Source organism: Microtus oregoni, unplaced genomic scaffold (genome assembly GCF_018167655.1).
Source record: "Microtus oregoni isolate MIOR12 unplaced genomic scaffold, Mior012 000092F_000, whole genome shotgun sequence".
NCBI classification, from domain to species: domain Eukaryota; kingdom Metazoa; phylum Chordata; class Mammalia; order Rodentia; family Cricetidae; genus Microtus; species Microtus oregoni.
The window spans coordinates 185,418-255,989 of NW_024544601.1; the positions used below are offsets into that span (position 1 = coordinate 185,418).

Below are 70,572 nucleotides of genomic sequence, written 5' to 3' on the forward strand. Positions count from 1 at the left end.
AAGTTGTCCTCAAACTCAAAGTGATCTTCCTGCCTCTGTCTCCCAAGTTCTGGGGTTAACAGCAGTGCATCACCATACCCAACATACTACAATGGCTTTTTTAAAACCCAAATACGAACTTTCCCTTCTCATTATGTTGGAAAATCCAGGTATGGTGGCATTTATAATCCCAGCATATGGGAGGCGAAGACAGGAGGGTCTGAAGTTGTTTTTTTTTTTTTATTGCGAAAAGAAGAAAAAAAACCATAAACAAAAAACAAGTGTCCACTTCCTCCCAGCCTCCCATTTCCCTTCCCCTCCTCCCATCCTTCTCCCCCTCCTCCCACCCTTCTCCCCCTCCTCCCACCCTTCTCCCCCTCCCCCCACTCCTCTCCCCCTCCCTCTCCAGTCCACAGAGCAGTCCGGGTTCCCTGCCCTGTGGTAAGTCCTAGGTCCTCCCCCCTCCGTCCATATCTAGGAAGGTGAACATCCAAACTGGCTAGGCTCCCACAAAGCCAGCACATTAAGTAGGATCAAAACCCCCTGCCATTGTCCTTGGTGTCTCATCAGCCCTCATTGTTCGCCATGTTCAGAGAGTCCGGTTTTATCCCATGCTTTTTCGGTCACAGTCCAGCTGGCCTTGGTGAGCTCCCCGTAGATCAGCTCCACTGTCTCAGTGGGTGGATGCACGCCTCGTGGTCCCGAATTCTTTGCTCATGTTCTCCCTCCTTCTGCTCCTCCTTGGGACCTTGGGAGCTCAGTCCAGTGCTCCTGTGTGGGTCTCTGTCTCTATCTCTATCCATCACCAGATGAAGCAAAGGACATGGTCACTAAGACACAAAGGCAACCTACTGACTGGGAGAAGATCTTCACCAACCCCGCAACAGACAAAGGTCTGATCTCCAAAATATATAGAGAACTCAAGAAACTAGACTTTAAAATGCTAATTAACCCAATTAAAAAATGGGGCACTGAACTGAACAGAGAATTCTCAACAGAAGAAGTTCAAATGGCCAAAAGACACTTAAGGTCATGCTCAACTTCCTTAGCAATCAAGGAAATGCAAATCAAAACAACTTTGAGATATCATCTTACATCTGTCAGAATGGCTAAAGTCAAAAACACCAAGGATAACCTTTGCTGGAGAGGCTGTGGAGGAACGGGTACCCTCATCCATTGCTGGTGGGAATGCAATCTTGTGCAACCACTGTGGAAGTCAGTGTTTCGGTTTCTCGGGTCTGAAGTTTAATATCATTCTCGGTTACATAGTAAGTTCAAGGTCATCCTAGACTAAGAGAGACTATCACACCTGCTCCCTCTCCCCCCAAATGAAAGGAGATAAAACCGGTTGTAAGGGTCTTCAGGCCTGGAGGTGTCAATAGCTCTGTGTGCTGTGGGCACCAGAAACTCTATGAAGAAGAGAACCTACAGTTTAGAGGAAGTTGGATGAGCCATCTCAAAAGGCATTTGGAGCCTGAGTTCAAGGAGCCTGCAGGCATGGAGAGGCAAGGGATTTCCAGGCAGGCCTGAGGATCTCCAATTCAGAGACTTTACCCATACCTATAACCTGCTCGGCATCCCAAACTGGTGTCCTACACCTGAGGACCCCCCTAACTGGTCTGTCCCATCCAAGAGGCAATAGAATTAGAGGGCATGAGGGTACAGCTCAATGGTACAGGATGTGCTTACCTCTAGCCAATCCATTATCACCAGAAGTAGAGAAAATCAAGCCTTCAAAGGTTATGTAATTTTGAAAAGTCCCAACATAGTAAAAATCAATCAAGATGTTTTAGAATTTATTTATACTGTGAAGTCCTTCCTTCCAGAATGAGGTTGAAAAGAAGAAAGTAATTAGGGAGCTACAGGAGGCAAGAGTAAAGGATGAGGAAATGAGTCGTGGGCTTATATGTTGTTGGCAATGTTCAGTGCTGGAGATGGGTTCACCATGCCACGGAAAGGGAAAGCTGTAATGCAATGACCCTTTCGCACCTGGAGCCTTGGACTCAACCCCAGGTCAACCTGGTGCTTTGGGGAGGAAGGAGGCCTTGTGACTATGCTCGCTCTGTGCAGCCAGCCCTGTAGGAGTGCTCCAGATGGCTTAGCTCTCAGTACCACCTAGAGCAAGTCAGATCTGAACCTGTCAGAAGAAGATGGAGAGAGAGAGAGAGAGAGAGAGAGAGAGAGAGAGAGAGAGAGAGAGAGAGAGAGAGAGAGAGAGAGAGAAGGAAAGAAGAAGAAAGAAGCCTTGAGCTAATTACAAACATAGTTCTAGTCAGGCAAATGGAGGATGACCCAAACCAGTCCTAGGGAGGAGGATAGGCCCTCTGGGGGCCCCTGGAGGACTTGTTTCCCTTGTGGTTTATTGCACTTCCTGTTCCCTTGCTCACTGCGGAAGTTCCTCTTCTTACCCTGCACCCAGAGCTTAGCAGAAGAGGACTGGGGCAGAAGGCACCATGAGTGGTGGCCCCGTAGGAGGCAGGCCTGGGGGTCGAGGGGGACCAGCAGTTCAGCAAAACATTCCTTCCAACCTCCTCCAGGACCATGAGAACCAGCGACTCTTTGAGCTGCTTGGCCGAAAATGCTGGGTGAGTTGAGGATCTCCTGGTCCTCCCTTTCCTCCTCTTCCTCTCTACCTCTTTTTCCCCCTTCTGCCTCCTCCTCTTACCCATACTTCCCTGCTCCTTCTTCTTCCCATCATCCCTCTTTTCCCTTTACCCCATCTCCTCCCCCAGAATTCACTTACCATAGTTTGTGGATCCCAGGACTATCATGATATCTACTCACCTCCCTCCTGGCTATAACTTTTCCCCACAAGCTCATGACAGCCTTGGGCAAGCAGGGACCAGGCCTGGTTACCCATGAACAGAATGTGCTGACCACTGCTCTCCCATCCTAGACACTGGCCACTGCAGTTGTTCAGCTGTACCTGGCACTGCCCCCTGGAGCTGAGCACTGGACCATGGAACACTGTGGGGCTGTGTGCTTCGTGAAAGACAACCCTCAGAAGTCCTACTTCATCCGCCTTTATGGTCTTCAGGTGACTCCAGGCCCCACTGGATAGGAAAGCTAGTTTCCAACCTGCAAAACCAGTTTTTGGCCATAGCCCCAAGCCCTTGTTCATATCAGAGCTCCAGAACCAAAGACCAATACAGTCCCGAGTAGTGTTTTCTCATTCCAGGTGAGGTGACTGAGCTTAGAAGGTCCATATCAAGATCCTGATCTGCTCCACAAATTCCCCAGAGCACCATATTCTATCTGAGCCTTAGCCTCAATCTCTTCTAAATCCAACATGTTGAATTTGCTTAGGCCTAGATTCTTAAAGTTGATCCCTCAACTCCTACAAATAGGCCTCAGATTCCAGACCTTAATCTCTCAGGTCAATGTCCGCATCTAAGACTCTACCCCAATCCTCCATAGCAGACACCTAGACCCCAGACTCTGCTACTGAGCTGGAGATCTCTGACTAAGACTCTAGGACACCAAATCTGGACACTAGACTTCCTGATCAGCAAACAAAGGTCTGCCACCCAGGGTGCCTGGATGCCAGCATGTCCCCAACCCTGCCTCTCTACAGGCTGGTCGGCTGCTCTGGGAACAGGAGCTGTACTCACAGCTGGTCTACTTCACTCCCACCCCCTTCTTCCACACCTTTGCTGGAGATGTAAGTGACCAGCCTAGTCCTGGGTTGCAGCTGGGGTGTGGGGAGGTGATGAGAAAGTCTGGGGGGTGGGGAGTGCTACAAGGTTGCTGACCCCAAGGCATATATAGGACTGCCAAGTAGGACTGAACTTTGCGGATGAGAGTGAAGCCCAGGCCTTCCGGTCCTTGGTGCAGGAGAAGATACAAAAAAGGAATCAGAGGCAAAGTGGAGGTAAGAAGGCCTTGCTGGGGGTTGAGAAGATAGCTTAGGCAGAAGTGAGTACATGGCCGGGAGGCTCGAAAAGCCCCTCTCATGGATCTGGCTCTCAGTCTGCCCATTTAACCACAGAAAGACGCCAGCTGCCACCACCACCAGCACCGACCAATGAAGGTGAGTCCTCTAGTTCAAGTAGAGGTTATAAGGAACTACCCCAGAAACCTGTGGCAAGACTATGAGATCTTAACTCATCCTATTTTCCCCAGAGAGAAGAGGAGGGCTCCCACCTCTGCCCCCGCATCCAGGTGGAGACCATGGGGGTGAGTGGTGATTCTCATGTCTCTGGAGAGATAGTGGGAAGTTAGTTCATGGATGAGTAGATATGTAAAGCGGTGGCTGGCTGGCTGGGTGGATGAGTGGAGAGATGAGAACATTGATGGAGGCGGCAGGCAGATGAACTGATGATAGATTAGAGATGAAAAGGTGAGTGGGTATTTGGGTAAGTGGGTGAATACTTACTTGCATTCAAGTAATGAATGAATGCTCAGTGAATTAATGAATGGGTATGTAAATGGATGAATAGTGAAAAATGAAATAAATGAGAGCTGGTAAGATGGCTCAGCACCTGTCACTGAGCCTGGAGACCTGAGCTCTATCCCCAGGTCTTCAGGTTCTATATAAAGATGACCTTTGACCTCCACACATGTGCCATGCATGCATACAATACACATTCATACCAAATACCCATACTCACACAAACATGAGATTAAATGACATAATATTCTATCCAAGAAAGATTAGGTGATTAGATGAATGAATAATTTAATAAGCCATTTATCCAACCAGCCAGAGAATGAACAAGCAAGTGCTTGAACGATAAGCATACATGAATCGTGACTGAATGATTTTGGGGATCCATCCACCTCTCCCTGGGCCTTGCTTAGACCCCTGTCATCCATTTCCTCCATGACCATCAAACATATATAATAATTCCTCAATAGTCTTTCTAGTTCTTTTTCTTTCTTTTCTTCCTCTTCCTCCTCCTTCTCCACTTCCATTTTTCGAGACAGGGTTTCTCTGTGTATCTTTGGTTGTTCTGAAACTTACTCTGTAGACCAGGCCGGCCTTGAACTCACAGAGATCCGCCTGCCTCTGCCTTCCTAAATGCTGGCATTAAAAGTGTGCACTACCTCCGCCTGGCACTAGTTCTTGCCCCTGTGCTTTGGCTGTAGGTAAATTGATCAGTGGTTCATTCCCATTATTTTTTCCACAGGCCCATCAGGTCCACTATCTCTAGGACTTGTGACAGTCGACATTCAGAACCCTGACATCACAAGTTCACGATACCGTGGGCTCCCTGCTCCGGGCCCTGGCCCAGCTGATAAGAAACGCTCAGGGAAAAAGAAGATCAGTAAAGCTGATATTGGGGCGCCGAGTGGATTCAAGTGAGAACTTTTCCCTCTGTGAGCCCAAAGACCCCAGTGGGTGGGAGAACACATGAACAGGGGCACAGCTAAGCAAATGGAAGGATGGACAGATGTGTATGGGTGGATGAATGGATAGGTTAATCAATTAATGGGCTGAAGAATGAATGGGTAGGTGATTGGTTGGAGGAACAGATGAGTCAGTGGTAAGTGGGCAGGTGCATGAGGATATAGGCAGGATATTGATATGGAGGTCGGCTCACAGACAAAGTGGATAGGGCTAGATAAATAGTTAAGTGGATGAGTAGATAGTTTATAAATAAAGACAAATGTGTGGGCGGTGGTGGCGCACATCTTTAATCCCAGAACTCAGGAGGCAGAGACAGGTAGATCTCTGTGAGTTTGAGGCCAGCCTGGTCTACAAGAGCTAGTTCCAGGACAGGCTCCAAAGCTACGGAGAAACCCTGTCTCGAAAAAACAACAACAACAACAAAAAATCAACCAAACAAAACAAAACAAAAAATCTCAGACAAGAGAGAGAGTAATGAAGGGGAAAGAGGAGCAGGAAGGAAGGGCAGAAGGGAGGCAGGAAGAAAGAAAACAGTAAATACATGAGTAGATGGGTAAACAAATATGAAGAAAGAGAAAGGGGTGGGCAAATTTGTACACGTATGTATGTGAGCAGATGGGTGGAGGGATAGAAACACCGTCAACTCAATGGTCTGATGGATGAACGTGAACCGAGGTAGACACAGGACCAGGGGGTGGATGGCGAAAGGATGACCAAGTGAGCACATGGGCATCACAGACTGTGGACCTTTCTAAGCTTGCAAACTCCGGCTTCACATTTGCTCGCTTGTTCTGGCCCCTCAGACCCCTCTGGGAAGGTGAGGGTAAGAGAGCTTTGCCAAGAGAAGGGGGCTTCACTGACACCCCCTTCCCTTCCCTAGACATGTCAGCCACGTGGGCTGGGATCCCCAGAATGGATTTGACGTGAGTAGATCAAAGGCCCTGGACCCAACTTCCATACACTCTTTTGTAGGCCAGGGCTCAGACTCCACTCCCAGACCTTCTCACAGTCTTCTCGGATCCCTCCTTGTCATGGATTTGGTGACAATCTGTGCCCCTTCCTAATTCCCTTTACTCTTGCAACCCTGCTCTGCCCTTTTTTCCATTGGGGCAGGTGAACAACCTTGACCCAGATCTGCGGAGCCTGTTCTCCAGGGCAGGAATCAGCGAGGCCCAACTCACTGATGCGGAGACTTCCAAGCTAATCTATGACTTCATTGAGAATCAGGGTGGGATAGAGGCTGTCCGGCAGGAGATGAGGCGCCAGGGTGAGCTCCCTTTTTTCTGTCCTGGGGGTTGTTAGCCTAGAAAAACACTCAAGTCACTCCGTTTTTTCATGGAAAAGAATCAAGGGTCTATTGGTTGGGATGCGTAGTTTATGAATAAACAAAAAAATGAACCCGGCGGCGGTGGTACACTCCCTTAATCCCAGAACTCGGGGGGAGGCAGAGGCAGGCGGATCTCTGTGAGTTCGAGACCAGCCTGGTCTACAAGAGCTAGTACCAGGACAGGCTCCAAAGCTACAGAGAAACCCTGTCTCGTAAACAAACCAAAAGGAAAGAAAGAAAAGAAAAAGAAAAAAAACAAAGCCGGCGCACGCCTGAGTTCAATTCTAGCTTGGTCTACAGAGCGAGTGCCAGGACAGCAAGAACTATGCGGAGAAACTTGGTCTTAAAGCCCAAAAGAAAAAAAAAATGAAGTTCAGGAAACGAGTAAAAATTATTAGACTTACTATAATTTTTCCCCTCTGCAGAGCCACTCCCCCCACCGCCGCCACCTTGCAGAGGAGGAGGGAGCCAACCTCTGCGACCTCCTACTGTGGGGAATAATAAGGGTCGTTGTGGTCCACTGCCCCCTGTACCTGTGGGGGGTACCCCCTCCCCACCAACACCCCGGGGGCCACCACCCCCAGGCCGAGGGGGCCCTCCACCACCACCCCCTCCAGCCACAGGACGATCTGGACCGCCACCTCCTCCACTCCCTGGAGCTGGGGGACCACCAGTGCCACCACCACCACCGCCGCCGCCACCACCACCTCCACCCAGTACTGGGAGTGGGCCAGCCCCTCCCCCGCTCCCACCTACTCCGCCGTCTGCGGGAGGGCCCGCACCTGGTGGGGGCCGGGGCGCACTTTTGGATCAAATTCGGCAGGGAATTCAGCTCAACAAGGTAAAGAGGGGCAGGATAGCTGCTTGGGGGCCATGGTTGAGGTTGTTGAGCATGCCAGGCGTTGGGGATCCAGTGATAATTTGGAGATTGGTGTGGTCCCCTGAAAGGGACTGGAGTGTGTGAGAGAAGAAAGGAAGAAGGGGCAGGAAAAATGCTCTTCTCACAGTCCTGAACTTTCTGTGCCCCAATTTCTCGGTGCAGACCCCTGGAGCTCTAGAGAACTCCGTCCAGCAACCTCCACCTCAGAGGTCAGAGGGCCTCGTGGGTGCCCTGATGCACGTGATGCAGAAGAGGAGTAGGGTCATCCATTCCTCAGGTGAGCCCACTTTGCCAGAACTGGGACCCAACTCCCAGGGCTAGCTAGAACTGGCCTGAAAACAGCTTCAGATATCACTCTTTTTTTTTATTTTCTTTTGTTTTTTTGAGACAGGGTTTCTCTGTGTCACAAGGCACTAACTCTTGTAGACCAGGCTGGCCCCAAACTCACAGAAATCCGCCTGCCTCTGCTCCCCAAGTGCTGTGATTAAAGGTGTGTCCCCCGCCCCAGGCTCCTGGTGTCACTCTTAATGGCGACACCAGAGGCCCATGTGGTGGGATATGCCTGTAATTCCAGTGCGGGAAAAGTTGAAGAAGATCTCGAATTGAAGGGCAGCCCGAGTCAGGAAACCCTAACAGTCGACAGAAGAGGCTGGGGAGGTAGCTTGGTGGCAGTGCACCTGCCTAGCATGCTTTTAAGGCCTTAGGTCCCATGTGCAGCAATGAAAACAAAACCCAGCATTCACCCATCTGTGGATAGCAGTATTCCCATGAAAGCTAGGGTGGGGCTGGTGCCATCTTCAGCCTGTTACTATCAAGTCATCAAGCAACAGGAAGACAATGAAGTGTATCTTTGGCAATAACAGTAACATATGCCAGGGTATTCCACAATATGAACATTAGCCACATATATTCAGTGATATTAACATTAGTTGAGTGACAAGACTTTTCTTGGGGAAACATACAATGTCTACTCACCCTAGATAGGGAGCCCATTACAGACCAAAGTACAGATACCACCAAAGCCCAACGTGGTGAACCAAATGAGTTTTATTGGGGTTACTTACTGGAATATGGGTGAAGGGTTACGTACAGGCACAGAAATGACTCAAAGACAGCAACATGATCAAAGCCCACCCCAGCATGGGGGACAGCTCACAAAAGCTGGGAGCCTGGAGCGCACTGCACAACAAATTGGATTATCTTTTCCAAGTGACTCAATTGGTCTAAACCTCTTCCAGGCAGCTCAGCTGGCTTCTGCTTCCAGACAGCTGGTCTGGTCTCAGAGTCTCCTTTGAGGCTGGCTTGTCTGAGAGTGACTCACAATAGTCTTGATATTGATTATTCTAGAAGAAGGGGCCTAGTGAATCTGGTCAGTTTCAGGGACTCCTTGAAGCTATTTTGAATTGTTTATCTTCTGGCTTAAGGAGCTTCCATGCCAGATGGGATGTTTCAGTCTCCAGCTCCGTATGTGAAGATACTATTATAAAGAACTCCATCTTTGGTTAAGAGCACTGATTGCTCTTTCAGAGGACATGGGGTCAACTCCCAGCACCCAGATGGCAGCCCACAAATATCTATAACTCTAGTTCCAAGGGATCCAACAACCTCCTCTGGAACTCCACAGACACCAGGCACATACTTGATGCACAAACGTCCATGCAGGCAAACACTCATACATAAATAATAGAATTAAACAAATAAGAAATCTATCTTTGCTGGGATGGTGGCTCAGCACTTGGAGAAGCAGAGGCAGGCAAATTTCTGTGAGTTTGAGGCCAGCCTGGTCTACATAGGGTTCAAGGCTAGCTAGGGCTCAGTAGACCCAACTTCAACAAACAAACAAACAAAACAAGAGGCTGGAAGGATGGTTCAGTGGTGAAGGCACCTGCTGCCAAGCCTGATGACCTGAGTTTCACCGACAGCCAGCATTCATGTGGTAGGAGCAGAGAACCAATTCTTGCAAGTTATTCTCTGATGTCTATTTTTGTACATGGGCCCACACACAAATAAATAAAGACATAATCTAAAGAAGAGAAACCTCCTTCCTTGGCAATAATATTAAGTCCAATCAGTCACAGACTCACATCAACTCATTGTGTGATAATATCATAACCTGACCATTTTTTTGCAAAACTATGGAACTCCTCATGAATTTTCATGTCATTATTGTACAGGGGCCATGCTAATTTTCTCTGTACGAGTCCATATGTTCTATTGGGCACTAACCTAGCCTTTCTACAGTTAAGAACTGAATGTGCCACTTACACTGTCATTAACCCAGTATGTGGTGCTAATACTAGTTTTGGCCTATTTCCAATAGATTGAGAACAGGTTAGCAATAATGTCATTAATTCTGACTTCACAATATTAATATTAACCTGAGTATGAATCCATTATGTGATAATATTTTAAGAAATCTCATCATCTGACCATATTCTGATTTGCTTCATTCATAATCAACAATATTAGTATTACTTCAGTAAGAAACAATAATAAAATGCCCCACTTTTGCTAATGTTTAAACCTGCCATATTAAGTAACATAGGGGTTATCATGAATATCCAGACTAACGACATGTGGTGGTGGTTATTTGTGGCAAGGTCTCTTGTACTATAAGCCACATACTTGATATAGAGCTCCGATCGTCCCAGGGCTGCTGGGATAACAGCTAAACAGGTGGGCACCACCACTCACAGTTTACGTGGTGCTGGGAATCAAATCCAATACTACTACTACTACTACTACTACTACTACTACTACTACTACTTCTTCTTCTTCTTCTTCTTCTTCTTCTTCTTCTTCTTCTTCTTCTTCTTCTTCTTCTTCTTCTTCTTCTTTCTCCTCCTCCTCCTCCTCCTCCTCCTCCTCCTCCTCCTCCTCCTTCTCCTCCTCCTTTTTTTTTTTTTCAAAACAGGGTTTCTCTGCATAGCCCTGGCTGTCCTGGAACTTGCTATGTCCAAGCAAGCCTGGTCTCAAATTCATGATTCTCTACTTCAACCTCCCAAGTGCTAAAGTTATATGCACGCATCACGATGTGCAGCTCCATTAATATATTTGTTGTTTTTAAGACAGGGTCTCAGTTGGGCAGTGGTGGCACACACCTTTAATCCCAGCACTAAGGAGGCAGAAGCAAGTGGATCTCTGTGAGTTCGAGGCCAACCTGGTCTGCAGAGCGAGTTCCAGGACAAGCTCAAAAGCTACAGAGAAACCCTGTCAAAGACAGGGTCTCACTGTTAATGTAGCCCTTGCCATCCTGGAACTCTTTGTGTAGATCAGGCTCGGCTCAAACTTACAGAGATCCACTTGCCTCTGCCTCCTGAGTGCTGGGATTAAAGACCTGTGCCACCACACCCAGCCTAACATTTACTTTTTTAAAAAAATACTGCATGGACTTGGACTCCAGCTAGAACACCCCTTACCCAAATCCCTGTTTTACCCAAGGTGTGCCTCTAGCAGAAAACGTCAGTCCCCCAGGGCTGGAGCTTTACTTCCTAGGCCATAGGTAATTCCTCGGGGCCTTGAACGTACTTTCTTGTCTTGAGTCACACTGTGAATCTTTCTTCCTCCAGACGAAGGAGAGGATCAGACCGGCGAGGATGAAGAGGATGACGAGTGGGATGACTAAGGCCACCGTGCTCCTTCCTGAAGGCCGGTCCCTCTAACTCTTCCATCACTCTGCCTGCTCTACTATCCAGATCCCTATCCACTGACTGTTAGCTTCCAGATTCAGCTGCGGCTGAGCCTCATAGCCCCTCTAAACTCAGCATCCCTTCTTAGACAAAAGATTTCAGTTCTCATCACTCAGGGATTAAAAAGAATAGAATACATCTTTGCGTAGCCAAGTGTGCGTTTGTTTGGTGTCCTAAATGTGTGATTTGGGCTTCTTTCCCCCACAGTTCCTTTTGTACACTGATCTCATTTTTATTTAGCCTCTCATGTGTATGTTCATTTATTCCTTTAAGCTTTCAGTCACTTAGCCTGTATTTCTTTTCTTTTCCCTTCCCCGATTTATAAAACAGGCTTTACAATTTGGGAGCTAAACTAGAGGCCTTTTCGACAACAGTATGCATTTTTATCTGCCAAGCCATCTCTCCAGCTTCATCATCCACCTTTACATTTATTTTTAAGACAGGATCTCTCACTGAACCTGAAGCTCACCAATTCATTTAGCCTGGTTGATTAGCAAGCCTCAGGGACTCTCCTCGCCCTGCCTTCCCTAAGTACTGGCATAGGTGTGACCACAGAACATGGCCCCCCTTTTTATTTAAATATTTATTTTTTAAGTATTTATTTATTTATTTTTGTTTTTCGAGACAGGGTTTCTCTGTGGCTTTGGAGCCTGTCCTGGAACTAGCTCTTGGAGACCAGGCTGGCCTCGAACTCACAGAGATCCGCCTGCCTCTGCCTCCCGAGTGCTGGGATTTTTTTTTTAAGATTTATTTATTTATTATGTATACAACATTCTGCCTCCATGTATGCCCGCACGCCAGAGGAGGGCACCAGATCTCAGTACAGATGGTTGTGAGCCACCATGTGGTTGCTGGGAATTGAACTCAGGACCTTTGGAAGAGCAGCCAGTGCTCTTAACCTCTGAGCCATCTCTCCAGCCCCACGAGTGCTGGGATTAAAGGTGTGCACCACCACCGCCCGGCTTCTCTTTCTTTCTTTCTTTCTTTCTTTCTTTCTTTCTTTCTTTCTTTCTTTCTTTCTTTCTTTCTTTCTTTCTTTCTTCTTTTCTTTCTTTAGGATTTAAATGTATTTTTTTTATTTAAATGTATTTTTAAGTTAAAATGTCATCACATCATTTCCTTCTTCCCTTCCTTCTGTCCAACCGTTCTATGTGCTTACAATCCATGGCCTCTTTTTCTTTCTTATTGTTACCATGTCTCCTCGAAATGACAGGGAAGCTACAGTCAAGGTAGCTCAACGATATTATTTAGATGCCTAAACAACAACAAAAGACATGCTGTTATGGAAGGGAGTAATCTCACAGGGTTCCATCTCTAGACAAAGAATTATGAAGTTGGCTTTTTATTTATTTATTTATTTATTATGTATACAATATTCTGTGTGTATTCCTGAAGGCCAGAAGAGGGCGCCAGACCTCTTTACAGATGGTTGTGAGCCACCATGTGGTTGCTGGGAATCGAACTCAGGACCTCTGGAAGAGCAGGCAATGCTCTTAACCACTGAGCCATCTCTCCAGCCCCCTATGAAGTTGGCTTTTTACGCTGATGCTTGGACCAAAGTCAGGCCCTCACGTTTCTATGGGAGACACTTGACTGTTGAGCCATCTCCCCAGCCACTAGCCTGTGTTTAATTCTTTCTGCCTTTTTGTCTTGAAACAAACATTAACTACCAGATATTAATACAGGGACCTGGAGATGAAAGACAAAGAATAAGAAAGTTAATTACCAGTTGTGGTCAGTGCTGTGGAACGCTGAGTCATTGATAAAAGACCACATTCCAAAGGAGCCAGCTGGGACGTCCAGTTTGGAAGAGCTGACAGGTGTGCCGGATCTGAACGAAGACAAGGATAGAGAGATAGGGGAAATGTAGGGGAAAGAGCATTCCAGGCAGGGGAGCAGTCCATGCGAAAGTCCTAAGGCGAGAAGCCTGCCGTGAGGATGAGGGTAGAAACGAGCGGGAAAGTCCTTTGTTTATGCACTTAGTCCTCCGCACGTCCTCTATCTCCTTGCTGGGGTTATAGGTATAAGCCACCATGCCTAGCGTTTAATTATTTTTCAGACTCATAGAATGTGAGTTGAAGCACACAATTAGCAGTTTCTCTCTCTCTCTCTCTCTCTCTCTCTCTCTCTCTCTCTCACACACACACACACACACACACACACACACACACAACCATTATTCTCACAGGACTACCCTCTCACCTGTAGAATTTTAACTCTGTTCAGTTGACAGAATACACAAAGCTCAATCTTCTTTGGACTCCAGGCAAGATGCCTCCTCCCAGCCTGTGTCCTGGCCTATTCATTGACAATAGCAGGTTACTAACTGAGATCCCACTGTCCCCTGCTTTGGGAACCTCTTTCCAGAAAGAAAAACCAATGTAATCCAGAACTGTCATTAGTGTTTAAACTATTAAAACTATTTCCAGGGAGCAATTAGAGGTGTTTGCCTACTGAGACCTAGAACCGAAGTCCCTGCCTGCCGCGCCAACCTGGATGCCGAGTCCGAGCAAAGGACGTCAGGATTAATGAAACACGCACTCTGGATGGTACAGAATCAGAAGCCCTTTGTTGTACATCACCAAGGGGGTTTTATACCTAACCCAGACAGGTGGATCAACAGGATGGAGACCTCATCGCTGGATCCTCGGGTTAGGGCCAAGGCAATGGGTACTCAGGAAGCAGGGGTGGTAAACAACTCCGAGAGTAAAGAACTTTTAAGTTTCTCAGAAACCCAGAACAACAAGGGCAAGAATGGTCACCAACAGGGGAGGTGAGTAGGAAGGCCAGGACTCCATTAGGTCCCAACACCTGTCCCTTCTCATTTCTGAACTCTACCTTTGTTACCTACCTGAAGAGGAAGAGAGGAGGAGGCAGGAGGATAGTGCTGAGGAAAAAGAAGCCTAGAAAGGTCAGGGGACTTGCTCAGAATCATTTGTTCTGTGTGGCGCTGGAGATTAAACACAGAAATCCATCCATGCTAGCCAAGTCCTCGACCCCTGAACGATAAGCACAGTTCCTCATAGTCTGTTTTTTTCACTCCAAGTAAAAGAATTTTCTTGAGAGGAAGAATCCAGAAATGGCAGGTTTCTTCCATCAGTGAGATCAGTAGAACAATGGAATGGAAGGAGGGATAAGAGAGGACCGGAGCCGGGTGGTGGTGGTGCACGCCTTTAATCTCAGCACTACGGAGGCAGAGGCAGGTAGATCTCTGTGAGTTCAAGGCCAGCCTGGTCTACAAGAGCTAGTTCCAGGATAGGCTCTAAAGCTACAGAGAAACTCTGTTTCGAAAAACAAACAAACAAAAAAAGAATTGATCTAGGAGCTGGTAGCTCAGTGGTCCAGTGCTTATCAAGTATACATGAAGCCCTGAGTTTGATCTCAAAACAGAGAAAGAGAAAGCTACAGAGAGAAACAAAAGAAAAGATAAATTGCCCAGCACTTGGGAGGCAGAGGCAGGCGGATCTCTGTGAATTCGAGACCAGCCTGGTCTACAGAGCTAGTTCCAGGACAGGCTCCAAAGCCACAGAGAAACCCTGTCTCGAAAAACCAAAAAAAAAAAAAAAAAAAAAAAAGAAAAGAAAAGATAAATTGAACAAGTGCATTTTTCATCTCTGAGCATCAGTTTCCTTAGGGCTTTTTTGTTTTTGTTTTTCAAGACAGGGTTTCTTTGTGTAACAACTCTGGCTGTCCTGGAACTCACTTGGTAGACCAGGTTGGCCTCAAATTCAGAGACCTGCCTGTTGCTGCCTCCCAAGTGCTGGGATTAAAGGTGTGCGACACCACCACCCTGCTATCCTCAGTTTTTATTTTATTTTAATTTTTCCCCCTTCCCTAATTCTCAGTTTTTCAAGACAAGAGTTTCTCTGTAAAACAGCCCCGGTTGTCCTGAAACTCCCTCTGTAGACCAGGTTGGTCTCTGGCATGGAGATCTACCTGCCTCTCCCTGGTGCTGAGATTAAAGGTGTGTACCAGCACTGCCCGGGCCCTTCTTTTTTTTTTTTTTTTTTTTTAAACATTTATTTATTTATTTATTATGTATACAGTATTCTGTGTATATGCCTGAAGGCCAGAAGAGGGCGCCAGACCTCTTTATAGATGGTTTTGAGCCACCATGTGGTTGCTGGGAATTGAACTCAGGACCTTTGGAAGAGCAGGCAATGCTCTTAACCACTGAGCCATCTCTCCAGCTCCCGGGCCCTTCTTTTTTTAAAGAAAAAATAACTTATTTATTTTTATTTTATGTGCATTGGTATTTTGTAGGTTTGTGTGAGGATGCTTGATTCCCCTGGAACTGGAGTTACAGACAGTTCTGAGCCACCATGTGGATGCAGGGAATTGAACCCAGTTCCTCTGGAAGAGCAGCCAGTGCTCTTAACCTCTGAGCCATCTCTGTTGCTGCTCCCAGATGAGTCTTCTTTTGAGTTCTCCTAAAAGAGTAGTTTACTGGAAACCTCCATTTTCCAGATGAGCAGAAGATGACCATGACTACAACCTACTACTGCTCTAGCTGCCCACTGACTTTAACCACAGGACATGGTAGCACCAGGAGATGCCCTATAGGCTCTCTTGCGCTCTGGATATAATCTCTTTTTTTCAATATTTATTTATTATGTATACAATATTCTGTCTGTGTGTATGCCTGCAGGCCAAAAGAGGGCACCAGACCCCATTACAGATGGTTGTGAGTCACCATGTGGGAATTGAACTCAGGACCTTTGGAAGAGCAGGCAAGGCTCTTAACCTCTGAGCCATCTCTCCAGCCTAATCTCTTTCTTTCTTTCTTTCTTTCTTTCTTTCTTTCTTTCTTTCTTCCTTCCTTCCTTCCTTCCTTCCTTCCTTCCTTCCTTCCTTCCTTCCTTCTTTCTTTCTTTCTTTCTTTTTTTTGTTTTTTTTCTTTTCTCACCACTATACAAACGAGGATTGTTTTGTTTTTGAGTCAGGGTATCTTTATATAATAGCCTTGGCTGTCATGGAACTCACTCTGTAGACCAGGCTGGCCTCAAACTCATAGAGATCTGGTTGCCTCTGCATCCACTTCCCGAGTGCTGGGATTAAAGATTTGCTCCACCACTGCCCAGCACTCTGGGAATAATCTTTCTTACCTCCATTGTGGAAAAGCAATCCAGTTTCCCCTTGGTAATCTGGATCAATCACCCCACCTAACACTGCTATTCTTTTCTTAGCCTGTTAACTTAAGGGCGTCAAAGGGGCCAGCGGGAAGTCTGAGATTTCAGTTCCATGGAATGTTCTTGTGACTCCCAGCAGAAGTGCTCTCCTTTCTGGAACCAACACTTTTAGACCAGAGGGAGAATAGCTGTCTGTAGATGATGGCAGAATCTTGCTCCAAAAGCTCAACTATAAGAACCTGCCAGAGACCCCAAACAGCATCCCAATCTGCCACTTGACACCTCAAGCCCCATCGGGTCTGCTGGATCATATGACCCAGTGGTAGAGCAGCCTGTACAACAGCCTGGATCTGTTGAAGAGCTAGCTTCTACTGCAGCTTTCTGAGTTACCTGGTATATGGGCCAGAGTAACACACCCATGTGAGAATCCAAATAGGCCCACTAAACGTGTACTTCCTTCTTGGTGGTTGGGGGAGCCAGGTCAATAACTTATCCTTCACCTTAGAAGGACTATCTCTGCATGCCCCATACTGCTGCACTCCTAAGACTTTCACTGACATAGAAGGTCCTCGAATTTTGGTTGGATTTATTTCCCAACCTCTGGAGTACATATGTGTTACCAAGGAGTCCGAAGTTGTCGTTGCCTCCTGCTCACTTGGTCCAATCAACCCAATGTCATCAATATAGTGCACCAGTGTGATACTTTGGGGAAGAGACAGGGGATCAAGATCCCTTCAATCTGCCGGGCAGTGGTGGTGCACGCCTTTAATCCCAGCACTGGGAGGCAAAGGCAGGCGGATCTTTGTGAGTTTGAGGCCAGCCTGGTCTACAAGGGCTAGTTCCAGGACAGGTACCAAAGCTACAGAGAAACCTTGTCTCGAAAAACCAAAAAACAACAACAACAACAACAAAAATCCCTTCAGTCTAAGTTGTGACATAGGGATGGAGAGTTAATATATATTCTTGAGGTAAAACTTTGCAGTTTTATACTGCTGGTCTTGCTGACTGAAAGCAGATTGCCTCTGGTGGTCCTTATGAACATGTACCAGAAAAGAGCATTTCTTTTTTTTCCTTTTTTTTAATATTTATTTATTTATTATGTATACAATATTCTGTCTGTGTGTATGTCTGCAGGCCAGAAGAGAGCACCAGACCTCATTCCAGATGGTTGTGAGCCACCATGTGGTTGCCGGGAATTGAACTCAGGACCTTTGGAAGAGCAGGCAATGCTCTTAACCACTGAGCCATCTCTCCAGCCCAAAAGAGCATTTCTTGATGAATAGCTACATACTGTGTACCAGGACATGTGTTAATCTGCTCAGGTAAGGACACCACATCTGGTACAGCAGCTGCAATTGGAGTCACTACCTGATTGAGTTTTCAACAATCAACTGTCATTCTCCATGATCCATCTGTCTTCTGCACTGGCCAGATAGGAGAGTTAAAGGGAGATGTGGGTGGAACCACCACCCCTGCATCTTTCAAGTCCTTGACGGTGGCACTGATCTCTGCAGTTCCTCCAGGGATGCAACACTGTTTTTTTTGTTTTGTTTTGTTTTTTTGTTATTTTGTTTTTCGAGAGAGGGTTTCTCTGTGGCTTTGTAGCCTGTCCTGGAACTAGCTCTGTAGACCAGGCTGGTCTCGAACTCACAGAGATCCACCTGCCTCTGCCTGCGACACTGTTTTTGATTCACTATTTTCCCCGGCAGAGGCAATTCTGATAGCTTCCATCCCTTTCTTTCCTTTCCTATCCTTTCCTTTCCTATCCTTTCCTTTCCTATCCTTTCCTTTCCTTTCTTTCCCTTCCCTTCCCTTCCCTTCCCTTCCCTTCCCTTCCCTTCCCTTCCCTTCCCTTCCCTTCCCTTCCCTTCCCTTCCCTTCCCTTCCCTTCCCTTCCCTTCCCTTCCCTTCCCTTCCCTTCCCTTCCCTTCCCTTCCCTTCCCTTCCCTTCCCTTCCCTTCCCTTCCCTTCCCTTCCCTTCCTTCCCTTCCCTTCCCTTCCCTTCCCTTCCCTTCCCTTCCCTTCCCTTCCCTTCCCTTCCCTTCCCTTCCCTTCCCTTCCCTTCCCTTCCCTTCCCTTCCCTTCCCTTCCCTTCCCTTCCCTTCCCTTCCCTTCCCTTCCCTTCCCTTCCCTTCCCTTCCCTTCCCTTCCCTTCCCTTCCCTTCCCTTCCCTTCCCTTCCCTTCCCTTCCCTTCCCTTCCCTTCCCTTCCCTTCCCTTCCCTTCCCTTCCCTTCCCTTCCCTTCCCTTCCCTTCCCTTCCCTTCCTTCCCTTCCCTTCCCTTCCCTTCCCTTCCCTTCCCTTCCCTTCCCTTCCCTTCCCTTCCCTTCCCTTCCCTTCCCTTCCCTTCCCTTCCCTTCCCTTCCCTTCCCTTCCCTTCCCTTCCCTTCCCTTCCCTTTCCCTTCCCTTCCCTTCCCTTCCCTTCCCTTCCCTTCCCTTCCCTTCCCTTCCCTTCCCTTCCCTTCCCTTCCCTTCCCTTCCCTTCCCTTCCCTTCCCTTCCCTTCCCTTCCCTTCCCTTCCCTTCCCTTCCCTTCCCTTCCCTTCCCTTCCCTTCCCTTCCCTTCCCTTCCCTTCCCTTCCCTTCCCTTCCCTTCCCTTCCTTCCCTTCCCTTCCCTTCCCTTCCCTTCCCTTCCCTTCCTTCCCTTCCCTTCCCTTCCCTTCCCTTCCCTTCCCTTCCCTTCCCTTCCCTTCCCTTCCCTTCCTTCCCTTCCCTTCCCTTCCCTTCCCTTCCCTTCCCTTCCCTTCCCTTCCCTTCCCTTCCCTTCCCTTCCCTTCCTTCCCTTCCCTTCCCTTCCCTTCCCTTCCCTTCCTTCCCTTCCCTTCCCTTCCCTTCCCTTCCCTTCCCTTCCTTCCCTTCCCTTCCCTTCCCTTCCCTTCCCTTCCCTTCCCTTCCCTTCCCTTCCCTTCCCTTCCCTTCCCTTCCCTTCCCTTCCCTTCCCTTCCCTTCCCTTCCCTTCCCTTCCCTTCCCTTCCCTTCCCTTCCCTTCCCTTCCCTTCCCTTCCCTTCCCTTCCCTTCCCTTCCCTTCCCTTCCCTTCCCTTCCCTTCCCTTCCCTTCCCTTCCCTTCCCTTCCCTTCCCTTCCCTTCCCTTCCCTTCCCTTCCCTTCCCTTCCCTTCCCTTCCCTTCCCTTCCCTTCCCTTCCCTTCCCTTCCCTTCCTTCCCTTCCCTTCCCTTCCTTCCCTTCCCTTCCCTTCCCTTCCCTTCCTTCCCTTCCCTTCCCTTCCCTTCCCTTCCCTTCCCTTCCCTTCCCTTCCCTTCCCTTCCCTTCCCTTCCCTTCCCTTCCCTTCCCTTCCCTTCCCTTCCCTTCCCTTCCCTTCCCTTCCCTTCCCTTCCCTTCCCTTCCCTTCCCTTCCCTTCCCTTCCCTTCCCTTCCCTTCCCTTCCCTTCCCTTCCCTTCCCTTCCCTTCCCTTCCCTTCCCTTCCCTTCCCTTCCCTTCCCTTCCCTTCCCTTCCCTTCCCTTCCCTTCCCTTCCCTTCCCTTCCCTTCCCTTCCCTTCCCTTCCCTTCCCTTCCCTTCCCTTCCCTTCCCTTCCCTTCCCTTCCCTTCCCTTCCCTTCCCTTCCCTTCCCTTCCCTTCCCTTCCCTTCCCTTCCCTTCCCTTCCCTTCCCATACCATTCCTTTCTAACCATAATGGCCCTCACTCTGCAGATCAGGGAACCCATGTGGGAATTCTGTCAGCTTCTAAGTGTATCTATCCCAATTATACATTCTGAGACTGGGGAAATAACCACAGGAAGAGTTCTGGAAACCTTTGAACCTTCTATAAGATTGACTTCAGCCAACTCTTCATTAATCAATCACCTGACCTCCACAATCCCTTACTTTAAGTGGAGGGCCACAGTGCTTCTTTTGGGGTTTCCTGGAATCTGTGTTAATTCTGAACTAGTATCTAATAGATCCTAGAAAGTCTGTTTCCTGTCAGGCGGTGGTGGTGCATACCTATAATCCTGCACTCCGAAGGCAGAGGCAGGCAGATCTCTATGAGTTCAAGGCCAGCCTGGTCTACAGAGAGTTCTAGAACAGTCAGGGCTACACAGAGAAACCTTGTCTTGAAAAAAAAAAGACTGTTTCCTTTCCCCCAGTGTACAGTTACCCTTGTAAAAAGGCCATAGATCCTTGCCAGGCTGTGGTGGCACACGTCTTTAATCCCAGCACTTGGGAGGCAGAAGCAGGCAGATCTTTGTGAATTCTAGACCAGCCTAGTCTACAAGATCTAGTTCCAGGACAGGCTCCAAAGCTACAGAGAAACCCTGTCTCGAAAAACCAAAAACCAGGCCTGGAGGGATGGCTCAGCCGTTATAAGGCTAGGCTCACAACCAAAAATATAAGAGTTCGGTTCCCAGCACCCAAGGCTGTCCCTCCAGGTACCATAGAAAAAAAATAAATGCCGGGCGATGGTGGCACACGCCTTTAATCCCAGCACTCGGGAGGCAGAGGCAGGCGGATCTCTGTGAGTTCGAGACCAGCCTGGTCTACAGAGCTAGCTCCAGGACAGGCTCCAAAACCACAGAGAAACCCTGTCTCGAAAAACAACAACACAAAAAAAGCCATGTAGGATATAGGTCCCTCTGGGCAAGGACTGGGGAAAGGGTAACAGCAAAACTCTTAGGTATTTTATCAAGGGCCTTCCTCAAGGGAATCTGGTCATCCCTTCATTCAAGCGGTACTGGTGCCAAAGGTTCATACGAATCATGCCACCACAGAATTTACTTTGCCTGTGCTGCCTATTACTGGTTAGACCATTATGGACACGGCTTTGTCCGTGCTGCCCATTATAACTACAGCCACCTTGTCTCTGGTGATTTGGTCCTGACACTTGGCCCTGCTACTTTGGGGCCCAAGTGAACCCATTAATTGTGTTTCACACAGCGTATCCACTCTAGCCTTGCAATTTCCCTGAGCCTTCCAATCCCTTCATCAACACCAAGCTGAGGGATATCAGCCATCTCCAACTCCTTTTCAGCAGGCCAGCTTTCGACAAATACTTCAGCCAACCATTCAAATAAATTTTGATACTTTTTTGTTGGGGAATATTATTTTCAGGTGTGTGACTTTGCGCCATATTTGCTTAACTCTGTGAAGCTGTGTTACTGTGTCTGTCTAAAACACCTGATGGTCCTAATAAAGAGCTGAATGGCCAATAGCGAGGCAGGAGCAAGGATAGGTGGGGCTGGCAGGCAGAGAGGATAAATAGAAGGAGAACTCTGGGAGGAGAGAAGAAGAGCAACAGAGAACAAGAAGAGGAGGACGTCAGGGGCCAGCCAGTCACCCAGCCACTCTGCCACCCAGCCAGGCACGGAGAAAGCAGTAAAGAAAGGTATACAGAAATAGAGAAAGATAAAAACCCAGAGGCAAAAGGTCGTTGGAATAATATAAACTAAGAAAAGCTGGCAAGAAGCAAGCCAAGCTAAGGTCGGACATTCATAACTAAGAATAATAAGCCTCTGTATAATTTATTTGGGAGCTGGGTGGTGGAACTCCCAGAAAAGTCAAAAGAGTAAAATATCACACAACACCCTTTTGTTCTGAGTCAGGGTTTCTCTGTGTAGGTCAGGCTGTCCTGGAACTTGCTCTGTAGACCATGCTTACCACTGCCTGCCTCTACCTTTAAGTACTGGGATGAGAGGTGTGTGCCAGCGCCAACTGGTAACACCATTCTTTCTCTTTATGTTTTTTCCCCCAAGGCAGGGTTTCTCTGTGGCTTTGGAGCCTGTCCTGGAACTCTCTGTAGACCAGGCCTTGAATTTAGAGATCCGCCTGCCTCTGCCTCCTGAGTACAGGGATTAAAGGTGTGCACCACCACCGCCCATCTCTTTCCTTTTTAACTGAGCGAGCTTCCATAGACCTAGACTCTTCATTCAGTTTATATCAATAAACTCAGCCTGATCCAGTATTATGTTCCTTCCATCGTTATACTATACCAATCCATTCCTACACATATTCCCCAGACTTCTGCTTGAATGAATTAGCAAGCTCATTAAGCTCTTTAGTAGCGTAGCTTTATCTCCTCCTGGACCACACTTTCTACCTCTTCTCCAGGAGCCTGCTTTGCCTTGCATCTGGTTATAAGTCTAGAGGCAACTTTCTGGGCCCCGAGGAACAACAGTATTGTTTTGCTTGGCATCACCTTCAAAGAAATTCACTGCTGATTTAGCGGACAACTCGGGATTGATTTCCTCAATCAAAGCAGAAAGGGCAGTATTTCAGGGGGTGGCCTGAGGGTGCATCTGCTGAGAGACTACTTCCTTGGGTGGGATAAACCTTGAGAATCTGAGGGTTCGGAGTTCTCAGCATCAGTAGGGTCCTCCCACACATCCCCATCCCTAGGTACAGAATCCCATTCTTTACCAACTGATGCCTTACTTTAACCTCTGACACCCTCTAAGACTGGGACTTGAATTTTCATTGTAATTCAAATCTTTTGAGAGCTTCAGTTTGATTTTCCACAACTTGAGCTCTGGCTGCTGGAGAGAAGATTCTCTTCCAGGGCACACTTAGAAACCTCTAGACTGTTTATGTGCATCTGGAGCCGGTCGGTTTTATCACTGAGTTCATTGTTGTCCTTCTCTGTATTCTGAGATCTTAGAAGTGCATTTTTTCCATTGTCAGTTTATCCAGAGATGGTAGGAGCAAACAGCCAACATCTTTATTTTCCTCAAGTGTTTTCCCCACCAATTGTCAAAAGTCACCAAATCCATCGTCTCTCACAAGTGGTGAATCAAGATAATCAAATGCATTTGTCTCCTTCAGTTTGTAAAATAGTTCACCCCATGGATGCTCAGTACTCTCTGAGCTCCCAGGAGAGGCTTCAGTAACTGGAGAGGATTCGATAACTGTAGGTGTCAGCAAATTAGAAACCCTATTCCAGATACTTAAAATATTCAACCCTATACTTCTGTTGCTCTATAACCACTCCTGGTACTAAAATTTGTGTTAGGGTTCTCTAGAGGAATAGAACTTATAGAATGTGGGATTTATTAGAATGGCTTACAGGTTGTGGTCCTGCTAGTTCAACAATGGCTGTCTTCCAACAGAAGGTCCAAGAATCCAGTAGCTGTTCAGTCCACGAGGCTGGAGGTCTCAGCTGGTTTTTAGTGTAAGCTGGAATCCTGAAGAAGTAGGCTCTAATGCCAGTGAAGGAAAGGACTTGTCAGTGAGAGTGAGGGCAAGCAGGCAGGGAGCAAGTGTCTCTCTTCCATGGACTTATTTAGGCTGCCAGCAGAAGGTGGCCCAGAGTACAGGTGGATCGTCCCACCTCAAAAGACCTGGATTAAATAAAAGTGGATCTTCCCACTTCAAAAGATCTGGATTAATAGTGTGTCTTCCTACTTCAGATGATTTAACTAAGAAAAAAATCCCACCTTTAAACCTAGCACTTGGAAGGCAGAGGCAGTTAGATCTCTGAGTTGGAGGCCAGCCTAGTCTAGGGTTAGTTCCAGGATGGCCAACGCTACACAGAGAAAAGCTGTCTCAAAAAACAATCCAAAGTTTTGGAGGTCACGAAAGCAAGCAATTTATTATTAGTGTCCCACGAGCTTTGCTGCAGATAACTCCTGAGTGGGGCTTCTTAATGGCTTCAATTGTTCTCTGGCCAAAGTTGCTTTGTGCCCCCTGCCCTATTCAGTATCTTTAAGTTGCAAGGTAAAGCAACTTCCTGACGTTAAAAAAAAAATTCAGCAAACTTGCTAATCAGTAACTTTTCTCTAGATTTACGGACTCTGGAACATCCAGTGACCTTCAGACCACAGCTTCTGTTTCAGAAAAGCAGGCCTCTGTGGAATTTATGACCAGCCCAGCCGTCCTCAAACTCAAACTAGAAAGATAGTTTCCTCAAATCCTTTGGTCACTTTCTACCTGCAGACCCTAAGCAAGATGGTCTTTGTTGGTGACAGTCTCCTATCTTATGTTTTCTGACTTTCCAAATTAATCTTTTTCTTTGGTCCCAACCTGTCCTTGAGTCACTGGCCTTTTCCAGAGTAAATGAAGTTGGGCGCTCTAGCAGAGCTAACATGGGCAATTTCAGGCTGGCGGATCAAGCCTGTCGCTTCCTGCTAGGAAGCTCTTTCTGGTGGCTGGTTGTCTACCTTGGTGGAATCATGCGATATTGAGGGTTCTGACTGATCACTCACAGGTAGTATATAGTTAGTGGGATGCTGAGACTGACTCCCTGGTTGTCTGACAGCACGAGAGGAAGAATGACTAAGTCACAGGCCAACTGATTAACGGCTGTCAGTGAACCTCCCCAACTCCTTGGATGCATGTAGTTGCAAACTCTGTCCGGATAGAATCCAAGTCTCTCTGAGGGACCTAACACATCACAAGATATTGATGGGTTGACTCATACTGGGAATGAGAAATGTTAGACTCATTGTAGGAAACCAGCTTGACATGACCACAGTCATTTTAGTTATAACCTTGGGTGGTGAGGCATATGACCCCAGCACTTTCGAAACCTATAGGATGAACAAAGTCATTAAGTCAGGTGAACCAGATGGTGGTGGCAGCGGTGCACGCCTTTATTCCCAGCACTTGAGTGGCAGAGGCAGGCAGGTCTCTGGGTTCAAGGACAGCCTGGTCTAGAAAGCAAGTTCCAGCATACCCAGGGCTGTTACAGAGAAACTCTGTCTCAAGAAGGTCAGGTGAACATTTCATGCTAACTACTTATGGCCAAATTGTTTTGAATAGATATTTAATGAAATAAGCTTAATAAAATATCTGACTGGCCACATTCATCAAAACATTAGAGATACTCTTTAAGTCTGCAAATCTGTAACAAATTGCACTTTGTGAAATTCTGGATTTTTCTGACGTTTCTGGAATATGTACATACTCCTGTGGGCTAGTGGTCAATGTTGGGTATCTTCCTTGATTGCTAGCCACTTGATTTTTAACTTTTTGTTGTTGTTGTTTTTCGAGACAGGGTTTCTCTGTAGCTTTGGAGCCTGTCCCATAACTAGCTCTTGTAGACCAGGCTGGCCTCGAACTCACAGAGATCTGCCTGCCTCCCCAGTGCTGGGATTAAAGGCATGTGCCACCATCACCCGGCTGATTTTTAATTTTTTAATGTTTTTCCTATTTTGTAAATAATTTGTTTGACTTTTATTTTATGTACATTGGTATGAGGGTGTAGGATCCCCTGGAACTGGAGTTACAGACAGTTGTGAGCTGCCATGGAGGTGCTGGATCACAACACTGTACACCAGGCTGGCCTCAAACTCACCCAGCTCCTCCTGTTTCTGCCTCCCGAGTGCTGGGATTAAAGGCCTGTGCCACCACCTGGTAAATGTAGGTTTCTTTTTTTCTTTCTTTGAAATTTTCAAGAAAGGGTTTCTCACTGGGCGCTGGTGGCGCACGCCTTTAATCCCAGCACTCCGGGAGGCAGAGGCAGGCGGAGCTCTATGAGTTCAAGGCCAGCCTGGTGTACAAGAACAAGTTCCAGGACAGGCTCTAAAGCTACAGAGAAACCCTGTCTAGAAAACAAAAACAAAAAAACAAAAAAGAAAGAAAGAAAAGAAAAGAAAAGAAAGGATTTCTCAGAGTCTCCTGCCTTTAGCAATCGATTGTCACCCATGGAGTTTCCCCTTTAAACCAGGGAATCCACTGACAGGTGACACCGAGGTTTCATCGCAGCCCTCCCTGTTGTGAGGGCTTAGCTAGGTGCTGTAGCCACTGAGCAGTCCCGAGGTAAATGAGGAGCAACCAGAATGATCCACAGTGACCACATGGCAGTGTGACTGTCCAGAGCGCTTTTGGGAGCTGACAATGACTAGCTGGGCTAATCCCAGGCTACTTCAGGCCATAGGTGCACGCTGTAGTTTATGAGAAGTCCCTTTCTGGGGTCCTCTCAGCCGGTCCCATGCCACCTGCACATGAGAAAAGAGCTGACAGGGTGATGGGGACAGTCCGAGAGAATGGTAGGCTGTCTAACAGCAATAGGCGGTGCTTCAGGGGACTCAGGGCTGGTGGGTATAGATGGACGCTACTATTGACTGATGCACAGTGTGGATGAGGAGGCGAGCGATAGGAATCTGACGGTGGCAACCGACTTATTATTTATTTGAACCAGGTGACCGACAGAGTACCTATATATGGCGCTAGGTCTACCCTGGAAGAGAAAGCCTGCTTGAGGACATATGATGACGGACATAATTGGAATCTGACAAAAACAGTCCCTTTCTGAATGGCCGGCGACGTGATTGGCTAGCATTGTGACGGACGGACGGACGGGGCAGGGCCTTAAGCAACTTCAACCACTTCTACTGCCCAGACGCACTCTGGGAAAGAGCAGCAAGCACGGGACTCCAGACCGCTCGTGCTGGCGGGAGGGGTTGGCTCCCATTTCTCCGATTGGTCCGCGCGGGGGCTGTGGGCGGCGAGGGACGGCCAATAGACTGCGCGTTCACGGCCACGCCCGCGCGCGCTCTCTTCTCGCGAGGCCTGCTAGGCCCGAATGTCGTTAGCTGTGGAGAAAGATGGCGGAAAATTTAAAAGGTGAAGCTGTGATGGCTGAGGCGCAGGCTACTGGCCCGGTCGAGTAGAATGGAGGGAAGGTGTGGAGGGCTCCGGCTCAGGCGTCCGGAGCCACGAAGCCTGGAGCTAGAAGACCGGCGCCGAAAAGATGGGGCTGAAGAGCGCGGGCCCGGCGCGCGGGCTGGGCGGGGCTGAGGGGAGGGGGCGCGTGCTTCGGCCGCGGGGGGCGCGGGGGCTGCGCAGACTGCGCGCAGGGGTTCTCGGTCGCGCGCTGCTGGCCGGCGCGCCCACGCACGCGCCAGAGTCCTGAGGAGAAGGTTGCGATCACACGCGGGAAAAGCGGCTCCCGGTGACCATTACTCTTTCGCTTTCCACGGGAGACGCCGGAAGGGGAGGAAGAAAGGGAATTGACCCCCTTCTCAAAATGGGGGAACCGGCGTCTCTAGGTGGGAAGTTATCTCGGCGCGCTGGGGACAAGGTTTCGGGGTGAAGATTCTTCTCGGGAGAGGGAGCGGGGGGCTTGGTGATAGGAGGGCTGGACTCCTCCATGTGCGGGGAGAGAGGGGTGACCGCGTCGGGCAGGCTTGGCGGCGGCTAGGGCTGGGAGGAGAGATTCCACAAGTGGGAGCCGGGCTGCCGCGGCGGGGAGCGCGCCGGGCGGCGCGGGGCGTGGGGCGCGGGGTCGGGGCGGCCCGGGGGGGGGGGGGGTGCGCGACCGCAGGTGGCACGCAGGCTCGAGGAGGGACGGGCCCGGAGCGGGGACGAGGCGCCGGAGTCGTGCCGGGCCTTGGCTCGGGAAAGTGCTTGCCCGGGTTTCGGCGGACGCCCCTGCGCCCAGGAGGACCGCGTTCTGATGGCTTTAGGTTTTAGCCTTTTTTTTTTTTTTTTTTTGAGACAGGGTTTCTCTGTGGCTTTGGAGCCTGTCCTGGAACTCGCTCTGTAGACCAGGCTGGTCTCGAACTCACAGAGATCCGCCTGCCTCTGCCTCCCGAGTGCTGGGATTAAAGGCGTGCGCCACCATCGCCCGGCGGTTTTAGCCTTTTTTTTCTTTCTTTTTTTCTTTTTTTTTTTTTTTTTTTTGGTTTTTCGAGACAGGGTTTCTCTGTGGTTTTGGAGCCTGTCCTGGAACTAGCTCTTATAGACCAGGCTGGTCTCGAACTCACAGAGATCCGCCTGCCTCTGCCTCCCGAGTGCTGGGATTAAAGGCGTGCGCCACCACCGCCCAGCGGTTTTAGCCTTTTCTAAAGATGGCAGTGGGTCGCTTCAGCAGACAGCCTCAAGTGTCTTCTGACAGGGTTGGGTTACAAACATGGCTTCGGGAGCGCACTCGAGGGTGCGTTTTGAAGCAGGGGTGTGTACGTGAAAGCCGCTTGGCGACCCCGTATGTGTCAGTGACTTGCCGCATGGACTGTTTACATGTTCGCGAATTGAGAGCACAGCCCTTTGGAGTCACAGGAACGTGGAATGAGAAAGCAAGGGATAATGCAGCCTGAAAAAACAGACCAGACTAAGTCGAGGAAGCCCCCCCCCCCCCCAGACTGGGTCTCACTGTGGGATTTAGTATTTTGACCAGGCTGGCCTCGAACTCACAGAGATCTTGAGATTTGCCTGCTTCTGCCTCCCGAGTGCTAGTACCTCTACTCCCCGCTTAATGTGACACCTTTCCACAATCTTTATAATTCCAAAATCTAAAAAGCCCCAAAAGTAGAAGTCTTTTTCTTAGATTTGTCACTAATCGTGGCAGATGGTGAATTTTTTGTTTTGTTTGGCTTTTCAAAGCAGGGTTTCTCTGTAGCCTTGGCTGTCTTGGAACTCACTCTGTAGACCAGGCTGGCTTTGAACTCGTATCTGCTTTCCTCTGCCTCCTGAGTGCTGGCGCCTCCACTGACTGGCACTAAAGGGGATCTTTAAAAGTGGGATTATTCAGTGAGGTTATTTAATGTGGAAAATTCAGGCTTTCGGTGTAGATGTGTTTGCTGTTAATGTGTTTGATTATGGATGACTTGATATGTTAGATCCTGTTATGACTGTGTCTAAAGTTGCATTTTTTAAATCCCCAAATTTTTTAATTCCAAAATATGTGGTCCAGGTGTTTCAGCTAAGTGGTTAAAGGCCTTTCTTTACAGATAACACCTCGTGCCCTAGGGATTTTCATCCTAACCCCCCCACCCCCACCCCTTAGGCAATGCACCCTACTGAGCTAGGGAGCTGTTTCCTTCTTTTGCAAAGTGGGAAGAGGGGTGATTAGATCTTGAACCTAAGGCAAGTTTGCAGGCAGTTTTTGGATCTTGGGAGTTCTGGCAGTAGATCCTTTTACAGACAGTTCATGCTGCAAGCTGCTCCGTTTTCTGCCTTGCTGTTCCAGGGTTAGGGGCCAGGGTTTGGAGTAGATTCTCCCAGAAGAGGGGATGGGTCCTTTCTCGAAGAACTGGATTCCTCCGTGTACAGGGAAAGAAAGGTGGGTGACTCTCTGTGTGGGGGGGGCAGGTTTCTCTCCAGGAATTTTCCCTGGGCACTGAGCATTAGGGTTCAAGGAACTGGCATGTTCCTGTTGCAGAGGGCCTTGGTTAAGTTGCAGGGCGGTGGTTAATCCTGGCAGTCGGGAGGCAGAGGCAGGCGGATCTCTGAGTTTGAGGCCCAACCAGGTCTATAGAACTAGTTCTAGGACAGGCTCCAAAGCTACTCAGAGAAACTGTGTCTCGTAAAACCAAAAATTAAAGAAAAAAGTTTGGTTAAGGTCTGTGGAATCTATTTGTTGTGACTCCTGTGCTTTCTCATTCCAGGCTGCCGTGTATGTTGCAAATCGTCCTGGAATCAGCTTCAGGATCTGTGCCGACTAGCCAAGCTTTCTTGTCCTGCCCTTGGCATTTCTAAGAAGAATCTTTATGACTTTGAAGTCGAGTACCTGTGTGATTATAAGAAGATCCGTGTAAGTCTGGTGGGGGTGTGTGCTACTGCTCTGGCAGGGAACCCTCTTCCCCACCCAACCTTCACATCTCTTCACAAAGAGAATTTTCACTTGTGGAAAAATGGCATGATAGACGGTCCTATTTCCATTTTACAGGTGGGGAAATCAAGTGCCTTTCTCAAATAATAGGCAGAATGAATCCTCAAATGTCTTTTTCCACTTGAAAATATAAATATTGAAGTTCTTTTTTATGTATTTTTGTTTTTTTTTGAGACAGGGTTTTTCTTTATAACAGTCCTAGCTGTCTTGGAACTTGCTCTTGTTGACCAGACTGGCCTAGAACTCACAGAGATCCGCCTTCCTCTGCCTCCTAAGTGCTGGGATTAAAGGTGTGTGCCACCACTGCCCAGTTTACACCAGGAACTTTTTAAAACTCTGATAATACAGGATGAAGTGGCAACAGTTAACTGCCAGAGAAAGTAATAGTTACTAGAGCCCACTGAAAGCAGCATGCTTAGCTGAAATGTAGACTTTATTTTCCCTTTCTGTAAAATGGGGAGGACTAGAGTTCTGAGAATTAGTTCTAGGGTGTGTCAGTTGCTCAGGATAATACCTGCTGCATTAGGGAATGATGAAAAAAGGGTTAACTGTTTTTCCTTTCCTCTTTTTATTTTTAGACAGGCTTTTGCTATGTTGCAAAGACTGGCCCCAAACTCAGAATCCTTTTGCCTCGGGTTTATTGAGTGATAGGATTATAGATATGTGTATGTTATATGTATATAATCCTCTCTCCACTTATATTTTCTTTACAGGTGAGGTAACAGACGTGATATAATTTATTTGCCTAAGGCAACATAGCCAGGAAGCTACAGATTGACATTTAAACTCTATCCTATGGCTGACTCCCAACAATTAAAGCTCCCCCACCCCTGGCACTTTACAGAAAACTGCCTGAAAGAGTAGGGGTAAAAACGGGATCAATGGAGAGTCGACTACCAGAGAATTGGCTGGTTGTAGTGGCAGTGTTTTGATGTGGTGGAAGGGATGAGATCTAAATGTATTTAATGGGGAGTATGAGCTCAAGAGGAACCAAAAAAAAAAAAAAAAACCTAGGAGTTTGGGCCTGAACAGATCATTGGAATATAGGAGGAAGTGATCTGGGGGGTTGAAAAAGTAGGAATTTCAACAGCTAGTAATAAGAGAGTGGAAGTAGAATTTATTAATTCTTACTCCAAAAGAGGCACTGCATGGACCCATTCTAGAAAAAGAGTAGTGTGGGGTGAGTGTTCTCCGTTGCCACAAGGATCTCACATTTATGGCATTCTCCTGTTCCTGTCCTAACAGGATCAGGAGTACTACCTGGTTAAATGGCGTGGATATCCTGAGTCAGAGAATACCTGGGAGCCACGGCAGAATCTCAAATGCGTGCGCATTCTCAAGCAGTTCCACAAGGACTTAGAAAGAGAGCTGCTCCGCCAGCATCGCCCGTCAAAGCCACCCAGGCACCTGGACCCAAACTTAGCCAACTACCTGGTGCAGAAGGCCAAGCAGAGGCGGGCACTGCAGCGCTGGGAGCAAGAGCTCAATGCCAAGCGCAGCCACCTGGGACGCATCACTGTGGAGAATGAGGTAGACCTGGATGGCCCTCCACGGTCCTTTGTCTATATCAATGAGTATCGTGTTGGTGAGGGCATCACCCTCAACCAGGTGGCTGTTGGCTGTGAGTGCCAAGACTGTCTGTTGGCACCCACTGGAGGCTGTTGCCCTGGAGCATCCCTGCACAAGTTTGCCTACAATGACCAAGGCCAGGTGCGGCTGAAAGCTGGTCAGCCCATCTACGAGTGCAACTCCCGATGTTGCTGTGGCTATGATTGCCCTAACCGTGTAGTCCAGAAAGGCATCCGCTACGACCTCTGCATCTTCCGCACTAATGATGGGCGAGGCTGGGGTGTCCGCACGCTGGAAAAGATCCGCAAAAATAGCTTTGTTATGGAGTATGTGGGAGAGGTGAGGAGATGGGTCTGGTTATGTGTGTAGCCTTTCCTGCTATATGTTTGTAGTGTGCGTGCCTGAACCATGTGCCTAAAACTCTCCTGCTTTCCTTTGGTGCCTAAGGCATTGGTCTGAGTATTATAGGGACATTGTAGCAGGGGTCAGTGCTTTTACCTGACACATCAACAGGATCATGCTGGTAGAAAAAGAACACTGAAGTACTTCTGACCTCAAATGGCTTCATAAGGGTAATAGCAAAGAAAGTGGGAACTAAGCTTCAGGCAGTAAACCTTTGCAAAGCTATGTGGTCTGGTCATACAGGGTTGCATCACCTAGTAAGGCAAGTTCTCTCATTTTGTGATAAGGGTTATTGTATCACAAACAAACTAAAGTAGCATGTAGGCTTGTCTTGAATGGAGATTTGGCAAGAGCCTCTAGACCAGTGGTTCTCAACCTTGTGCGTTGCAACCCCTGGGATTCTCAGGGGTCACCTAAGACCATCGAAAAACATAAGATATTTATTTTACATTATGTTTCATAACAGCAAAAATACAGTTATGAAGTAGCAATGAAAATAATTTTACATTTGGAGATCACCACAGCATGGAACTGGATTAAAGGGTAGCACCATTAGGAAGGTTGAGAACCACTGAACCAGACTTTCAGGTTACCCTGGGGAAAAGCTGGGTGGTACATGATGCATGCTAGCTTTTTAAAAATCACTAATCCCCAGATCTTTGTGGCTTAACACATTAGGAGTTGGTTTGCATTGTTTGAGGCAGAGTCTACCTCTATAGCTCAGGTTGGCTTTGAGCTCATGGTCCTCCTGAGTGCTGGGATTACAAACATGTGCCACTATGCCTGGTCTAGGAGGTTTGTGAACCCAGTTTGTGAACACTCTAGTGTTGGTGTTTTGGTGAAGGATAGCCTGTTCACATACTGACTCTAGTCCCCTAGGATTTTATTCCCCTTTTTGCCTTTCTTGTACCTTAGGCCCTTTAGGTCACCATCAGATTCTCAGCATTTTGTAGTGGGGGACTGAAGCGGAAGGTACTAATGAGTCAGGCCTGGAAGCAATACATGCTACTCGTACCCACTATGTTGGCTGGAAATGAGTCACTAGCTTACCTCTGTACCAGAGAGGTGTGGGGGTGTGTGATTTAATTTTGTGACCAGTTGTAAAACAAAAGGGTCTAGGTGAGCAACTAGCAGGTGTGTACAGCAGAAAGTAAAGTAAGACATGGTAGGCATTTGGGGTTGAGCAGCTTTTTTTTTTTTTTTTTTTTTTTTTTTACATAGACAAATCTCAGTGCTTGGGAGATTTAGCTTCCCTGGATCTTGACTGTCTAAATGTGACTTCATGTGTTTTCATATCATAGGTCCCTCCTAGATATTTACTTGGAAAGTGATAGTAATTGGCCAGAGGATACATCTGAGGGTGTCCACTGTATCTGTGACACTGACTAGGAGAGGAACTTCCACCCCCCCCTCCTTTTTTTTTTTCCTTTTTTGGTTTTTCGAGACAGGGTTTTACTGTGTATATTTGGCTGGCCTCAGACTTACCTGCCTCTGCTTCCTGAGTGCTGGGATTATGGGTGTATGCAAGCTTCTACTCTTACAACCTGGAAGAAGCTTGAACTTTCCATAATCCAGAAATGTCTTCATCGCAGGGTGATATGGATAGTCTTGGATATAGACATCCTTCTAGAAGAGATGCCCTTAGCCTGGGATATCTGTCAGTCTGGAGAAGTGTCCAGACCCTCCAAGATTTCAGCATTTCTAGAGTCATCCCAAGCAGGAAGCTGGTTAGTGTAATTATATTGACCAGGGTAAAGGAAAAACCCTCTCTATACACAGGATCTTATATAGAAAACAGCACCTACACCCCACAGGAAGGCTCAGTCCTCTGGGTGTAGTGTCTTGCTCCTCCACTCTGGAAATAGTAGGGTTTCCAGGAGCCCTTTCGTCTCTTTCTTACTTTTCCCTCTCTAATTCAATCTTTTTTTTTTTTTTTTTTTGGTTTTTTGAGACAGGGTTTCTTTGCAGCTTTGGAGCCTGTCCTGGAACTAGCTGGCCTCGAACTCACAGAGATCCACCTGCCTCTGCCTCCTGAGTGTTGGGGTTAAAGGCGTGCGCCACCACCGCACGGCTCTAATCCATTCTTACCATGTTGTTTCTTGAGCTCTTTCTTGCCATGGTCTGTCTTTAGGTTCAGGCCTTCTAGTACCCTCAGACCTGTGGAACCTTCTGACGGTGTCATTCTATCAAAACTGCCAGAGGTAAACTTTTCTTCTTATGTGGCTTCTGAAGAAGCAGTAAATACAGCAATGGGTAGAAGGTGGTGTCTGCAGCCTGCCCGAGGTTGCATTCCTGCCCTACCGCTCAGCAGCAGTCACTTCATGTCTCTCTCAGTTTCTGGTAAAGAGGAGAAGCAGCATTTAGTTAGTTCCTCCCTGTGAAGGACTTGGAAGAAGCACTTCAACAGAACTTGTGCTAGTGCTTTAGTGTAAAACTCAGACAATCACATGTTCAAAATGTGAAAGGTGTTCTTATTTTTAATAACTTGACCTGATGTATTGTTTTTGTACTGGTGAAGTCATATGTTTAATCATAGAAATATTAATTATGGGGCACTGTCTAGATGCTCCTGAGGGAGGTAGTATATTATTGTAACCTATTCCTGTAGAATGGGGAACCTCCCATATGCTAGGTAGTATTCTGCCACTAAGCCACATTCTAACCTGCAAGGTACTGTGTAATTAATTCAGAGTATCATCTCAAACATGGATGCAAATCTTTCAGGGAACTGGCAGTTTGTAACAGTTTCTGCTCCTATGGATCTTTCTGTCTTTGTTCCAGATTTTCATGTTTCCACAGATTATTTCTAGCCTAATCAAGCAGAGAATACTAGCAGTTTATTTTTCTAAAACATGTATTCTCTCTATATTTTATCATCTCTGGAATGGAGGTGAGTTTTAATTGATTAAATGATAGTAATTTGGCACATAAAGGGTGAACCTTAGGTTTCAACAAGGTAACGCTACTACTCAACTAGTCATTGCAAAACCAACACAAAATATTTTTCATACACATGCACTTGTGTTGTAAAACAGCCCCTAAGATGAGACTTTGTTGCTGACATTCCCATTCTATTGACTAGTAAAGTGAAGTAGATAGGAAATCCTTATTTAAACCAGGTGTTCTGGCAAGCCTGCTTACCTTTTTTTTTTTCTGAGAAAATGTCCACAGAGATTTAGGATCTCACAGGAGAAGGCTGAGTAGCCACTGACTCAGTTTTCTATTTCTCATCCATATTTGTAGCCTTTTTAAGCTGCTAATTCCTAGGCTGCCTGTTTTCCTTGACAGTCTGGAGAACTGATAGAGAGTAGGGATGGAAACAGGAATGAATTTTCAGGGTGGGACATCACAGGAGATAGAAAGGGAGAGGAGCTGTTTAGGCCTGGAGGCTATGACTCATCCTGGTGAGATTGGGGCAACAGGTAGGAGCAGAACAGGCAGAAAGATAGAGTGGGGGAAGATATGGGTATTCCTTCTGGTTTGAAAGATTTCAACTAGAAAGGTGGTTTTGAGACGAGCAAGTATGCTGGTGAGTTAGAACGTCTATCCTTAGTTCCCATAAGGTTCTCAGGGAGATAGGCCTACCTCGGCATACTTTGCTTTAAGTGAATACTCGCATGGCTATTGCTGCATCCTTCAGGAGAGAGGCTTTACTGTTTATGATGGTGATACCCCGTTATGACCTGGAGTCTGCTTTAGAGGATGAATCTTTTTTTTTTAGTTTTTCAAAACAGGGAAAAAGTCTTCTCTTTTTCTTTTTCTGTGTAGTCCTGGCTGTCCTGGAACTCACTCTGTAGACCACGTTGGCCTCGAACTCAAGAGTTCCAAAGTTCTCAGAGAATTCCAACTGCCTCTGCCTCCAAAGTGTTGGGATTAAAGGTGTGTACCACCACTGCCTGGCTGAATCTCATTCTTTTTTTTTTTTTTTTAGATTTATTTTACTTTGTGTGGGTGCATGTGTACATGCACTCATTTACAGTGTTCATGTAGCCCAGAAGGAGAGGTGGTATTGGATCCCTTGAACTTGAGTTAAGGGTATTTGGGTTGTGTTTGTTTTTTGAGATAGGGTTTCTCTGTGTAGACCAGGCTGCTTCAGACTCAGATTTGCCTACTTCTTTCTCCCAAATGCTGGGATTAAAGGTGTGTACTGCCACACACATACACCTCAACCCACAATGCACTAAGTATGCTTAACCAGCTCTATCCCTAGGCCATATTTCTTACATTCCCCCCCACCGCACACACACACTACCTGAGTTTTTCCTGAATAGTGTCTTACAGTATGTGTGTTTGATTCCATCTTTGTTGCATCTGTGGCCCGAGGGTCAGATCTAGGCCTGTATTCTTCACCAGCCAGACTGATCAGCCTCATGAGAAGGATGTAGGCCCAGTTCCCAGTGAAAAAAAACCTGGTGGGGTGAGGGTATATATATCTTAAGAGTGGCTAGTGTGTGCAAGACCCTGAATTTGCTTACACCATCAAAAAAGCCCCCCAAAACAAAAGATCACTGAATGAATGAAATAAATTGTAAATGGGGAAGTCGGGTCTTTCAGGAATGGTAGTGGTATGAAGTGTGGTTGGTAGGTAAATCTAGGTTTTAGAGATTAGAGAAGCAGCTGTTGATCAGGACTTGGCACAGGACATAGGTGATGGCAGAAGAGGCAGGTAGCAAACAGGACACCAATGTGGTGCCTTCCTTGCTAGAGAACATAGGGTGGTTAGGCCCAGAAGGGGGTAGATTTGAAACACAGGAGGAGCATGGTCAGTGTCATTAGGGAAGTGTAGAGTGTTTCTGAAGAAGAGGGAAGAAGACAGGTGGGAAGGGAGTGTTGAAACTACCTAGAAGATTGCCTCTTGGGCCAGATGGATTGGGTCAGAAGAAAAAAATAGCAGTTGGCATGTATCTGCTGTGGGTTGTGCTCTGTCTGTGCACTTACAGTAGGCAGATGAAGGGAAGCCAGAAGTGAGGGTACCCTGGGCTGAGGAGATGGCATTCTTTGGTACAGTAAGACACCCAGAAAGACAATAGCACTTAAGGGCTGCTAGAGGCTATAGTTGGGGTTACCAGGGAAGGCATGGAGGTGAGAAATGTCAAGTGAGGGTTGGGAGAGCAGGTCAGAACTGGAATGGTAAAGTAACTTCATGCTTATTAGGATGGGGATACTGGAGAGGAAATGTGGGAGGAGGTGCCTTCCAGCTTCAGGTGTTGGCACCAGAGTTCAGGGTTAGGACCTTCTCAGATCTGTTTTGCTTTTCCTTGTCTCATATTTTCTCCCATCCTTACTCTCCCTTTATCTCTGTCATTTTATCGTGAAGTTTTATTCTCAGCCTTTTTCTGGTCCTCTCAGGATTTGAGGATTGTGGCCTTGGTCTTCTTTCTCTCTGACCTGAATCTTTCATACTATGATTCTGTGTTTTTGTCTCTGACTCTAGCTTTCTTGTCTGAGTCCCTTTCCCATCTATTCAAACCTTCGTCCCCACTGTCTAGGGTCTCTTTATTTCCCACGTCCTCTGTGTTCTTGCCATCTGCATGGCCTACACTGGTTCTCATTCCCTTGTTGTTGCCTTGTACTATGTCTCTTGCTGTCCTGCCCTGGGTCAGTTAGTTTCTCCTTGCACCCTGGCTCTCACTTTCTTGCCTGTGCTCTGGGTCTTTCTGTCTCTGTGTTTCTGTCCCATCTTGCTTTGCCCCAACTATACATGAGGCTCTGGGACATCTCACTGGGAACAGAAAGTGGACGTCCTCTTCCTTGCACTCTAACTGCACCTTGCAGCCACCACCACTCTCCACACCATTGTAAGACACCTGCCTTCCAGAGGTTGGAGAATGGGTGGGTGGTGGGTAACCCTCTGAGAACTGGTAGACTTCACTCCTGCTCACTGTTCTTCTCTTCCCAGGGGCCAGATCAGAATCAAGCTGGGGCTGGCTTTCTTGAACCTTCATGACCAATCTTACCCCCTTCCCCCAGATTATTACCTCAGAGGAGGCAGAGCGGCGGGGCCAGATCTACGACCGCCAGGGCGCCACCTACCTCTTTGACCTGGACTACGTGGAAGACGTATATACCGTGGATGCCGCCTATTATGGCAACATCTCTCATTTTGTCAACCATAGTGTGGGTGCCTCCAGCAGGCGGGCAGAGGGTTGGGAGGGGCAGGCCAGGGCCTCTCCTCACTTTCCCACTGTTCTTTCTTGTCCAGTGTGATCCCAACCTACAGGTGTACAACGTATTCATAGACAACCTTGATGAGCGACTACCCCGCATCGCTTTCTTTGCCACAAGAACCATCTGGGCGGGCGAGGAGCTCACCTTTGATTACAACATGCAAGGTGGGGGTGGCAAGGGCCCCAGGGGCAGGGACACATAACATGGGATATAAGGACCCTACCCCAAGGCATATATGGGTTATTAGCGGACCAAGGGAAATTCTCTTGCTGGAGTTTTAAGATGTTCTTCCTGACTCCCAGCCTCCTACCTGAACCCTGCCCAAGGCAAGTGGGTTCCCATGTTTCTACCCCCTGAACCTCAACCCTGATAGACTTACAATACCACCTTCTCTCAAGACTTGTGGGAGAGGATGTTCGGCTGGAGAGTTAAGGCACAGGTACTTCCATCTTGAATGAACTGCCCCTGCCCCTCCTGACTTTAATCCTCTTTCACCTTCCTTGTTCTGTACCAAGAGATACCCTTGTGCTCTCCAGCCAATCCTCTTCTTGATAAACTAGTCATCTCTGGAAACACTTGGCAAGATAATGGACAAGGTGCTCAGGTTGCCCTTCATTCCTGAACCCTACCTGACATGACCCTTCGGTTTCCCTGTCAGCCATCTTCCTCCCGAAACATTCCTCAACCCGTCCTGAACAGTTCCTCTAGTGTTGTGCTCCAGTTCTAATCCCAAACCACTCTCCCAAAGATCCTCTCCTGACTCCCAACTCAAGATCCCTGGGTCTTCTGGTATAAGGGGTAGTAGCAGGACGCTTCATGCATGCAGGCCTTCTAACAAATCCCCCCTCCCTCCTTCCCTGACTGTGACTTCACAGTGGACCCCGTGGACATGGAAAGTACCAGAATGGACTCCAACTTTGGCCTGGCTGGGCTCCCTGGCTCCCCCAAGAAACGGGTCCGTATTGAATGCAAATGTGGGACAACAGCTTGCCGAAAATACCTCTTCTAAGCCCCGAGAAGTTTGAGGCCACACTAATTGAAGGGGCCCGAAGCCACCTTCCTCTACTGCTGCCCTCTTGTCAAGAATGACCATCAGAGCCTTGTCTGCCTCTACTTGTCCTCATCTGCCCTGACCTATTGCCCACCTGCTCTGCTCCAAGGTCAGGGCTGTGGTGAGGACTGACTCTGGGTACCCTTTCTCTGCTCCTTTCCCTTGTCCCAGGCCCATCAGGCATTGCACTTAAACCTCCCAGCCCCATTTTCAGGAGTATATTTTTCACGTCAGGATTTCCTGAAGTTGGAATTCATGTTATGTCATGGAAGTCTAAAGAGTGAGGAACTCAGCCCCAGAAATGATTTTTTTGGACAGCATTTCTGTAACTCTATGTAGTTCAGGCTGGTGTTAGACTCTTAATCCTCCTGTCTCAGCTTTCTACATGCTGTGCATATAGGTGTATACCCAGCTAAGATTTTTCTTTTAATTGCTTCTGCTTGGAGCCTTTGTTTTTTTTTTTTTTTTTTTTTGGTTTTTCGAGACAGGGTTTCTCTGTAGCTTTGGAGCCTGTCCTGGAACTCCCTTGGTAGACCAGGCTGGCCTCGAACTCACAGAGATCCGCCTGTCTCTGCTTCCCAAGTGCTGGGATTACAGGCGTGCGCCACCACCGCCCGGCCTACTTGGAGCCTTTGTGACGTGTTGGAGGCCTCTTCACTGTTCTTAAGTTTGAGGAAGCAACCCCCAGGCAGACAAACATCAGAGCTCAGAGAGATGCCAGACTAACTGTATCAACAACCACAGAGCCTTTGTAGTTGTGAAAGAAAAGGGCATCTCTAGGGCTAGTGGATTAGACTGGTTCTGCTCATCATGCTTTTGATGCTGGGTAGTATTGACCACAGGGTCTCAGAGTTACAAGTCTGAGAAGTAGTTGCCCAAGTGCTACCAAAATGGGGGTGGGGTGAATACCTCTTTGAAAGCTCCATAGGAAGGTTAGGACTGAGTTTTACCATCAGGGAGTTAAAGAGTTTTAGATGTGCTGGAAACCCTGCCTTGGCATGTAATACCACTGGAACTACTAGAAGCAGAAACCAAGATATAGATAGTCTGTAGATAGCACTTAAGACAATAATGTGCATTGACCAGAAGTTGATGAGGTGCCAGGCACTGGGTCCATATGGATTGTCTCAGGGATGCCTTGAAAACCACAGCAGTGGAGCCCAGGACTAGGCCAAAAATGATTGGGGAGAACTTATTACTAGAATATGGCAAGACGAGAGCTAAGCCCCCTTTTACTTGTCAGCTTCAAGTATTTACCTGGGTCCACTAGTCTCAAAAGTTAAACTGCCTAGAAATGTGCAAAAGGCAAAGATTCTGATGGCTGCCTTGCCCCCTGCTCTCCCCATTTTCTTCAGGAAGCCTTTCCTGACTTCCTGTGCCCAGAGTGTCCCTATGTGAGACTGTGCACCCTGGTACCGGATCTCTGTGTCTGTATGTGTCCTGCCCACACCTCCAAGGCTAACCTTCAGGCATGGACTGAATCTGGTTCTCTTGTGTACCCCTCAGCCCTCCCCAGCCTGGAGTGTGCATCAATAAATTGCGTTGTTGAAAACTAGAAACTGAAGCTGGGGCTACCCTAGAATGTAGTATAAAAAGGTTAAGTCATCTGACTAATCTTCCTATTTGGGGCCCCTAAAGTGGTCTTGCTACATAACTTCCATTTTCAAAATACACTTAAGAACGAACAGTCCAACCCTGTCTAAATGGATTAATCACTATTAGTTGCCACAAACAAATATAACTAGCTGAGGAAGATTAAAACTAGCTGAAGAAGATTAAGGGCTCAGCTTGAATTTTAAGCACATTTATCTTAACATATTTGTTCTGAAGTTTTCAACTTATAGGCTATCTGGTATATTGGAAAATGCCTCAGGGAACTATTTTTTGCAAATCCTTGAGTGTATGTGCTAAAGACAATCACCTCACATGCTTGTTTGTGATCCACTGCTTTTCTGTTTTGCTCAAAGATTGCTGTATAGGTGATAATCTCAAATAGGCTCATTGATACTCAAGTCCAGAGAGCTAGGCACCTAAGGACACAGCATAGACCTTTTGAGTCTGCATTCATGCTCTGAGATAACACAGTTCTGTATATAACTCATAACTCCAGGTAGAAGTTTTGTGGCCACTCAGATACTGTCTGAGATTTGGTCCTCAAACAGAACTACTGTCTTCTGTGAGAAATTGCGTAGTATCTCAAGGATTTGAGAACTTAACATGTCAGGAGCCTTTACAGTTAAATAAGGCAGTATAGCAACTAAGGTTATCTGTTGTGATAGGGGGCACAAACTCAAAATGTAAACCTCTGAGCAGTGGACCCTCCTATGGCACACATACAATGTGTAAATACGAGTTGACAAACAATCCCGGAACACAGATCCTCAAACACTCCAGAATTTGGGAAAAAATTTCAGACTGGTCAGAAACCCCAGTCCCTAGAAACAGACCTCTAATAAATTATATACTCTGGGACCAAGATTCCCTCAAAGTATTTTACTTTGGAGACAGTCCAACAGCCAGGGTTATAGTAAGCTGTTACCAAGTTCCAGAAACATCCTGAAACTTCAGAAAAATCAAACCAATCCATATCACCATGAAAAGAGTTGTTCACTGTGCTATTAGCTCAAAACTTCAAGTGAGTGGGGCTAGGAGTAGTGGTCCACGTTTAATCCCAGTACTGGGGAGGCAGAGGCAGGTGATTCTCAAGTTTGAAGCCAGTATTTACAAAGCAAGTTCCAAGACAACTAGGGCTGTTACACAGAAAAACACTGTCTTGGAAAACCAAAACAAAATGTTGCAAGGAATGCCCCATGCTCCAAATCACAAATGCAAAGAAATCATTTTGAAAATCTGATACCTCACCTAACGGGACCTTATTTTTGGTTTTTTGAGATACAGTTTCTCTATGTAACAGTCCTAGCTGTCCTGGAACTTGTTCTGTTGTTGTAGGAGCTGTGGGCTGTGTTCCCGCCACCCCAGCTCCTGGTCGTTTATACCCTGAAATAACAACACACAAATTGTATTCTTTTAAACACTGCCTGGCCCATTAGTTTCAGCCTCTTAACACATATCTAATAATCTATGTAGCACCACGAGGTGCGCTTACCAGGAAAGATTCAGCATGTCTGACCTGGTGGCTGGCTGCATTGCCTCTGTCTAAGGCGTCTTACCTCACTTCCTCTTCCTCCCAGCATTCTGTTCTGTTTACTCCACCGAACTATGTTCTAAGCTATCAGGGCCAAGCAGTTTCTTTATTTTTTAACCAATGACCATCATTTCCCCTTTTTCTGTTTAAACAAAAAAAAAGGAAAGGCTTTAACTTTAACATAGCAAAATCACATATAACAAAACAGTTATCAAGTAAAAATTACAATATTTACATCTATTTTATCTTTATCATAACTAAAAAAACTATAACTATTCTTCAACTCCATCAAAGACTCCAGAAAGATACAATATTACCTAAGCAAACAAGAAATAAGCAACTTTCAAACTCTAGAAATGACAGAGATACCTCGCTGCCTTGACAGTCACCCAAAGTTTCTCTGTACTGTTGGGGCATCCATCTTCGGCCTTCAGGCCCATAGTTTCCAGCAGATATTTCCATGAAGCAGGAAATTTCAAAGTCAGTTCAGTCACTATCTGCTGTGTCCTGCAGAATGTCTTGCAGACTCTTTCATGAATCAGGAACCCCGAAAGATCATCTCACCTTAAGGCAAGTTCAGTAGTCCTCTCTCTGCGGGTTCTCTGTGTCCAGTTTATGCAATAGTCCAGGCAAGAGGAGTTTCTTGCCCAAATAGCTATCAAACTCCATAAGGTGCCTCTTCGATGCCCATCTTCTTAAAGTAGATTGGTGCTGCCAGGAGCAGACATGTCTCATTGTCATGAAAAGTCCTAAGTTATTAAAACATTTAAAATGCCATATTCTCTAGCCTTTGAAAGATATGAAGAATGCCTATCTGAAATATATCCATGCACATCTAGAAAATCTAATATGACTACAAACTTGACTATTATAGATGATTATTAACAACCTATATACATTACATTTTTACATGAACTACACAATCACAATATCTTAATATCAGAAATACATATACCTATAACAAAATTGACCTTAAATCTCTAACAATAAAGCAAAATCTATACTAATGCAAATTATTCATATCTATATCATATCCCCCTTTAAATGTAAAAGGACATTTATAAACCATATTTGGGAATATGGGTGCAGTTATTTCTCTCCAAACTGCTTACTGCTGAATGGGGGTGCTGTTATTTAGGTCTTTTATGGTATAACCTGTCTGCTAGGTTCATCTCAGTTGGCAGTTGAATGAAGTAATTTTCTGAAGGTATTCACAGCAACCCTTCAGGAGGGCGTGGTCCATCATACCATATTGGAATAGAAACAATCCACAGGGTCTCATCGTCTGTGAAAACAAAAGAAGAATCTCTTCTCCAAAGTATTGTATCCTTAGATCCAAATTCTGAAGTCAAGGTATTTTCAAAATAAATATGTTGGATTAGTTCAGCAGCATTTATAAACAAATATCTTTTGGCATCTGTTGCTCCTTCCTCAGCATTCAAACAATTCAAAGAGAGCATAATAGCATACAGTATCAAGATTCTCTGTGTGTTTTCCATCTTTGTGTGGTTTTATTTTAACCTCTATTTTATTTATTTTTACTTTTATTTTTTGCTTTTTTTTAAAAGATTTATTTATTTATTATGTATACAACATTCTGCCTCCATGTATGCCCACACACCAGAGGAGGGCGCCAGATCTCATTACAGATGGTTGTGAACCACCATGTGGTTGCTGGGAATTGAACTCAGGACCTCTGGAAGAGCAGACAGTGCTCTTAACCACTGAGCCATCTCTCCAGCCCTATTTTTTGCTTTTTGAGACAGGTTCTCTGTATCTTTGACCTGGAATAACTCTGTAAACCAGGATGTCCTTGAACTCACAGAGATCTGTTTGTCTCTGCCTTCTAGGCATTGGGATTAAAGGCGTGTGCTACCACACCTAGAAGTCACAGAGGTCAATCTCCTTCTGCCTCCCAAGTGTTGGGAATAAAGGTGTATACTACAACACCCAACAACTCTCTTCCTATTTTTTGTTTTTTTACTTTAAGAACTTCAACTTTTAGCCTGCACATGTTTTTTGTTTGTTTGTTTGTTTGTTTTTCGAGACAGAGTTTCTCTGTAGTTTTGGAGCCTGTCCTGGAACTAGCTCTTGTAGACGAGGCTGGTCTTAGCTCTTGTAGACGAGGCTGGTCTTGAACTCACAGAGATCTGCCTGCCTCTGCCTCCCAAGTGCTAGGATTAAAGGCATGCGCCACAACCACCTGGCGCATGCACTTTTTTTTTTTTTGGTTTTTCGAGACAGGGTTTCTCTGTAGCTTTGGTGCCCGTCCCGGAACTAGCTCTTGTAGACCAGGCTGGCCTCGAACTCCCAGAGATCTGCCTGCCTCTGCCTCCCAAGTGCTGGGATTAAAGGCGTGCACCACCACCGCCTGGCTTGCCTGCACATATTTTTAACACACTATAAATCATATAAAAGTTTTCTTTTTTCTTTGAATTTTTCTTTTACTGTATATGTCTCTTTTTTGACCACATGAGTCTTTAATTTACCAAGCAATATCAGTAGGACTAAAGCCGTGGCTTTGACGTCTAGATCCAGCCCATTCCTTAGCTTTCCAGCCTTATGGCTGAGGTACTGGCTGTAGCCATGTTTACTGCCACAACTCTATGGCATTTCAAGGTCCCTGACAGCAAGTAAGTTGCAGCATTATGTCCACAGACAACACTCAAGTCCTCTCTCTGTAGTCGGCCCTCCTGCCTCAAACAGTCAAGAGTTTTCCCTGGCAGGATGCCCCAGAAAGCCGGCATTTTAAAACAGCACAACATTTTCCTGCTACGGCTGAAAACAAACAAGCATACAGTCTGCTTTTCAATATTATTTAAGTGTTTCGTGGCAGGACCTCTTAATGAGCTGCAAGGTTTTGCAGCTAAAGCGGAGTCAGGAAGCCTCTCTTAGATGAGAGCGCTTGCTTGCCTCTAGCAAGCAGAGTAGACCCGAGAAATTGTTGCTACCAAAAAAACATGCTTTACTCTTTCTCAAGCTTTCTCAGGCTTTCAGTGGATTCATTTGTCCGCACGTCTGGGCACCATTCTGTTGTAGGAGCCGTGGGCTGTGTTCCCGCCACCCCAGCTCTTGGTCGCTTGGCTAGCTTATACCCCGAATTAACAACACACAAATTGTATCCTTTTAAACACTGCCTGGCCCATTAGTTTCAGCCTCTTAACCCATTTCTAATAATCTATGTAGCACCACGAGGTGCACTTACCAGGAAAGATTCAGCATGTCTGACCTGGTGGCTGGCTACATGGCGTCTGTCTAAGGCGTCTTACCTCACTTCCTCTTCCTCCCAGCATTCTGTTCTGTTTACTCCATGCACCTATGTTCTAAGCTATCAGGGCCAAGCAGTTTCTTTATTTTTTAACCAATGACCTTCCTCCATCATTGTAGACCAGGTTGGCCTCAGTCTCACAGAAATTTGCCTGACTCTGCCTCCCAAGTGCTGGGATTAAAGGCATGTACCGCCACTTAGTGGTTTTTGAGTAGCTGATGGAAACCCAATCCAGAGACTATCGCAGAATTAAGACATTTTATATACTAAATGCAGAGCTGCAAACAGTCCAGAAAATGTGCCTTTTGTTGCCTTCGTACCCATTAGAAGCTCAGGGATGTTGATCTCGTTTGAAATCCCTAGTAGGTCAAGTATATCACTATGGGACTCAGACCACCCAAAAGACAGATATCACACCTGGCAGCCTGGCATCATATCTAGACTGGCCAGGGAATTCTGGAACCAACAAGTTTAGGGGCATGCTGGTGATCAAATAGTTTATATACCTCAATATTTTTTTTTTCGGTTTTTCGAGACAGGGTTTCTCTGTGGTTTTGGAGCCTGTCCTGGAACTAGCTCTTGTAGACCAGGCTGGCCCCGAACTCACAGAGATCCGCCTGCCTCTTCCTCCCGAGTGCTGGGATTAAAGGCGTGCGCCACCACCGCCCGGCATTTTGTTTGTTTTTGACACAGGGTTTTACTGTATAGTCTTCCTACTCCCACCCCTCAAGTGCTGGGAATAAAGGTGTGCACCATTACGGCCTGGCTGAGATTCTAAGTTTAATATTGAAGCTCAAATGGTTTTAAGAGGTACCAAGAGTTAAGCCTGACAGTGGTAGCTCATGCCTTTAATCCCAGCACTTGGGGGAGGCAGAGGCAGGCCAATCTCTGTGAATTCTATGCCAGCCTGGTCTACAGAGTGAGTTCCAGGACAGCCACAGCAACACAGAGAAAGGCTGTCTCAAAAAAAGAGGAGAAAGGAGGAGAGGAGGAGGAAGAAGAAAAAGAAAAGGTGTTTGTTTGATTGGTTGGTCTACTGAGGAGAAGCTAGAGATGTCTGGAATAACTTGGCTTAGTATTGATGAAGGGATTCTAAGGCTCAGATAAATTGGAGTGATGGGTGGATTTGCTGTTTAAAACCTGATCCTTCACAAGGAAGGACCCTGAAGACACACTCTTCTCTACTATCATAAGACTTCTCCAGGAGGTGGTGGCGCACGCCTTTAATCCCAGCACTGTGGAGGGAGAGGCAGGCAGATCTCTCTGAGTTTGAGGCCAGCCTGTTCTACAGAGTGAGTTCCAGGACAGCCAGAGCTGTTACATGGAGAAATCCTATCTTGAAAAAAAGGTATAAATTGAGGGGAGAGGGGGAGAAGTACTTTTTTTGCCTTTTTTCTTTTGTTAAATTTTATATATTTAACATTTCCACCTCCTCCCATCCTCCCCTTTCCCTCCCCCTCCCCCTCCCTGCACTCCCCCTCCCTGCACTCCCCCTCCCCCTCACTCTCCAGTCCTAAGAGAAGTCAGGGTGCCCTGCCTTGTGGGAAGTCCAAGGTCCCCCCTCCATCCAGGTCTAGGAAGGTGTGCATCCAAACAGCTCCCAAAAAGCCAGTACATGCAGTAGAATCGAAGCCATTTTAGGGTTGGCTAGAGTCTTGGCTCTAGAGTGGTTCCCAGGTGTCCAAGGGGATTTCCCCAACTAGGTCCATGGGCAGCAGAGGAGAGGGTGCCTGAACTGGCCTTCTCCCATAGACACACTGATGAATATCTTGCATATCACCATAGAACCTTCATCTGGTGATGGATGGAGATAGAGACACAGACCCACATTGGAGCACTGGACTGAGCTCCCAAAGCCCAGATGAAGAGCAGAACGGGGAAGAAATACTTTATCTTTACTTTTTTCCTTGTGCCAGACCAGGATCTAATTAGATTCCTGGTGTAGCTGGGGCCAAGGAACGTCATTGAATCACTAAAGGCAAGGTGAGCAGTTACCATAATGGGCAGTACAAGTATTGTCTATAATGTGTTGCATGAGTTCTAATTGGTCTTAATAAAAACCCGGAGCCAGATATCAGGGTAAATGCTGAAAGATCAGAGAGAGAAGGAGCAAACCACAGTCAACTCTTACCTTGCTAACTCTTCAGCCAAAAAAGGGCCAAACTACTGTCTCCTCCCATTTTATATTCCTCTCTCTGCCCAGCCATATCACTTCCTGTCTGTCTGTACAGACCTTCAGACCCCTATGGTTAATTAGTGTCTAACTCTACCCTCTGATCATCAGGCAAGCTTTATTTGTTAGAATATAAACAAAATATCAACATAATAGTGGTCTGACTGCTGTAAAACTCTGGCACCGGCTCATTAATATAGTGTGTCCAAGAAGGAAATAGAGAAGAAGCCTACTAAAAGTTTCAATCTGTATAAGCAGGAAAACCCTAGATCAAACGATAGACTTACCTTGATCATAATGATAGGGAATCATGGCCCATCCACTCTTTTCCAGATTTGAGTCAGTTCACAGCCCAGAACCCCCTAAATGAAATATAGACCAGGTCCCCTTGAGAAAGGATCATATTATAATACTTCTAAAGAGTTTTATTGTTGGTCTTTCTCCCATCCTTCCCTAGAAAGTTCTACAGTCTTTTACTAGGATTAAGTGTACACTGGGGGAAAGGAAATAGTTAGACTTTCTAGGACCTACTGGATGCTGACTCTGCATTGACCTTGATTCCATGAGATTCCCCCACCCCCCAGAGGCTTCAATCACACCTTTAATTTTTGGAATTAAAGTTCATTTGGGAGGAGGCAGGTGGATCTCCTCGAGTGATTAGCCAAGGCTACATAGTAAAACTCTACCTGAAAAAAAAAACAAAATAAAATATAGACTTGTGAAGGTCAGATGATTGATGGAGTTTTGGCTGGAGTCCAATTTATAGTAGACCCAGTGGGCCCCCAAATCATCCTGTATTTATTTCCTAGTCCCAGAAGGTATAACTGGGATAGGAACCCCACATTGGTTCCCTGACCTGTGAAGTTAGAACCAACATGGTTAGAAAAGCCAAATAGAGATGCCTCTACCGAGGAAAGCAGTGAACCCTCCGGTAGTGCTATTTCACTTGTATTTTAATAAATAAAGCTTGCCTGAAGTTCAGAGAGTAAAATAGCTGCACTGATCAGCCTTGCAGACCAGGCAGTGATGACTCAAACCTTTAATCCCAACCCTAGAGAGGAATACAAAAAAAGGAGGAGTCACCGTGCGTTGATAGCGCACACCCTTAATCCCAGCACTCGGGAGGCAGAGGCAGGTGAATTTCTGTGAGTTCGAGGCCAGCCTGGTCTACAAGAGCTACTTCCAGGAAAGGCTCGAAAGCTACAGAGAAACCCTGTCTCGAAAAACTAAAGAAAAAAAAAAAGGAGACAGACAGCTCTCACTCAGTCTCATTCTGAGAATCTTGGAGGCAGGATCGCCATTTCAGACTGAGGTCAAGGTAAGAGCCAGTGCCTGGCTGTTTTGCTTTTCTGACCTCCAGGTTGAACCCTAATTTCTGACTCAGGGTTTTAATTAATCGAGTTACAGAACCCAAAACAAATTAGTGCCATCATCAAGGACTATATTGATGGCATTATTTGATTGGACCAAGCGAGCAGGAGGCAATGACAACTTTGAACTTGATGGCAACACATATGCATATCAGAGGATGGGAACTAAAACTAACCAAAATTCAAGAGCCTTCTATCTAACTTGGTGAACTTTCTAGGAGTCTAAAGGTATGGGACGCGCAGAGAGATATTCCTTCTAAGGTATACCAGGCCTCTCCTGTCACTAAGAAAGAAGCATAATGCCTAGTGGGTCTATTTGGACTTTGGAGATAGCACATTTTCACTTGGGTGTGTTGTTTCCAACCATAAAACAGAACAGGTCCAGGCTGCTGTGCAGGCTGCTCTAACACTTGGACCATAGGATCCAGCAGACCCAATAGTACTTGAGGTGTCAGTGGCAGATTGGGATGCTCTTTGGGGTCTTTGGCATAGCCCTCTAGCTGAACCACAGTGGAAATTAAACATTTGATAATAAGGTGCCAGTTTATATCATGTGACCTGAGCTGCTCACCATGAACTGGGTATTACTTGATCCACAAAGCCATGAAGTGGGATGGTGCATAGAAACAATCCATCACCAAATAGCTACATACGTGATGAGGCCCAATCTGGTCCTGAGGGTATAAGTAAGCAGTTACAGGAAGAAGTGCCCTAACGAGTATGGTTTCTTTTTTTTTTTAGGTCATTTTATTATTGATATTTATTGAGCTCTACATTTTTCTCTGCTCCCCTCCCCCTTTCAACGCTCCCCCTTCAATCCTCCCCCAAGGTCCCCATGCTCCCAATTTACTCAGGAGATCTTGTCTTTTTCTACTTTCTACTTCCCATGTAGATTATATCTATGTAAGTCTCTCTTAGTGTCCGCATTGTTGTCTAAGTTCTCTGGGATTGTGGTTTGTAGGCTGGCTTTCTTTGCTTTATGTTTAAAAACCACCTATGACTGAGTACATGTGATAATTGTCTTTCTGGATCTGGGTTATCTCACTCAAAATAATGTTTTCTAGATCCATCCATTTTCCTACAAAAGTCAAGCTGTTGTTATTTTTTTCTGCTGTGTAGTACTCCATTGTGTAAATATACCATATTGTTCTTATCCATTCTTCAATTGAGGGGCATTCCAGGTTCTGGCTATGACAAACAAAGCTGCTATGAACATTGTTGAACACATGTCCTTGTGGCACGATTGAGCATCCTTTGGGTATATACCCAAAAGAGGTATTACTGGGTCTTTTTTTTTTTTTTTGCTTTTTCGAGACAGGGTTTCTCTGTGGCTTTGGAGCCTGTCCTGGAACTAGCTCTGTAGACCAGGCTGGTCTCGAACTCACAGAGATCCACCTGCCTCTGCCTCCCGAGTGCTGGGATTAAAGGCGTGCGCCACCATCGCCCGGCTTACTGGGTCTTGAGGAAGGTTGTTTCCTAATTTTCTGAGAAATTGCCACACTGACATCCAAAGGGGCTGTACCAGCTTGCATCCCCACCAGCAATGCAGAAGTGTTCCCCTTTCCCCACAACCTCTCCAGCATAAGTTATCATCAGTGTTTTTGATCTTGGCCATTCTTACAGGTGTAAGATGGAATCTCAGAGTTGTTTTGATTTGCATTTCTCTGATGACTAAGGATGCTGAACATTTCCTTAAGTGTCTTTCAGCCATTTTAGATTCTTCTGATGAGAGTTCTTTGTTTAGGTCTGTACTCCATTTTTTTAAATTGGATTATGTGATCTTTTGGTGACCAATTTCTTGAGTTCTTTGTATATTTTGGAGATCATACCTCTGTCTGATATAGGGTTAGTGAAGATCTTTTCCCATTCTGTAGGCTGTTGTTTTGCCTTGTTGACCGTGTCCTTTGCTTTACAGAAGCTTTTTAGTCTCAGGAGGTCCCATTTATTTTTTCTCTCAGTGTCTGTGCTGCTGGGGTTATATTTAGGAAGTGGTTCCCTGTGCCAATGCGTTCAAGTGTACTTCCCACTTTCTCTTCTGTAAGGTTCAGAGTGGCTGGCTTTATGTTGAGGTCTTTAATCCATTTGGACTTGAGTTTTGTGCATGGTGATAGATATGGGTCTATTTTCATTCTTCTACATGTTGATATCTGTAGTAATATGAGCGGCGGGGCTGCATCCCTGGCACCCCAGCTGCCTAGCTAGCTTATGCCCCGAAATAATAACACACAAACTGTATTCATTTAAACACTGCTTGGTCCTTTAGCTCTAGCCCTTACAGGCTAATTCTCACATCCCGATCAACCCATCTCTAATAATCTGTGAGCACCGGTCTTACCGGGAAAGATTCAGCATGTCTAACCTGGCGGCTTGCTTCATCGCGTGCGTCTGCCCGGGAGAGCGGAGCATGGCATCTCTCTGAGGCGTCTGCTCCCGAGAGGAGAGCTGTGGAGTCTGAGCTCACTTCCTCTTCCCCCAGCGTTCTGTTCTGTTTACTCCTCCCACCTATCTTCTAACCAATGAGGGCCAAGCAGTTTCTTTTTATTTAACCAATGACCTTCCTCCATCATTTCCCCTTTTTCGATATAAACAAAAAAAAAAGGCTTTAACTTTAACATAGCAAAATTACATATAACGAAACAGTTATCAAGTAAAAGTTACAATAATCTTTATCATAACTAAGGAAAACTGTAACTATAACTAACTATTCTGAACTCCATCAAAGACTCCAGAAGAATACAATACTACCTAAGCAAACAAGAAAACAGCAACTTTTAAAACTCTAGAAATGACAGAGACATCTCACTGCCTGGACAGTCACCCAAAGTTCCTCTGTACCGTTGGGGCATCCACCTTCGGCCTACAGGCCCATAGTTTCCAGCAGACATTTCATTTCCACAAAGCAGGAAATTTCAAAGTCAGTTCCGTCACTATCTGCTGTGTCCTGCAGAATGTCTCGCAGACTCTTTCATGAATCAGGAACCCCGAAAGATCATCTCACCTTAGGCAAGTTCAGTAGTCCTCTCTCTGTGGGTTCTCTGTGTCCAGTTTATGCAACAGTCCAGGCAAGAGGAGTTTCTTGCCCAAATGGCTATCAAACTCCATAAGGATCCTCTTCTATGCCCATCTTCCTCTTGAAGTAGATTGGTGCTGCCAGGAGCAGAGTGTCTCATTGTCATGAAAAGTCCTAAGTTATTAAAACATTTAAAATGCCATATTCTATAATCTTTGAAAAATATGAAGAATGCCTATCTAAAATATATCTACGCACATCTAGAAAATATTAACATGACTACAAACTTGACTATTATTTATGATTATCCATCAACAACCTATATTTCCTAATTATATATTACATTTTAATAATGAACTACACAATCACAATACCTTAATCAATACCAGAAATACATATACATATAACAAAATTGACCGTTAATCTCTATCAATAAAGCAAAATCTATACTAATGCAAATTATTCATACCTATATCATATCCCCTTTAAATGTAAAAGAACATTTATAAACATTTTTTGGCAATATGGGCTCAGTTATTTCTCTCCAAACTGCTTCCTGCTGAATGGGGGCATCGTTAATTAGGTCTTTCATGGTATAACCTGTGTGCTAGTTTCATCTCAGTTGGCAGTTGAGCGAAGCAATTTTCTGAAGGTGTTCACAGCAACCCTTCAGGAGGGCGTGGTCCATCATACCAAATCGGAATAGAAGAAATGAACAGGGTCTCATCCTCTGTGAAAACAAAATAAGAAACTCCTTTCCAAAGCATCATGTCCTTAGATCCAAATTTCAAAGTCAAGGCATCAAAATATCTATGCTGGATTAGTTCAGCAGCATTTATAAATATCTTTTAGCAGCCGTTGCTCCGTCCTCAGCATTCAAACAATTCAAACAGAGCATAATAGCATACAGTATCAAAATTCTCTGTGTATTTTCCATCTTTGTGCAGCTTTGTATTAACCTCTATTTCGTTTATTTTTACTTTTAACTTTTTGCTTTTTGAGCGTATATTTTGACCTGGAATAACTCTGTAGACTAGGCTGTTTTTGAACTCTCAGAGATCTGCCTGTCTCCGCCTCCCAGGCATTGGGATTAAAGGTGTGCGCTACTACACCTTGAACTCACAGAGATCTGTTTGTCTCTGCCTTCTAGGCACTGGGATTAAAGGCGTATGCTACCACACCTTGAAGTCACAGAGGTCAATCTCCCTCTGCCTCCCAAGTGTTGGGATTAATGGTGTGTACTACCACACACAACAACTCTCTTCCTTTTTTTGTATTTTACTTTAATAACTTCAACTTTTAGTCTGAATATATTTTTAACACACTTTAAACCATTCAGAAATTTTCTCTGTCTTTGAATCTCTCTTTACTGTATATCTCTCTTTTTCTGACTACATGAGTCTTTAATTTACCAAGCAATCTCAGTAGGACTAAAGCCGTGGCTTTGATGGCTGGATCCAGACCATTCCTTAGCTTTCCAGCCTCATGGCTGAGGTACTGGCTGTAGCCATGTTTACTGCCACAACTCTATGGCATTTCAAGGTCCCTACCAGCAAGCGAGCTTCAGCAGCCTGTGCTTGCAAACCGCACGAACCGCCTGCGAAAAAGAGTCAGAGTTTGCCCTGGCAGGACAGCCCAGAAAGCTGGCATTTTTAAACGGCACAGCTTTTTTCCTGCTACGGCTGAAAACCGAAAAGCATGCGTTCAGCCTTTCGTCAATACCATTTAAGTGTTTCGTGGCAGGACCTCTTAATGAGCTGCAGGGTTTTGCAGCTAAAGCTGAGTCAGGAAGCCTCTATTAAATTGCAGCTACCAAGAAAACATGCTCTTCTCTTTCCCAAGCTTTCTCAGGCTTTCAGTGGATTCAGTTGTCCACACGTCTGGGAGCCAATCTGTAGTAATATGAGCGGTGGGGCTGCATCCCTGGCACCCCAGCCGCCTGGCTAGCTTATGCCCCGAAATAACAACACACAAACTGTATTCATTTAAACACTGCTTGGTCCTTTAGCTCTAGCCCTTACAGGCTAATTCTCACATCCCGATCAACCCATCTCTAATAATCTGTGAGCACCGGTCTTACCGGGAAAGATTCAGCATGTCTAACCTGGCGGCTTGCTTCATCGCGTGCATCTGCCCGGGAGAGCGGAGCATGGCATCTCTCTGAGGCGTCTGCTCCCGAGAGGAGAGCTGTGGAGTCTGAGCTCACTTCCTCTTCCTCCCAGCGTTCTGTTCTGTTTACTCCTCCCACCTATCTTCTAACCAATGAAGGCCAAGCAGTTTCTTTTTATTTAACCAATGACCTTCCTCCATCAGATATCCAGTTATGCCAGCACCACTTATTAAATATGCTTTCTTTTTCCATTTGATATTTTTTTGCTTCTTTATCAAAGATCAGGTGTTCGAAGATATGTGGATTGATATTCGGGTCTTCTATTCGGTTCCATTGGTCCTCCTGTCTGTTCTTAGGCCAATACCAGACTGTTTTCGGTACTGTAGCTCTGTAGTAGAGTTTGAAGTCAGGGATTGTGATGCCTCCAGAAATTCTCTTATTGCATAGGATTGTTTTGACTATCCTGGGGTTTTTGCTTTTTCAAATGAAGTTGAGTACCGTTCTTTCGAGGTCTTTGAAGAATTTTGCTGGGATTTTGATGGGCATTGCGTTGAATCTGTAGATTGCTTTTGGTAACGAGTATGGTTTCTACTCCCATTACAATGCCTTCTGTCCCCACGTACACACCTATGACCTCATGGAGTGTGCCCTATGATGGATTAAGGAAAAGAAGACCAAGGTCTGGTTTAAGCATGGTCCTTGCTGGGTAGTGACGGTGCACACCTTTAATTCCAGCACTTGAGAGGCAGAGGCCAGTAGATCTCTGTGCATTCAAGACCAGTGAGGTTTACAAGAGCTAGTTCCAGGACAGCTAGGACTGTTACACAGAGAATCCATAACTTAAAAAGCAAAGAATGGTCCTGGGGGTGGTGGGGCTGAAGAGATGGTTCAAAGGCTAAAAGTATCTACTGCTCTTGCAGAGGACCTGGGTTTGGTTCCCAGTACTCCACATGGTGGTACAGTTCTGACCTCAAGGGTACCAGGCATGCACATGGCGCATATATGGAATACACACATTCAATCATTTACACATGCACATAAAATAAAAATAAATAAAAACTTAAAAAGGAGAGTGGTCCTGTATGGTATGCAAGTACTGCCCAGAAATGGACAACTACCATTTCAGCCCTTTTGGAAACAGCCCTGCAGGACACTAAAGAAGGAGACCTTCATAGTGGGCAATTCCAGTTCCTACATTTTGTGTGGAAGGAGAAATGGCCAGATGTGTAATTTTTCACTGATTCATAGGCTGTAGCCAATGGACAGACTGGATGATCAGGGACTTAGAAGCATGATTGGAGCCAGGTGGTGGTGGTGCACACCTTTAATCCCAGCACTTGGCAGGCAGAGGCAAGCAGAACTCTGTGAGTTCGAGGCCAGCCTGGTCTACAAGAGCAAGTTCCAGGACAGGCTCCAAAGCTACAGAGAAACCTTGTCTAGAAAAAAAAAGCATGATTGGAAAATTGATGAGAAAGACATCTGAGGAAGAAGTATGTGGAGAGATCTCTCTGAATGGGCAAAGGTTGGGAAGATAATTGCATCCCATGTAAGTGCTCATCCAAAGGTGACTTCAGCTGAGCAGGAGTTCAGTAATCAAGTAGACAGGACAACCCATTCTGTGGACAGTCAGCCTCTGTCCCCAGCCATTCCTCTCATTGCCTGATGGGCCCATGAACAAAGCAGCTATGGTGGCAGAGATGATGCTTATGCATGGGCTAAACAACATGGATTTCTACTCACCAAGGCTGACCTGGTTACAGCTGCTGCTGATGCCAAGTCTACCAGCAGCAGAGATCAACAATGAGTTCAATATCCAAGTCAGGAGGCCTTAAGTTGGTAGAGCAGAGATGTATACACACAATGACTCAGCATCGTATAACATGCCTCCATAAAGCTCAGAGACCTAAAATGCTGGACATAAATATAGAAAGAGCTCAAGAGCCTCTCCTGGGTTCAAGTGATGAGAAACCTTCCATCTGAATGTACATCTAAAGAGACCTGAGACATCTGCGTCATCAGGACACGTGCCTGAAAACAGAACATGCTTCATGCCCTCAAAAAGTGCTTTTTTTGTCTTGAGGGGGTATTTTGTTTTGTTTTATAGTTTTAGGGATTATCTTAGTTAGCTGTGAAGAGACACCATGACCACAGAAACTCTTATATCTATACAATATTCTGTCTGTGTGTATGCTCGAAGGCCAGAAGAGGGCACCAGACCCCATTACAGATGGTTGTGAGCCACCATGTGGTTGCTGGGAATTGAACTCAGGACCTTTGGAAAAGCAGGCAATGCTCTTAACCTCTGAGCCATCTCTCCAGCCCCCAACCACAGAAACTCTTATAAAGGAAAACATTTAATTGGGGTGGCTTACAGTTTCGGAGGTTCAGTCCATTCTCATCATGGCAGGGAGCATGGTGGGAAGCCTGGCAGCATATGGGCAGACACAGTGCTGGAAAAGTAGCTGAAGTTCTACATCTTGATCTGTAGGCAGCAAGAAAAGACAGAAACACTGGGTCTGGCTTAGTATCTGAGACCTCAAAGCCCACCCCCCAGTGACACACTTATTCCAACAAAGCCATACCTACTTCACAGCTCCCAATAGTGCTGCTCCCTATGGACTGGGGGCATTTTTATTCAAACCACCAAAGGGATGAACCCCAGAGCCTACACCCCTAGCTCATAAATTTTTAACAAGCCTCAAGTCCTATGGTACGAGTAGATTAGACACCTTATTATCATGAAACAAAACCCCACACCATATTAGAGGCCTCACATCTTGATAAATACACACAGAATCATTAAAGCAACTTAAAATCTTGGGATATGACAGGTGGTGGTGGCTCACACCTTCAATCCGAGCACTTGAGATTCAGAGGTAGGCAGATCTTTGTGATTTCAAGGCCAGCTAGTTCCAGGACAGTCAGGGTTACAAAGAGAAACCTTATTTTGTAAAACAAAACAAAAAATCCTGAGATCCATACCCACGAGGAGGTGAGAGTAGCAGTTCTAGGATGCTGTCTTACTTAGGGTTTCTATCGCTGTGATGAAACACCAGGACCAAAAGCAATTTGGGGAGGAAAGTACTTGGCTGACACTTCCACATCACTGAAGGAAGTCAGGACAGGAACCTAGAGGCAGGAGCTAATGCAGAGGCCATGGAGGGGAGCTGCTTACTGGCTTGATTCCATATGACTTGCTCAGCCTGTTTTGTTATAGAACCCAGGACCACCTACAATGGGCTGGGCGCTCCCTCATCAGTCACTAAGAAAAATGCCTTACAGCCTGATCTCACGGGGGCATCTTTTTCAAATGAGGCTCCCCCACCCCAGTGACTCTACCGTACATCAAGCTGACATAAAGCTAGCCATCACAGGAATATACTTGTAAACAGATCATGGGCCTTCATTCTGGCATAGTCACATACAGAGAACTCAGAAATCTCCTAACTGGGATATACATGTCTTACCAAATAATGTTGTAAGAGAGAGGAGTGGGCCTGCTTTTCCTCCTGGCTGTCCAGCTAGCTTACATCTGAAATAATTACACAGAAACTGTATTCATTTAAACACTGCCTGGCCCATTATTTCTAGCCTCTTATTGGCTAAGGCTCACATCTTGATTCAATCCATTTCTAATAACCTGTATGTCACCATGAGGTCGTGGCTTACCAGGAAAGATTCTAACCTACGTTCATCTCAGGCCAGATAGCCATGGCATCTGCCACACTTCCCTTCTTCCCAGCATCCTGTTCTGTCTACTTCACCCACTTAAGGGCTGCCCTATCAAAAGGCCAAGGCAGTTTCTTTATTCAACCAATGAAAGCAACATACAAACAGAAGACCATCCCACACCAAAATAATCTCATAACTGGGATATACATGTCTTATGAAATAATAAACCAGGCAATTATACATGTAAGCATAAAAATAAAAATCCCATATGCTTGTGAAAAACAATGTAATAAAAGATATTCTGATTGAATGTTTCAGGGTTTCAGTTCACCATGGTAAAGAGGGAATGGCACAGCATCTTATCTACGAGTAGACAGGAAGCACAGAGAAAGAAAGGGACTAGAGACTAGTCCCTTTAAAGCCATGCCTTAGTGACCTACTAACTCCAGCTAGGATCCAGCTGCCAAGTCCATCTCTCCCCCAGAGCCCCCCCCCCCAAATACTGATACCAACTGGAGACCAAGGGTTTAGTACATGAGCCTGTGTGAAATAATTCATATTTAAACCATAACAAGTGTGTAGCTGCCAGCGATCCAGGGCTAAAATCTGGGATGTATATCACAGACAGCTGTGATACATCTTCAGAAACAGCAGAGAACCCACATTCTGGGAAAACTCAAACATATCAGAGCCCTCGTTTACCAGGAAACATCATATTCACACTGCTAACCACCAAAGACAAAGAATTTCCATTTTGGATATAGCTCCATTTCAGATCATAGCCCCAGAGACTACAGATATCACCCAAGGAAGAGACCTTACACTCTGAGACCCACATCAGCAAACAGATTGGGGCTTTCATCATGTGAGATGTCCTTCAGAACACATCAGCATCCATATAAACCAGGGAAACCCACATATAGATCAGAGATCTCAAGTCCTATGATATAGATAGATATAGATATAGATATAGATATAGATATAGATATAGATATAGATATAGATATAGATATAGATATAGATATAGATATAGATATAGATATAGATATAGATATAGATATAGATATAGATATAGATATAGATATATCCCAGGATGAAGCCCAGAGGGGCCTGGGGTATAGCTCAGTACTTGCCTAGGATGTTTGAGGCCCTTGGTTCAATTCCCAGCAGAACTAAGATGTGCCACTTGCTGCCCAAGCAGACCAGAGATCTGAATGCCTGGAATATCCAGACATAGACCCCTTCTAACCCTCACTCACTCCCTGAGATGAACACATAAACTGTAACAGTCAACACCAAACAGAATCCTCCTGTGATGGAGGAAGGTCATTGGCTAATAAAGGCACTGCCCTGGCCCATTTTATTGGTTAGAGGATAGGTGGGAGGAGTAAACAGAACAGAACGCTAGGAGGAAGAGGAAGTGAGGTCAGACGCCACAGCTCTCCTCTCAGGAGCAGACGCCTCAGAGAGACGCCATGCCCTGCTCCCGGGATGAAGCTCCGACCCAGGATGGACTAGGCTAGAATCTCCCCGGTAAGCGCACCTTGGGGTGCTACACACAGATGATTAGAAATGGGCTAAATTAATATGTGAGAATTAGCCTAGAAGATAAAGGGCCAAGCAGTGCTTAAAAGAATACAGTGTCTGTGTAATTATTTTGGGGCATAAGCTAGCCGCCGAGCAGGCAGCCGGGGTGCTGGGGACGCAGCCCCGCTGCCCTTATTACTTCATATGGCGCCCACGTGGACAACTGCTTCCACATAAAGCCTGAGACAGCTTGGGAAATAATTCTAGAACAAAATGAAAGCATTGTGCCTGGTTTCTTGGTAGCAGCAATTTCTCGGTTCTACTCTGCCTGCTAGAGGCAAGCAAGCACCTCATCTAAGAGAGGCTTCCTGACTCAGCTTTAGCTGCAAAGCCTGCAGCTCATTAAGAGGTCCTGCCACGAAACACTTAAAAGGTGTTGACGAAAAGCTGAACGCATGCTTTTCGGTTTTCAGCCGTAGCAGGAAAAAAGCTACGCCGTTTAAAAATGCCAGCTTTCTGGGCTGTCCTGCCAGGACAAACTCTGACTCTTTTTCGCAGGCGGTTTGTGCGGTTTGCAAGCACAGGCTGCTGAAGCTCGCTTGCTGGCTACAGCCAGTACCTCAGCCATGAGGCTGGAAAGCTAAGGAATGGGCTGGATCCAGACGGCAAAGCCACGCCTTTAATCCTACTGATATTGCTTGGTAAATGAAAGACTCTTGTGGTCAGAAAAAGAGAGAGATACAGTAAAGAGAGATTCAAAGACAAAGAAAATTTCTAAATGGTTTTAAATGTGTTAAAAATATATGCAGACTAAAAGTTGAAGTTCTTTTTTTTTAAATATTTATTTACTTATTATGTATACAATATTCAGTTTGTGTGTATACCTGCAGGCCAGAAGAGGGCACCAGACCTCATTACAGATGGTTGTGAGCCACCATGTGGTTGCTGGGAATTGAACTCAGGACCTTTGGAAGAGCAGGCAGTGCTCTTAACCGCTGAGCCATCTCTCCAGCCCAAAGTTGAAGTTCTTAAAGTAAAAAAAAAAAAAGGAAGAGAGTTGTTGTGTGTGGTAGCACACGCCTTTAATTCCAGTGCCTAGAAGGCAGAGGCAGGCAGATCTCTGTGAGTTCAAGGTGTAGTAGTGTACACCTTTAATCCCAAATGCCTGGGAGGCAGAGACAGGCGGATCTCTGAGAGTTCAAAGACAGCCTGGTCTACAGAGTTACTTCAGGTCAAAGATACAGAGAACCTGTCTCAAAAAGCAAAGAGTTAAAAGTAAAAATAAAATAGAGGTTAAAATAAAACGAACAAAGATGGAAAATACACAGAGAATTTTGATACTGTATGCTATTATGCTCTCTTTAAATTATTTAAATGCTGAGGAAGGAGCAACAGATGCTAAAAGATATTTATTTATAAATGCTGCTAAACTAATCCAACATAGATATTATGAATTTGGATCTAAGGATATGATACTTTGGAAAAGAGATTCTTCTTTTGTTTTCACAGAGGGTCAGACCTTGTGGATTGCATTTATCCCGATTTGGTATGATGGATCACGCCCTCCTGAAGGGTTGCTGTGAGCATCTTCAGAAAATTGCTTCGCTCAACTGCCAACTGAGATGAAACTAGCACACAGGTTATACCATGAAAGACCTAATTAACGACGCCCCCATTCAGCAGGAAGCAGTTTGGAGAGAAAAAACTGCACCCATGTTCCCAAATATGGTTTATAAACGTTCTTTTTACATTTAAAGGGGATATGATATAGGTATGAATAATTTGCATTAGTATAGATTTTGCTTTATTGATAGAGATTTAAGGTCAATTTTGTTATATATATAAGTGTTTCTGATTTTGATTAAGGTATTGTGATTGTGTAGTTCATTTAAATATGTACTGTATAATTAAGAAATATATGTTGTTAATGGATAATCATAAATAATAGTCAAGTTTGTAGTCATGTTAATATTTTCTAGATGTGCGTACATATATTTTAGATAGGCATTCTTCATATTTTTCAAAGATTATAGAATATGGCATTTTAAATGTTTTAATAACTTAGGACTTTTCATGACAATGAGACACTCTGCTCCTGGCAGCACCAATCTACTTCAAGAGGAAGATGGGCATCGAAGAGGCTCGTTATGGAGTTTTGATAGCCATTTGGGCAAGAAACTGCTCTTGCCTGGACTATTGCATAAACTGGACACAGAGAACCCACAGAGAGAGGACTACTGAACTTGCCTAAGGTGAGATGATCTTTCGGGGTTCCTGATTCATGAAAGAGTCTGCGAGACATTCTGCAGGACACAACAGATAGTGACTGAACTGACCTTGAATTTTCCTGCTTTATGGAAATGTGTGCTGGATACCATGGGCCTGAAGGCATGAAGATGGATGCCCCAACGGTACAGAGGAACTTTGGGTGACTGTCCAGGCAGCGAGATGTCGCTGTCATTTCTAGAGTTTTAAAAGTTGCTTTTTTCTTGTTTGCTTAGATAGTATTGTATCTTTCTGGAGTCTTTGATGGAGTTAAGAATAGTTAGTTATAGTTATAGTTTTCCTTAGTTATGATAAAGATTATTGTAACTTTTACTTGATAACTGTTTTGTTATATGTAATTTTGCTATGTTAAAGCCTTTTTTTTGTTTAAACCGAAAAAGGGGAAATGATGGAGGAAGGTCATTGGCTAATAAAGGCACTGCCCTGGCCCATTTTATTGGTTAGAGGATAGGTGGGAGGAGTAAACAGAACAGAACGCTAGGAGGAAGAGGAAGTGAGGTCAGACGCCACAGCTCTCCTCTCAGGAGCAGACGCCTCAGAGAGACGCCATGCCCTGCTCCCGGGATGAAGCTCCGACCCAGGATGGACTAGGCTAGAATCTCCCCGGTACGCGCACCTTGGGGTGCTACACACAGATGATTAGAAATGGGCTAAATTAATATGTGAGAATTAGCCTAGAAGATAAAGGGCCAAGCAGTGCTTAAAAGAATACAGTGTCTGTGTAATTATTTTGGGGCATAAGCTAGCCGCCGAGCAGGCAGCCGGGGTGCTGGGGACGCAGCCCCGCTGCCCTTATTACTTCACTCCTGGCTTGAAATATACAAATATAGGTAAGAGAACTTATGTTCCTGACAAAATTCACAAACATAGATATCATATTCAGAAATACAACAGCAATGGACAGTCATAAAACGTGGGCTCATCCTGCTCCAGGTTCCTTAGTGCTAGGAATACGAGTGTGTGCCAATCCCACCCATCACTTCCCTCTTGTGTGCTCTTGGGATCACTCCTTCTCTCCCTGCCCGCCTCCTGGTCTCCCTACATAGCCCAGTCTGGACCTCACCAGAATGGCCCCAAATGCACAGTCCTTCTGCCTCCACCTCTCAAGTACTGGGATGAGAAGCCCCACGCCTGGGACATATTTTTGTACTTCTCTTTGTGCCGCTGAAGATCAAACCCAAGATTTGTGCACTTTAGGCAAGCACTGAAGCACCTAATTACGTAGCCAGCAGTTCGCTTTTTATAACCATGGTTACCAGACAAGAGCCCCATCTGTGAGACAGCACTCAATAGGCTATGCACGAGGGTGGAGCTCCAAGGCCTAAGTACCTTCCTTCCATTAGGCTTCAGATCCTTGTTTGTTTTTCAAGACAGGGTTTCTCTGTGTAGCCTTGGCTGACCTAAAACTCAATTTGTACACCCACCAGTCTGGCCTTGAGTCAGAGATCCTTGCCTCTACTGCCTGGCTAGGCTTCAGATCTAAAAGTTCCATTACTTCATGTGAACTTTTGGGGGATACACCACATCCAAACCATAATAGGCACATCAACAGGTAGATTATAGCGTAGTTTACTGACTCTAAACTGGATAACACAAACTCAGACAAAGATTCCCAGACTGTTCCAACACTTCAATACCCTAAACCAGTGGTTCTTAGCCACAGGCACTGTATGAGCCTGCATGTGTGCGTGCGTACATGTGTGTGTGCGTGCATGTGCATGCATGTACATGCACACATATAGAAACCAGAGAAGGATGTTGAGTGTCCTGTCCTATTACTTTCCACTTTATTCCCTTGAGACAGAGTCTCTCAGTGTATTTGGAACTAGGCTGGCAGACCTCAAACTCCAGAGATCCGCCTGCCTCTGCCTCTCAAGTGCTGACTTGGATTAAAGGCATACGCCACCACTGTCTGGCTAATGCAAGTTTTTATATTTAAAATATTTAGAAAAAATATGAAATTAAAATATAATTACATTGTTCCCTCCTTTCCTCTCTTCAACTCCTCCTATGTACCTCCTCCCCTTTCCCTTTGTTCTGTCTAATTTATGGCCTTTTTTTTTTTTTTTTTGGTTTTTCGAGACAGGGTTTCTCTGTAGCTTTGGAGCCTGTCCTGGAACTAGCTCTTGTAGCCCAGGCTGGTCTCGAACTCACAGAGATCTTTTTCTTAATTTGTTCATGCTTTTAAAAGATGAGATACTCCAGGCACTGATGGCACACACCTTTAATGCCAGCACTCGGGAGGCAGAGCCAGGCGGATCTCTGTGAGTTCAAGGCCTGCCTGGTCTACAGAGCTAGTTCCAGGACAGGCTCCAAAGCTACAGGAAAACCCTGTTTTGAAAAGCCAAAAATGAATGAATGAATGAATGAATAAAAGACGAGATACAGATAATTATACAGTTTTGGTCACAATGTTATCTTCGTGATTCCCATCTCAATTTTGGTTCCACTTCAAGGTTCCTATTTGCTTGAGGGTAAAAATTAATTTAGAGAGATGATTACTCTGCTCCAGAGTGCCATTTTTCAAATCAGATAATTAAGGCACTAATTTTTTTAATTTTATTTTGTATGCATTAGTGTTTTTGCCTTCATGTAAGTCTGTGTGAGTGTGTTGGATCCTCTGGAACTGGAGTTACAGATGGTTGTGAGCTGTCAGGTGAGTACTGGGAATTGAACCCTGGACCTCTGGAAGAACAGTCAGTGTTCCTAACTACTGAACCATCTCTCCAGCCCCCAAGAAGCTAAATTCTTTATTCTGAAGATTCAGAGGGTGACTTACCTGTGTTTTCAGGTATGTTTTCTATGTATACATGCATATAAACATAAATATTCTGTGGACTTTTAAGATACATTTTGACCACTACTACTCCCTAAAAACAAACTTAAAACTCAGGTTTTTCAAGTTTTATAGTTTAGCCAATTGTAAAATACAATTCTAAGCCCCTGCGGTGGTGGCGCACGCCTTTAATCCCAGCACTTGGGAGCAGAGGCAGGTGGATCTCTGAGTTTGAGGCCAGCCTGGTCTACAGAGCTAGTTCCAGGACAGCCAGGGCTGTTACACAGAGAAACCCTGTCTTGAAAAACAAAACAAAATAAAAAAAAAAGAAAGAAAAATTAGCTATGTCTTCCATTCCTATAAAATTCTGATTTTTAGCCAGTCTGATCTCTGTTTCTCACCAGTTATTAATATTACTAATATTTGGTACCTAAAGAAGACAATCTAGTTTTTAAAAGTTTTTTTTTTTTTTTGGTTTTTTGAGACAGGGTTTCTCTGTGGTTTTGGAGCCTGTCCTGGAACTAGCTCTTGTAGACCAGGCTGGCCCCGAACTCACAGAGATCCGCCTGCCTCTGCCTCCCGAGTGCTGGGATTAAAGGCGTGCGCCACCACGGCCCGGCTGTTTTTAAAAAGTTTAAAGGATGGGGCTGGAGAGATGGCTAAGCGGTTGGGAACACTGACTGCTCTTCCAGAGGATCGGGGTTCGATTCCCAGCACCCACATGGCAGCTCACAACTGTCTGAAAACGCAGTTCCACGAGATCTGACACCTTCACACCAACGAACGTAATAAAGTTAAATAATTTTTTTTTAAAAAAGGAATACTGTATTGTTATCTAATTTCTTCTATAATGTGGTTTCCCATTGACTTGTCCAAACCAAAGCTGGTATAAAGTCAATATGATAAAATAGGCCAGGTAAGCATCATCTCTATATAAAAGAGCTATGGTAACTGGGATACTGAGGATCATTGTTTCCTAGGATTAGAGTTAGCACTTCACATGAGGTTATGGAACCAAGCCGACCAAAAGAAAACCTTAAAAGGGATTTGTTTAAATATTCCAAATATAAGTAAGACAGTTCAGAGTGCATATAACTAGAATATAGGGGGAACACATTTAGTCGAGTTTTGTTGTTGTTGTTTTGTTTTTGTTTTTTGGGACAGGGTTTCTCTGTGTAGCCTGTCCTAGCACTCACTCTGTAGGTCATGCTGGCCTTGAACTCACAGAGATCCACCAACCTCTGCCTCTCAAGTGCTGGGATTAAGACATGCAACACCACTACCCGGCTCAGTTGAGTTTTAAAAAATGTATAAACGAACAACACTCAGAGATGCCATAGATCATTATCTTGCTTCAACAGTGTTTGGATGGAACAGACCCAGGTACCATCCGTTAGCTTCTGCTTCCAGTCTCCAGCCGCAGCCTCCTGGACCATCTCCTTGCCATCTTCAGCTCCCAAGACCAGCCATTCCTTCTGTGGTTAGCTCCATACTGATCATCAGCCTTGGCCTCCCACACTCATCAGGATTATCCCACTGACGTGGATGGAAGCTGCTATCGACTACCTGGTCAGCTTGCACCTGCAGGCCCTCCACCCACCTCACTCTGGGTTTTGGAGGGCACTTATCCCGAAAATGGACTGAGAAGTGCGAGGGCACTGAGCCCCAAACGAGAGTGAGTCCTCTTCCAGAGTGTGCAGAAGTCATCTCAAGATGAGTGATGAGTGGAGTCAAATTCAGGAAGCCATGGGAGCTGCTTGGTCCTAGAGAAGATCCTGAACTAGACCCTCCTGGATCTTCTCACTCCAGTTTCTTGCCTGCACAGATCCTCATCTCTGTGACTTCCTGGAGAACCACTTCCTGGATGAGGAGAAGTGCATCAAGAAGATGGGTGGCCATCTGACCAACTTCCACAGGCTGGCAGGGCCACAGTCACTGCAGATGGTTGTGTCCCAGTCATCTCTGGTGGGCACCTCCTCAAGGAGCTCACACTCAGGCATGACTATAAGGTCCCCTGGCCTCCCAAGGGGCTTCCGCGTCTGCTCTGCAGCAGCCTCAGGGCTGAACCTCTCCGGCCAGTACACAGCTTTGTAACCACCTCAGAGCCCAAGTAAAAATAAAGCTTTTTGAAACAGAAAAAAGTATAAATTTTGGTCAGGTATGGTGTCCCACACCTTTAATCCCAGATCTCAGGAGGTACAGGCAGGCAGATTTCTGACTTTGAGGCCAGCCTGATCTACAAAGAGAGTTCCAGGACAGTCAGGGCTATGCAGAGAAACCCTGTCTTGAAAACAAAGAAAAAGAAAAAAATTTCATAACTGAGTCAGTGGTGGTGGTGGTACACGCCTTTAATTCTAGCACTTGGGAGTCAAGAGGCAGATGGATCTCTGAGTTCGAGGACAGCCTGGTCTACAAAGTAAGTTCCAGGACAGTCAAGGCTACAAACGAGTAACCTTGTCTCGAAAAAACAAAAAAAAAAAAATCAGATCTAGAGCATAAAGAGTAGTAAACGCCAACAGGAGAACTGTGGACAAATGGCAACTTCAACAGCACCTGAGGCCAGGCGGATTAACTGGTTTGAACTTCAATGACTGAAGATGTTGGATGTTCTAAATCTGGGGCTTAATTGCAATTTATCTTGGGCTAGCTTTAGCCCCCTAAATAGCCATTTCTTGCCCACCTCTGTGTCTAACCTAACATTCTGTGACTGACAGATATAAACTTTTTGATATGTCTTATATACATAATTTGAATTTGAGACCAATTTGATCTACATAGTGAGTTCCAGGCTAACCAGAGCCACACAGTGAGACCCTGTCTCAAAACAACAAAACAGCAAAACAGAACTCCATGATGCGGTGTCTTAGGGTTTCTATTGCTGTGAAGAGACACCATGACCAGGGCAATTTTTATAATGGAAAACATTTAGTTGGAGCTGGCTTCCAGTTCAGAGGTTTAGTCCATTATCATCATGGCAGGAAGCAGGGCAGCATGAAGACAGACATGGTACTGAAGTGGTAGCTGGGATTTCTACATCTGGATCCCCAGGCAACAGGAAGTGAAGTGTCTACCACACTGGGCCTATCTTGAGCATGTGAAACCTTCAGGACCACCCCCCAAAGTGATACATTTCCTTCAACAAGGCCACACCTACTTCAAGCAGGCCATACCTCCAAATAGTGCCACTCACTGTAGGCAAACACATGCGACTATGGGTGCCATATGTATTTAAAGCACCACATGCCGCTTCCATGAGGCAGCCACCCATTAAGTGGAACTTTGCTGTGACGCTCCTGACTTGCTGGAGTCAGCCACACTCCAGCAAGCCCCCACCCATGCTCTGTAAGTAAGTCCAACAAACTCATTGGTCTCCCCAAGTTGGACTTCAGGGGAAATAGCCAGGTGGTGGCGGCGGCGGCATACACCTTTAATCCCAGTACTTGGGAGGCAGAGGCAGATGGAGCTCTTGTGAGTTGAAGGCCAGCCTGGTCTACAAGCAAGTTCCAGGATAGCTAGGACTGTCACACAGAGAAACCCTGTCTCCGAAAAAAAAAAAAAAAAAGGACTTTGGAGAAATCATACTTTAGTTTGTCTTCAGGGAAAGCTAGTGCAACACTCTACCAAGTGACTCTAAGCTCCACACACACTCACAGGCACACAATTAAAATAAGTTTCGCCTGGAGTATATGCCTATAGAAGATGTAGTTCATAGAGGAGTACCTGCTGTGCATTCAGAAGGCTCTGGCTCCAACCACAGCACTGTAAGAAATAAAACTATAGCCGGGTGATGGTGGCGCACGCCTTTAATCCCAGCACTCAGGAGGCAGAGGCAGGCGGATCTCTGTGAGTTCGAGACCAGCCTGGTCTACAGAGCTAGTTCCAGGACAGGCTCCAAAGCCACGGAGAAACCCTGTCTCAAAAAACAAACAAACAAAAGAAAAAAAGAAATGAAACTATACCTCATATATGAACATGTCATAGCATCATAGCATGGTATTTTAGCATATTTGTATGCTAAATTTTAAAAAGTTAAAAAGTGAAAAGTAAGACCAGACATGACAATGCACACCTTTAATCCCAGCACCTGGAAGGCAGAGGCAGGCAGATGTCCATGAGTTCAAAGCCAACTTGGTCTACAAAGTGAGTTTCAGGCTAACCAGGACTACATAGTGAGACTGCATCTCAAACAGAGAAAGTAAAGGCTAGAGAGATAGCGCAGTTGATAAAGTATTTTCCCAGCAAGCAAGAGGACCCGGGTAGAAGTCCCAGAAGCCATGGAAAAATAGGGCTATAGGAGCATGCATGTGCTATCCGAGTGCTGGGGAGGCAGACAGGATGGTCCCTGAGGCCTGTCAGCTAGCCAGTCCAACTTAATTGATGAGCTCCAAGCTAGTGAGAGACCCTGCCTAAAAGGAAGTGGATGATGTTCCTGTGAGCTGTGGTGGCGCATGCCTTTAATCCCAGTACTCAGGAGGCAGAGGTAGGCGAATGTCTGTGAGTTCAAGGCCAGCCTGGTCTATAGAGCAAGTTCCAGAACTAGTCCATAGCTACTGAGAAACCCTGTCTTGGGAGGAAAGAAAAAAAGATGACACCTGTGGCCCCTACATGCATGTGCACCCATTAAAATATAACAAAAGCAAGTCATTTATAACATAAAAAATACAACAAATGCTGAGAGATACCATATCATAACTGATACCATATCATAAGCCACCTTTGTGGCTCAAGAGTACAATATTTCACACACTGGGCACAGACACTAAACAAGTGGCCAAGAGCTCTTGAACATCCAGGCCTGGTTCTGAAAATTGCACTATCACTATATAAATTCCTACTGAAATATTAAATGAGTTGTGTGTGATGGTGCATGCCTTTAATCCCAGCATTTGGGATTAAATCCCTGTAAATTAAATCCCTTTAATCCCAACAGGCAGATCCCTGTGAGTTCAAGGCCAGCCTGGTCTAAAAAGGGCATTTCAGGACAGCCATGGCTATTACACCAGAAATAGAGAACCTTTCCCCCGCCCCCCAAAAAAAGAAAAAAGAAAAGAAATATTGAATGAAAGGTATAAGAAGATTCTGAGCCAGGCAGAGTGTTGTACATCTCTTATCCGAGCACACAGAAGGCTCAGAAGTATAAGGCTACGTAATAAGACCCTGCAGAGAGATGGAGGGTTCTTTGTGCTAGTTCTGTACACTTTAAGCCTAAAAAGATATTTAATCATTTTTTGTTTGTTTTTTTGAGGCAGGGTTTCTTTTGAGGCAGGGTTTCTGTGTGTAGCCTTGGCTGTCCTGGAACTTGCTTTGTAGACCAGACTGGCCTCAAACTCAGAGATCCACCTGCCTCTTCCGCCCGAGAGCTGGGATTAAAGGTGTGCACCACCTAGCTGATTTTTAGTTTTTTATTATTGTTTTTAATTATGCACAGGTGTGTGTGGACATGTGCACGTGAGTGTGGATGCCTCAGGAGACTAGGGCCACAGGATTCTCTAGAGATGGTGTTATATGTTGCTGTTAACCACCCAACATGGATGCGGGGAACTGAATTTGGGCCCTCTGCAAGAATAGTACATGCTCTTAACTGTTCAGCTATCCCTTCAGTCCTGATTTTTAATTTTTTGACAAAGGAATGATGACCAGAGGACACTGAAATTAATTTTTTTGGGTGGGGGGTGTTTCAAGACAGGGTTTCTCTGTCACTTTGGAGCCTGTCCTGGAACTAGCTATGTAGACCAGGCTGGTCTCAAACTCACAGAGATCCGCCTGCCTCTGCCTCCCGAGTGCTGGGATTAAAGGCATGCGCCACCACTGCCCGGCAAAATTAATTTGTTAAACAAATATAATACACCTTGTTTGCAAGCACAGGGAACAATGTTAAGTCTCTGTAGCAGTCAGAAACTGTCTTAGTGTTCTATTGCTGTGTAGAAACACCATGACTACGACAACTCTTAAAAAGAAAAAGATTTAATTGGGGTGGCTTATAGTTTAGAGGTTTAGTCCATTATCATCATGGCGGGGAGAATGGCGGCAACAGGAAGTAGACTCAATGTCACACTGAGAGAAACTTGAACAAAAACTTGATCTCAAAACCTGCCCCCAGGGGGCTGGAGAGATGGCTCAGTGGTTAAGAGCATTGCCCGCTCTTCCAAAGGCTCTTCCAAAGGTCCTGAGTTCAATTCCCAGCAACCGCATGGTGGCTGGCTCACAAC

General features: G+C 45.8%; 2 protein-coding genes and 1 non-coding gene across 5 annotated transcripts; 2 read left to right on the plus strand and 1 right to left on the minus strand.

Moving 5' to 3' along the window:
- The first annotated feature begins 2,402 nt into the window (after window positions 1–2,402).
- Window positions 2,403–11,335, plus strand: LOC121442572 (wiskott-Aldrich syndrome protein homolog). The gene is made up of 12 exons (XM_041644156.1): window positions 2,403–2,564; window positions 2,876–3,016; window positions 3,554–3,640; window positions 3,748–3,850; window positions 3,968–4,009; window positions 4,102–4,155; window positions 5,109–5,280; window positions 6,210–6,252; window positions 6,443–6,596; window positions 7,082–7,497; window positions 7,699–7,813; window positions 11,106–11,335. The coding sequence occupies exons 1-12, from the start codon at window positions 2,433–2,435 to the stop codon at window positions 11,159–11,161; spliced, it is 1,515 nt and encodes a 504-aa protein (XP_041500090.1). The 5' UTR covers window positions 2,403–2,432; the 3' UTR covers window positions 11,162–11,335.
- Window positions 9,666–9,768, minus strand: LOC121442590. Its single transcript, XR_005973574.1, has one exon. It is a non-coding gene; the product is annotated as a U6 spliceosomal RNA (small nuclear RNA).
- Window positions 11,336–26,723: 15,388 nt separating the features above from the next.
- On the plus strand, window positions 26,724–39,520 carry LOC121442585 (histone-lysine N-methyltransferase SUV39H1). 3 transcript variants are annotated; one of them, XM_041644178.1, is made up of 7 exons: window positions 26,820–26,850; window positions 29,195–29,287; window positions 29,613–29,758; window positions 31,082–31,744; window positions 37,778–37,924; window positions 38,010–38,139; window positions 38,851–39,520. In XM_041644178.1, exons 1-7 carry the CDS (start codon window positions 26,832–26,834, stop codon window positions 38,982–38,984), a joined length of 1,332 nt encoding a protein of 443 aa, XP_041500112.1. In that variant the 5' UTR covers window positions 26,820–26,831; the 3' UTR covers window positions 38,985–39,520. The 3 variants fall into 3 exon arrangements, with proteins under 3 accessions (XP_041500114.1, XP_041500112.1, XP_041500113.1); XM_041644180.1 differs by lacking the exon at window positions 29,195–29,287 and having other exon boundaries at window positions 26,724–26,850; XM_041644179.1 differs by lacking the exons at window positions 26,820–26,850; window positions 29,195–29,287 and adding an exon at window positions 27,073–27,275.
- Window positions 39,521–70,572: the final 31,052 nt, after the last annotated feature.

What these genes read in the sequence shown, in the direction of transcription:
- LOC121442585 (XM_041644178.1), top strand. An exon ending in TTATGGAGTATGTGGGAGAG is followed by an intron (nt 31,745 to 37,777) that starts GTGAGGAGATGG and finishes CCCTTCCCCCAG; the next exon opens with ATTATTACCTCAGAGGAGGC. An exon ending in CTTTGATTACAACATGCAAG is followed by an intron (nt 38,140 to 38,850) that starts GTGGGGGTGGCA and finishes GTGACTTCACAG; the next exon opens with TGGACCCCGTGGACATGGAA.
- LOC121442572 (XM_041644156.1), top strand. Translation starts at nt 2,433, where the DNA reads ATGAGTGGTGGCCCCGTAGGAGGCAGGCCTGGGGGTCGAGGGGGACCA. An exon ending in TCCGCCTTTATGGTCTTCAG is followed by an intron (nt 3,017 to 3,553) that starts GTGACTCCAGGC and finishes GCCTCTCTACAG; the next exon opens with GCTGGTCGGCTGCTCTGGGA. An exon ending in GGGGCGCCGAGTGGATTCAA is followed by an intron (nt 5,281 to 6,209) that starts GTGAGAACTTTT and finishes TCCCTTCCCTAG; the next exon opens with ACATGTCAGCCACGTGGGCT.